General features: G+C 34.4%; 1 protein-coding gene across 1 annotated transcript; it reads left to right on the plus strand.

Moving 5' to 3' along the window:
* The first annotated feature begins 4,441 nt into the window (after positions 1-4,441).
* Positions 4,442-37,842, plus strand: LOC126888278 (uncharacterized). Its single transcript, XM_050656389.1, has 2 exons — positions 4,442-4,646; positions 37,169-37,842. Exons 1-2 carry the CDS (start codon positions 4,530-4,532, stop codon positions 37,769-37,771), a joined length of 720 nt encoding a protein of 239 aa, XP_050512346.1. The 5' UTR covers positions 4,442-4,529; the 3' UTR covers positions 37,772-37,842.
* Positions 37,843-72,089: the final 34,247 nt, after the last annotated feature.

Genomic DNA, 72,089 nt, shown 5'->3' on the forward strand with positions numbered 1-72,089 from the left:
AGAAAATAAAAGCAAATACGTGCACACTTTTGTTAACATGCAGTTTTCACACAAAACTCGTTCACAATGGAGTCACAATGAAAAGGATTTAGCTCTGGCCATTTATTATAAGTCTCCTAGTTGTTAAAAATGTTTAATTAGATCTCTTAACTTTATATTACCTTCAGTAAAAACAATTCAAACTTGGTTGCGTGTCATAAAATTAAGAACTGGTTTAAACACTTCCTTAATTGACAAGTTGAAGAAAAAAGCAGAGACAATGGATGAGTGGGAAAAAATTTGTGTGTTAATGTTTGATGATTAATTATTTATATGGGAAATAAGCCACAATTAAAATGAAAAAAATAATTTTATTAACGTTTCGACGCCCAAATCGGGTGCCGTTGTCAAAATACAAAATACTACTAATGGAAACAAAAATATTGTTGCTTAGTAAAAAAAATTCTTCTAATAATTTATTTAATTTGACTCATTTATATCGGCAATTCAGATACATATGATACATTTTAAAGTAGAAGACTTTAAAATGATATTGCCAATATTTATGAGTTGCGTTCCTGGGACGACTTTACTGAAAGATAGTTCATTCGATTACATGAAATCAACCCCAACTCAAGAATATCCGTCACAAAAAAAATCATAGCATGTGATCTGTCTTTAAAAAGACAACCACATGCAACGGTGACATTAAAATTCTAGTGTTAGAGATCTCATAGTAAATCACGAGGGAAAACCAGGAAAAACCTCGTGATACTATCCCGACATCGTAAGTATTTGGTCTTACATTTAAATTACTCTCAAAATTAATACCAAATTCTGACTTTACTATAATTTTGTTTAAATTATAAATAATATCAATAATATATAGATATATAAAGTAATACTGAAATATAAAATATGTACTAACTCGAAATTTGAAAATATGAAATTTCTTTGAAAAATCAATTGGAGTACAATAAATTAGATGACATTATAGAAGGGTTTCAATATTTAGGTGCTTTAGGAAGAACAAACAAACTTGCCAACACAGGTCTGGTTTTCATGATGCGCGGCTTGCTACATAAGGCTACGCGGCTTGCTACAGGTGGTCCAATACACAGCGACAATTTAAAAAACATTGTAGTTGAAGTTGTTTCAAAATTACAAAATATTGGGTATATACCAAAAGTGTTGTGTGATCAAGCATCTAATAATAGAGCTTTATTTAAGCTGTTAGGCGCATGTAAGGATCAGCCTGCAATAGAAATAGGAAATCAGAGGATTTTCACTGTGTTCGATACACCCCACTTATTAAAAAGTCTAAGAAATAATTTTATTAACAAAAAGTTGACTTTTTTGCCGATTATAAACAAATATCGTGGCAAGATATTGAATACACATACAACATCGATAGAACCAGTGTGAGAGCACGGTGCATGGTGAAAATTACAAACGTTCATATAAACCTTAATAATTTTCAAAAAATGCGTGTAAAATTAGCAGCACAAATTTGTTCCAACTCAATTGCCTCAGCAATATCTGTAGGGCAGTTACACACCAAAACGGCTTCTCTTACTGCCGAATTTTTGAAAATTATAAATAATATTTTTGATGGTCCTAACAGCAAATATTGTAGTGATAGTAATCCAAACAGAAAGCCAATGTCAACTTTAAGCAAGTCAACTGAAAACTTAAAAGCAGGTTTAGAATATTTAAAAAAAATTAAAGTTTTTGAAAATCAGAAAGAGAGAAATAATATTCACTGTCTACACGGCTTTCAGTGGACCATTTTGTCAGTTTTATGTTTGTGGGAGGAACTTCAAAAATATAATGTGTCATATCTTTTAACATCTTTTCTGAACCAAAATCCTCAAGAAAATTTTTTCTCTATTGTGCGCAATAGAGTTAGTCTAGTGCGTTCATAAAAATAACATGTGTTTTTACTTACTAACAGGCGGTAGCTGGTTTGTCTTTAGTTTCATGCGTGGAAGAGAATGATGCTAGATCAAAAGTATGTGTTTTATCTCGTCAGGTATTAATGACGCACGGGTAAATAATCGTGGACTCAACTGTATGTTAAACTACACTATTAGCTTTAGTTTATATATACAGTAGATATTAACAAGTATTTTATAATATCAGGAAAACAATATCAGTATGTCTTAAAACCTTGGAATCATATGGAAAACTTATTTATTCAGTTTAGGGAAAAATGTATTATTGATAAAAACTTGCATGTCCAAAAACTCAAAATGAAAGAATCAGATGTCAAATATTATGAGTCGTATACCAAGTTTGTTAAAAAATATTAATTCTTCTCAAGAGTAATATACCTTCATTTTTAAAGCACTTTCATATAAATATGAACGTGGTTTTTAATTGTTCTCGACTTTTAATAATAAAATGTTTCAATATTGTCAATAATGAAAGTACTTCTTGAGAACAAGAAATAATAAATATATTTTTTTCCTAAAATTTTAATTTTACAATCTTAGTTTGAAAAGAATTAACATTCAAATATACTTATTTACTTTGTTTTGAAATATGATCTAATTAGTGATGTTTTAAACTTTCTACTCCTGTCCGTTTATCAGCTTTTACCTATTGTTCCTAGGCAGATGACCCTCAACTATTTATATGTTGAAAATTCCCTGTCATTTTATCAAGTTATATACCAAATTTCATGCCAATCCAATGGATTCTTTAAAATTCGGAGGTTTTGCAATATTTTACCTGGAGTGAATGGGTTAGATCTGGAAAGAAATTCTGTATATCAATTTCAAATAGTTTATTTCGCATTAGTTCTGAAAATATCATTCTTCTACAAATTGCAAAAAATAATTTACATGTGAATTATCACTGTTAATTTTATTATGTACTTTCTATTTTGTTGTTTTTTTTTGTAGTGTATTAATAATTAAATAATTTTTAAGAAACCTCTTCACTATTTTTATTAATCAATTTTTAGCGTTTTATCTGAAGTTAAATCGGAATTCCAAAATAGAGATTACAATCGCGTTAAAATTATTTGTGAAAATGCTGAATACTACCCTTATATCGTTGTCTATTACGCCAGCCAAGCATCTCAAATTTATTTTTCAATCTTGGTAAAAATTTCAATAAATGTCGCCACCGTACAGCCAGTTAGTACTTAGACTCGAGGGGCAAAGAGGTGTAAGCGGGCGGAGTTTAACACTGAATTCGGTTTTACCTTAAGGTGAGGTATCTATGTAGTTATTAATCAATGTTTACCTGTACAGTACCTACACCTGCTGCCAAGCATGACAAATGTTTTTATTAACTACAATGAAATGCAAAAATTGAATTTTGCGTTGTAGATTTAAAATCCGTTTATCTTGAAAACGGTTGAGTTTATGGAGATGAATCTAAAACACCTTTTTTAAGTAAAAATAATAGAGAAATAGAAGTTTTGATTCCAAATTTGTGTAGAGTGGGGGATAAAAAAATGATCGTATTAAATGACCGCTGAAAGACGTATGTGGCGCTCTCTTGGTAATATATAAATTTTGGTGTGAATTTAGGTTTCTCGCCCCAAAAAACCTCTAATTACCAAATTTCTTGTTGTTATTCCATGCCTGTCAGAAAATATTCAAAAATAAGTAAAATAGAAGTTTAATTTCGGTTATTATTAACGTTCGTAATAAGTTAGCTTAAATCGACCTATAACCTCAAGAATCTGAGGTTAAGCTATGGTCCATTCATTACCAAACACCCTGTATTTCATAGAAACATTTTTAGATCTAATGCCTAAGTGTATGCTGATCATAAAATAAAAACAGAAATCCATTCTTTACCGATAATGGAATCTCATTTTTTGTATAACTCCCACATCAATGCTTCTTAATATTTTGAAAAAAATACCAGACAATATTTAAATGGACCGACTCTGACATACTCGGTTTTTTGCTTCGGTCGCTCAACATTTATACAATAAAAGTAATGTGCCTTTGTCGAAATTATCTGGAGTATTTCAGACTTTCACAGATGAAATTCGTATATTTTTTATGTAAACGTTATATTATGAATTACGGGCCAGACCAACAAAAAATTATCGCCCGAGGATCAAAGTCGTGCAAACGGTTTGGAAATAAAGATTGTTTTATAGGTTTTGGCAATCATTTTACCGAAAATTTTACGGTAGGTGTACAAAGGGAAAGACATTTTTTATTTATATTTATACAGAAAATATCTAATCGTAGATGATATACCATTAATTAGAGGTATCAGCTCCTTAATTAAAAATATGTTCATTAACTTTTTAAAATACACTTACCAGCAAAGTTTCTTTAATTTTTCTGTAAAAAAAAAGTTTTATATAAATTGCATAAATATTATCTATCTCGTATTGTAAGTAGGTACACTAAATAAGTAATTAATTTTGTTTTATTTGATTAAATTAATTAATTAAAGTGTATAAAAGGTACCTACACTTTGATTCATTTACTACCTACTTGCACATCAACTAAAGTATAAAAAGGTACCATTTCTATAATGAATTATTCTGATACGATAATTAGTGAGCCTTCAACATGTTTCGTTACAACACTCTCATTGCCCTAGCGTTCATCATTGCTTCCATCAATGCCTTTGTTGTACCAGATTTTGATCCGGGTTATGCGCTAGATCCAAATGATGATGCTCAGTTGGTAAGTTATTGACTATATTTTGGTATTTTCTTCAGATTGGTAAATATGTCAGCTTGGTAAATACGTTTTACAATTTTACATGTATTTATAGACAATTCATATTTTTTTTTATTTTATTTATATTTCTGAACATTTTTATAAATATTAATAGGGAGATAAATTACTTGACGGTCGATCTCTTGATTTTTCTGTGTAAGATATGCATAATAATTTCCTTATCGTTTGTCAAAATAGGCACGAACTAAAATTTAAATTGTTTTCCTCTGCGCTTTTTAAGATGGAAAAATAAAGCAGAACAGAGTGGTGAATTAGTCAACAGGCGGATTTATAATTGCATAATTATAATTGCAAAGTCATGCATGCACGACTTGTCGTTCACCGTGAAAACAATTTTTAGCGAACTAGTTCCTTTTATACCCACGACAGTAAATACAAATAAAATGAAAGCAAACAGGGCAGGGCCTCTACTATGTGCTTATGCGTATTTCGGCTTTACCATAGCTTTTTCGGCTTTTATTTTCATCTCTTCGGTGTAATTACCAAAGATGCCAACTAACATTATCTATGAAAAATTAGTCTAAAGAGGCAGGAACTCAAATTATTTTATGTCGTTATCTCTGAATCATCTTTACTTTCATTTGATTTCCTTGTCATTTATTTTTTAAGGCTCTTTGGGATTTCCTAATTTTTCTCTAACTTAGTTGATGAAACCGCTAATCTCAACTGAATATGTAGATCAGAGAAAATAGACAATTTATCTGATCATTTGCACCAAGTTTTTTTATATCCAATTATTAGTCCAGGAACCGAAGCTTTTCACCTCGTAATTTTACAGAATGGGTCGATTACCTCGAAAATTTGAGAATAAGTAGTGGAAAGTCCAAGGATCAAAATCTATATGATGCCGAAAGGCGCTTTTACTATGGGGGTGGTTGCAACCCCATCTCGGGGGTGGAAATTTTTAATTATGTTTTGACCACAACAGTTGATAAAAACGTTCATTCTAAGAAAAAATGTTGTATACATGTATACAAAAATGTATACAAGTGTTAGTTTTATATCGAAAAAATTCATTGTTTTTCGTTATACTCATTTACGTTTCACTCAATTTTTGCCGTAGAAAATTTTTTTCAAACCAAGTTCTTGGGAACTAAATAACCTACAATTTCATATTTAAACATTTTCTCGTATCTCTGATGCTAATTTTTCTATTCTGAAGAAAATGGCATTTTTTACCAAACTACAAAAATTCGTTATTCGTTGTTAACTCCATTTTTTTAAACTAATCATTCCAAGCCAATCAAACTTCTAGAATCTATTAATAATACATGGAGAAAGAAGAACGAATAAGGCCAATGACTAAAAGCACCGGCAACTTGCATTATTATGCTTCCAGTTGGATTTCTCCTTTTTTTTTCAAAAAAAATATTGATTTTTTAACTGTACTTTTTATTTTTTATCTTAGAAAGCTTGTTAAAAAAGAATTTTGTAGGTTTTTAGAAGATATACAAGGCTGTTAAAACTAAATCTTTTTAAAATCCTCAGTCACAAAAACAGGCGACTTTCAAAGGATTGATAAAGGTGGTTTTTGTATGTTATTACAAGTTTGAATTATCAATAGCTCACTCTCAATAGTGTTAGGGGGTTTTGTCTGATACTTTTTCGTAAAAAAAAGGAACTGACATTCTTTTCATTATGTCACTTAATTTTTGAGCTAGAGACTTTTTTTATTTCTTAAGATAGATATTTCTAAATACTTTAAATTAGTTTGAACTCGAAGTTGTCCTCGAAAAATGGATAGTTTTCCCGTCTTTTGATTTTGAAACTACAATATTTTGCATTTGACGAAGAAGAGCTAACATATAATAAAGTATAGATCGATTACTGTTGGTCTTGAAGAATATTAAAAAAAGGGTTTTGTTTATTTTTTCAAAGGGTACATTTTTGTTAAGCAAAGTTGTTTCGATAACGAAAACTTTTTGAGTTATTAGCAGAAAACTGATTAAACACATTGATTTTTTTTTTATATAAAACTAGCATTTTTGATACCGAATAAATCGAAAACTATTAATTTTATAAAAAAAATGTATAGAAAGTTGTTTGCTTAGAATGAATGGTTTTACCAATTTTTGCCGTCAAAATATATTAAAAAGTTTCCACTTCCAAGATGGGGTGGCAACCATCCCCATGGTAATAGCGCCTTTCGGCCTCATATTTATTTTGATCCCTGGACTATCCACTACTTATCTTTAAATTTTCAAGCAAATCGATCCATTCTGTAAAAATTGCGAGGTTTTGTCCTATTTTAAGCTTCATTACTTGGACTATATAAGTGATAAAAATAATATCTCTATAGTACAAATGATGTTACGTGACACCACAATATTCCGTGATTACTACGATATTAGGTACATGGTAATATAATTTTTTAAAAACTTTGACTATTAATCAAAGTTTATTTAATTCAAGATCTAATAAACATATTATGCACTATTACCACCTGTCGTTTTCCGGCTTCCAATCGCCACTTTGTCCGGTTTTTCCGTAGGTCCCCTTCTACGTTTCTTTCTCTCAGCTATTTGTCTCTTTCTTCGTTCCAACTTTTTTCGGTCTACCTCGTTTTCTCTTGCAATTTACTTCTATTCGTTGCGTTCTAGTTGCCATTTTAGTATTGTCTTTGGTATTAGTTGCTTATCTATTCTTTGTATATGACCGAACCAGATAAGTTTTGTTGATAAGTCATCTGTGATTGTTCGTTTGATTCTCTTTATTTCTCTAATGCGTCTGTTCGTAATATTTCTCTTCTAAATCTTCCTGCTGCTCTTCTCCAATAAATGAGTTCCGTTGCTCTCAGCTTTGCCAATTTTCCTTCTTGCAGTGGCCATACCTCGCAGCTGTATAAAATTGATACTTTTCCTTATGGTCTCATATATCCTCTTTTTATTATCTTTGCTTATTTTACTTTAGATTATCGTGTCGGGACATATCATTCATAGACTTTCGGTCAAGTATTGGACTACGTCGATTTTATCTTTACTGGCGAGCCACAAGTCTTCGAGGGTGTATCGGTGAAGAAAGTTTCTGCATGTAAGAAGATGCTATATTCTGTGTTTCTCCACAATTATGGTTCAAATTATCTTGGTCTATCTTCCCACATTTTACAATGTTTGATTTTACTGGAGCGACCACCGTTCTTATCCTATTCATAGTTTTCACGGTTTAAATCTAGAGACTGACTGGTCCACTGAACCTGGTGAAGAGAAAAATACTGAGGCGGTTCATCCTGCACTGTTACAAGGAAGCATTTCCTGGATTTTAGTCGCTTTCGTGGTGTTCGAGCTTTGTATAGGGCATGCCGCTCATCCGCGATCTGTTTAATTTTCTCTATGTGCTCTGCAATGCCCCTGCATGTTGAGGGTTCTGCAAAACTCGCTACTTTATACAGATTTAAGAGCGCCGTTGGTTTCAAGCACCTCCCTACTATCCGTCATGTTTCGTTAAGCTCAGTATCATTTTGTTTGGTGTGGCAGATCTGCTCCAAATGGGGCACGCATATTCAGCAGTTGAGAAACATACTGCTTATGCCGTTGTTCTTAAGACGCCAGGACATGCACCCCATTTATATCCCGTTAGGTTTCTGAGTATCCTGCTCATAGTTGTTACTTTCCCTCTCGTTTTTATGAAATGTTGTCTGTAGGTGAGAGACGGTCCAGAGTTACTCCAAGATATATAGATTGCTCTGTGTGTTCTAATGTACCTATTGCCATTTCACGCAATTTGGAGTTTTCGCTGGGCTTCCTTTACGTGAAGGTGGAAGGCGCAAACTTGCGTTTTAGAGGTATTGTGTCTAAGGGAATTTTGCAGGGAGTACGTCATTGTTTTTAAGACAGTTTCGAGTTTCTCCTTAACTATTTCAAAACTATTTCCTTGATCACATATTGCGAGATCGTCAGCATAGAGGAAGTGCTTTATTTCAGTCGGCGTAGGTTAGTTGTTTGTATTATATACATTGAAGATCATTGGTGCTAAAACACTTCTTTTCAAGGCCCTTCTTTTGAACTTGTAACGCGGTCGTTGCGTTGTTGCTTCAGGTAACTAAATCAGTCGAAGAAAATAGTTCGCTTTTTAAGACATTTTTATTTAGTATCAAAACATACAAAATATAAGATAATTAGCCTTCATTAGTCGTTAATTTCGTTAATAAAATATATTTATAATCTAAACATCGAGCTTTCTCTTCGGGCCGATGTGACGATATTTTGTACATGAATGAATGATTTTGACGATCTCGTGAAATAGGAACTGCTTTTATTAATACGACATGAATGTATAAGGAAAGGGAAGAAAGAGAATCTCGCTCAGCTCGCCAGATGAAAAGACATATTAGGGATATACGATCACCGCTCGTATAAGGATAGGTAAGAGGAAAACTGTCGGATTCGCTCAGCTCGCCAACACGACAGCGGAAAATGGTGGGGAACTACAACCTACATAAACTCACCTCTTGTACCTCGCTGTTGTTTATTATTCTTCGATCAACGCTTCAAGAATAATAATCAACTAGGCTTGTCGATCCGACTTTTATATCGTCCAAGACGGTACAAAAAAACCTTTTACTTAATTCATTGGCGTACTCTAGACGATTAAATTATATTATCGTCGCAAACTCTTACAGTTTTGTGCAAATAAAGATATAAAATATCAAATGGTAAAAAATAATGTAAATTATACATATTCAGAATATTTACATATTCATATGTTCAGGAAATATAGAATGCAATTTTTTCTACATGCAAAACCAATAGTTGAAATGAAATTAAACGGAAATTTAAGGTCTATACGACTTTATGAAAACTGGTAAATTGTATAATAAATGCATTGTTGCAAAAAATAATTATCGGAATTTGCAGTTGCATCATTGGTATGAAGTTATGGTTAAAAATATGAAAAACAAATTTAAAAATACGTAAACTATATTTTTGAAAATCATTTTAAAGAGCTGCCCCGAGGGTTTTCTGTTTTGGCTTATATTATGATTTATGTTTTCCGAAACAAATTAATGTTTGCATGCTTTTCATTGGAACTAAACATGCAGGTATACACTGATTACCAGAAAAACTGAAAAAAGAGATATATATTCTAAATCACCTGTCCAAATGTTTTCTAAGATAATCTTTCTTGGAGTATATGGAAGAAATTATTAATCAGTTATATACTTTCCAGTTGTCTAGGCTCAATGCCTTGACAACTAAGGCCATCTGGCATGGTACAGTTGATCTCGTAATAAGATTATAGTACAATGTGTAGTGTGTGTTGATTAAATATCTTGTTACTTAGTAAAGTCGAGTTCATTGTCTTTAAAAAGAAACGTTTCCGAACGTTTGGGGTCCTTCAGATGAGTAGCGATCCCACAAGGATAGAAATTAATTTTGTTTGTTAATTTTTAATAAAGGAAAGTTTCCTACGCAGCTGGAACTCGAACTCATAACCCTTGGATTTAAAGGCAGGCTCTCTTACTACTGAGTCACAGAGAAGAAATAATATTTACTTAATTATATATTTTAAAGTTTATAGACACATCAGACCGATATACGGAAATGGTATCAGCTGATCAGTTCTGTGTATTGACTTGGAGTTGATCACATTAAGACTCTATAAAATGAAATTTTTGGTGATCAGGTCATCCTATAGTAGGCGGTGCAGATTTTGTAGTTATCGGCACACCAATAGTCTATCAATTATTTTTTAGATTAGCATAAATTAATAATTAATAAATTAAAAATGAATAAACATTTCCAATTTCGTTGCAACCCAAAACTGCAGTCGTATTGTATTTCTAGTTTAATCAGAGAGTACATCAATTAGCTCTACCGGTTTCGGGATTTTTAGCCCCCCACCAGGAGATATGTTTTCCTATATCTGCACCAGAGAAGGTGTGCTATTGTTTTTAATCTGGTAGGATATAAAATGTGCTATTAGATTAAAAACTTATACTTTTTTTTAATAATTAATACGTAAATAAAAATTCTAGGGTGTAATATCTAAAAATTCGATAAAAATATTTAAATATATTGTTTATTAAATCATCATAATTTCATTCCTTGTGTAACGTGTAACGTGTAACACGTAACTTGTGTAGAGTTGCTCAAATACGCTCATTTATTATTTCTATACATAGGGCTGTTTCAATAATATCTTTGTCTAGAAACTTTGACGTAGGTAGTTTTGACATTTACATAACACACACTACACATTACTTGCTTTACATAATTACGTGGCTTAAGTTAAGGTTTATATCCAATGCCAAAGAAACAAAACAAAAAAAAATAATTACTTATCGTCAGTTGACATTACTTACTAAATTCCGAATGCCCAGCAATGTTACATCTCCAGTATTTAACTAGGATTATTGATTGGGTTGGATTGGAAAGTTACCCTATTTCTATATTTTTATAAATCTTGGTCCTGTCTATATTGGTCTAGGACAGTCTAGGCACAGAATATATAACCACACAGAAGCGAATCTGACTGTCGTTTCCATTGATTTTGTTGGGACCGAAATATTTGACCTAGTGCACCAGTTACAGAATAGAACTGATGTTCTAAGGAATAGACCATTCCAAATTAGGTAATATTTTTAACAAGTTGTTATTAATTAAATATGAAATATAAAAATTACACTATAAAATATAAATAAAATATAAAATAAAACATATATAAATATAAAATTTAACTATAAAGAACTGTCACGTCAGTCGCAAAAGTGAGGTTGCACCAGTTACGTTGACACATGAGCATGAAAATAATGTTACCGTTTACGGCAGGAGTTTCGCTTCTATATGGTCATTTATTCTGTGGTCTAGGTATTTAGATTATTTTTCAAATGTGTGGCGCGTACTAACTACATTCACATCATAATTTAGTCCTTTTTCAGTTTCTATTATTAATTTCAACATTCTCATTCACTGACATATCGTACAAAGCATCTAGGAGTATCTTTTTTTAAATGATATGAATGTCGACTAGATTCAAGTTCTATGTTAACCCAGATATGAAAATATCAAAAGGCGCCGCTAGGAAAATTTTCCAACATGCGATCTCAGAGAACCTATATAAAACGGGTCTTGCGTACTCTAATACAGAGTATGGCAATAATAACAATAGAAATTAGACTGTTTGGTTTTGATTCAAATCTGTCTCCTACCATCCCCCGATAGCTATTTCTAGGTCTACCTGTTGTCAAGGAGGCTATACAAAAAAACAAATTTATATCAAAACTTCCGATCTTCACGGTTTCAAATAAAACTATTTATACCGTAGTAAGGTTAGAACGCCCTCTAACGGGGAATAAGTGAAATTAATGTCGACTTGATTTAAGTTCTCTGTTAAACCAGATATGAAAATATCAGAAGGCGCCGCTAGAAAAATATTCCCACATGCGATCTCAAAGAACCTATGTAAAACGAGTCTTGTGTACTCTAATACAGAGTATGGCATTAATAAAAATAGAAAATAGACGGTTTCATTTTGATTCAAATATGTCTCCTGCTTCCCCCGATAGCTATTTCTAGGTCTACCTTTTGTCAAGGATTCTATGCAAGAAGACGAATTTACATCAAAACTTCCAATCTTCTCGATATAAAATAAAACTATTTTTACCGTAGTAAGGTTAGAACGCCCTCTAACGGGGATTATGTGAAATGAATGTCGACTCGATTCAAGTTCTCTGTTAACCCAGATATGAAAATACCAAAAAGCTCCGCTAGAAAATATTCCAACATGCCATCTCAGAGAACCTATATGAAACGAGTCTGGTGTACTCTAATACAAAGTATGGCATTAATAAAAATAGAAAATAGACGGTTTCGTTTTGATTTAACTCTGTCTCCTGCAATCCTCCGAGAGCTTTTTCTAGGTCTACCTGTTGTCAAGGAGGCTATGCAAGAAGACAAATTTACATCAAAACTTCCGATTTTCACGGTATAAAATAAAACTATTTACCCAGATATTAAAATATCAAAAGGCGCCGCTAGGAAAATATTCCAACATGCGATTCTTCCAGCAAAATATTCTTCTTGCATAGCCTCCTTCACAAACGGTAGACCTAGAAATAGCTATCGGGGGATGGTAGGAGACAGATTTAAATCAAATCTAAACCGTCTATTTTCTATTTTTACTCGTATTAATGCCATACTCTGTATTAGAGTACTCAAAACTCGTTTCATATAGGTTCTCTGAGATCACATGTTAGAATATTTTCCTAGCGGCGCCTTCGATATTTTCATATCTGGGTTAACAGAGAACTTAAATCGAGTCGACATTAATTTCCCTTATTCCCCGTTAGAGGACGTTCTAACCTTACTACGGTATAAGTAGTTTTATTTTATACCGAGAAGATCGAAAGTTTTTATGTAAATATGTCTTCTTGCATATCCTCCTTAACAACAGGTAGACCTAGAAATAGCTATCGGGGGATGGCAGGAGACAAATTTGAATCAAAACGGAACTGTCTATTTTCTATTTGTATCTTTTTTAATTTGTTATATGCGTTTTATGCAAATTTACAGATATGTACATATTTTTAAAACCTTATTTCTATGTTTTCTTGCAAATTTAAATAATGAGAAGTATGAGAGACGCATCCAGTACCAGATATAAATACATACGCCTTTAGCATTATTTTTATAAAGAGCATTACAGATCAACTTCAAGTAATAGTAGGTATATGCAGATAATTTAGCCATCATAGCGAGGACAGAAGATGACGCTTACAAAAGCAGTTGAAATATTATATGGAAGCCAAGAGAATAGGGCTAGAGATAAAACAACACAATACAAGATACCTACATGATGATAGGGAAGGACAACACAACAACTCAGAAAAATATCTAATAGCAAAGAATAATAAAGGCTATAGCGGGATAAAATGGTAAAATCTGCACTTGGCTGGATTCTTACTTGGGATAGGGCAATCGAAAGTACATATCTATAAACCCCCCTAACCAAATTTTTAGCTCCCTACGTGGCCCCAGGTGTCCCCTATCGCAAAAAATGTGTTTTTTCGAAAAACATTTTTTTCAGCGATCCTTTGCTTTAAAAACTGTGAAAAAATTTGTGAATGTAAACTGTTATGTCCAAAAATGTACTGATATTTTTCAAATTTTTTGGATCAAAATTTTGCACAGGAAAAATTTTTGAATTTTTAAAAAAAGTTTAGGTAACGTAGATAATTTTTGGCTAGCTGCGAAATAATTATTTTTAGTGTATTTTTTTCCACTCTTTTGAATGGCGGGAATAGATTTGCCTTTTCTCGCCGGAAATACCTCGAAATTTGAAAAACCCATTTTTTAGTGCCCCCCCCCCTCATATTCTTAGCGTTTAATAAGCGATCCTTTGCTTTACAAAAACCTGAAAAAAATGAATACATATTGTTATGCCCAAATTCATCCTGATTTTTCAGACTTTTTGGATTAAAATTGAGCTCTGGGAAAATTTTCAAAAAAAATTTATGTTAGGTATGTAAGTAATTTTTGGCAAACTTCGAAATAATTATATTTTCGTAATTTTTTTTTTTCGTTCTTTGGAATGACGCGGTTAGATTTGCCATATTCTCTCCGGAACTTCTCTACAATTCTAAAAATAAAAAGAAAAACTGTTTGATGTCTCCCCCTCCCCACATTTTTAGCACATAAACTGCATATCAATAAATAACGATTTTTGATATTTTGCTTGTTATTTCTACTGACATGATCAGGTTTGCCATTTTCAAACCAAAACATGCTCAAAATACAACAAAAGCTCTTTTTTGATATTTTCTCCCATATTTTAAGCACATAATAGGGCTCTGTTAATACTTTTTACTCCAAAATATTATGGTAAAACATCTTTTCCAAATGAGTTAATAATCGATTCACGAAAATCTGAAACTTTTATTTCATTTTTTTAATCGAAAAACAGATGAAATAAGATTATTTGATAATCCAGTTCGTAATTTAAATACAAAATATTTATAACAAATGCTTGTGTAATATCTCTAGAATGTTATTTATAAAGTGAATGATTTAATAATCAACCACACTTCAGTTTATGTAAAAAAGCTTTTCAATGGTGAACTTGCTTTGATTTTTGATGGGACATATTTACGTCGTCAAAAATGTAAACATAATTACCAAAAACGACCCAACTATTATGAGAAAAGTAATGGATGATCCAGTTGGTATAAGAACTGGATCATCATTGGTATCATGAACGAAGGTGATGTTTGCATCGTGGACAGAGGTTTTAGGAATGTGATGCCCTACTTAGTAAGTCAAGTATTCAAGGTTCTTATGCCTGCCTTAAAAGGAAAAAGGTCTAATTTAAGTGCGATTGAAGCAAATGAATCTCGCTTCGTCTCAAAACTGATATGGGTTTTACAGGCCATCCATGGCATCCTTAGCAAAAAATATAAGTTACTTTACCAGCAATTGGACAATAAACGTATACCAAAAGCTGCTTCATATGCTAAGATTACATGTTTTTTCAATAGCACTTTTGACAAATGCTTATAGTCATAAATATGATAATGGATTGCAGAAGATAATAAATAATTCGAAGAATGTTGGACTCGAAATCAAAGGAAAAGACTCGCATTAGAGGTTGAGACAGAGAGATGGTTCAGGCGGCCCACTACTGCGGTAAAACTAACTGATCAAGGAATTGAAGATTTTCCAGAGATGAATGAAAGGGATCTAAAAGTATTTTTTTTTCGGGGACCTACCAGGTCGGTCAAGCCATTGGCTGCTTAGCCGAGCTGATTGATGACAATATCATTAAATATATAATAAATATCAATTTGGAGTATATCTGGATCAAACCTAATATCATTAAAGCTTTAATTAGGTCAAGACACATAAATAGTAAAACCTACAAATGCTATGTCCAATACCAACCTAATTCAATTAGGTACGGAGGTATTGTGCGCCATGCTTGTAACTGTGCAAACAGATCCGTGATGTGGGAGGGAGCTCCCACATCACTGAAACGGATTAAGAACTGTAGGGTCCTGTTCTCACATTGCAGCAATCATTTATTATCTTATTAGCATCTTATTATCACGCAGACTTGTTCATCATATCAGATACTGATCCCGTAACAAAATAAGATAGTGACAATGACTCAAACTAGTATTTTAATGACTTAAAGTAAATTAAAACATGCATTGTAATTTTGTAATTTTATATTTCATTATTATTTTAAAAAATTGAAAAAAAGGTTCAATATGAAATTAAATATATATCTATTAATTTAGTGCATAAAATATAATATTTAAATGATAATCACCACTCGAATAAAGGGGGGAGCAAAAATCGTTATTTGTCACATTAATTTAATTAATGCGTGACAAATATGAAAAAATACCGTTTATTGTATTTTGAGCATGTTTTGGTCTGAAAATGGCAAACCTGATCATATCAGAAATAACAAACAAAATATCAAAAATTGTTATTTATTGACATGAAGTTAATTGCCATACAGTTTATGTGCTAAAAATGTAGGGAGGGGGAGACATCAAAACAGTTTTTTTTTTATATTTTTAGAGTTGTAGGGAAATTCCGGAGAGAAAATGGCACCAAATCTAACCGCGTCATTCCAAAGAACGAAAAAAAAATTACGAAAATATAATTATTTCGAATTTTGCCAAAATTACTTATATACCTAACCTATTTTTTTTTGAAAAATTCAAAAAATTTTCCTGAGCACAATTTTAATCCAAAAAATCTGAAAAAATCAGGATGCTTTGGGCATAACAATATATGTTCATAATTTTTTTCAGATTTTTTAAAGCAAAGGATCGTTCAGTAAACGCGAAAAATATGAGGGGGGACACTAAAAATTGGTCTTTTCGAATTTTGAGGAGTTTCTGGCGAGAAAATGGCAAATCTATCACCGCCATTCAAAATAGTCGAAAAAAATACACTAAAAAGATTTATTTCGCAGCTAGCCAAAAATTATCTACATAACCTAAAAAATTTTTGAAATATTTATTATTACATTATAATTGGGTTTTTTCGAATTATGAGGAATTTTCGGCGAGAAAATGGCAAATATATCCCCGCCATTCAAAAGAGTAGACAAAAATACACTAAAAATAATTATTTCGCAACTAGCCAAAAATTATCTACATAACCTAAAATTTCTTTGAAATATTCAAAAAAATTTTCTGGGCTCAATTTTGATCTAAAAAATTAAAAAAAAGTCAGTATGTTTTTCAGCATAACAATGTATATTTACAAATTTTTTCACAGTTTTTAAAGCAAAGGACCGCTCACAAAAAATGTTTTTCGAAAAAACACATTTTTTGCGATAGGGGACACCTGGGGCCACGTAGGGAGCTAAAAATTTGGTTAGGGGTTTTTTGGGTACGTACTGTCGATTGCCCTATCCCAAGTAATAATCCAGCCGAGTGCAGATTTTACCATTTTATCCCGCTATAGCCTTTGAAACTGTTTCCACCTTTAGCTATTTGGGAGTAACAGTTGAGAAAACTGGAAAGCAGAAAACACGGGAAAGAATTACGAAAGGCAAGAAAACATATGGAATAAATAGAAATCTGCTGAGAAGCAAAACTCTTAGTAAGAGAACAAAGATGAACCTATATAGGACTTTAAAAAGACATGTTGTTACATACTGTATAGTAACTAAATCGATTAACAAGAAAGATGGAGATAGCCTTCTGAAATTTAAAAAAATAATGAGAACGGTATTGGAACACAATCTAACAAGAGAGGGTTAAATAAGAATAAAAACAAGTGCCGAATTTGAAGAAGAAGTAAAGGAAGAAAATATAGTCAGATAAATAAAATCTCTTCGCTTAGAATGAATAGAATATAATATGCTGTTTCTGTATATTATACATAAACGCTCACACTCAGATATGCACGAGAAAAATATATGCAGTTGGCTGGATGATGTAGAAGAAGATAAAAGAGAAATTAATATTAATTGCTGGAAAGTTCATTGCAAGGACATGAATTTATTGAAACGAGTCAAGACAACAGCAAAGACACATAGTTTATTAATGACAGAAAGGTAACCTCACACAAGAATAGGGTTTTGAGCGCCATGGCGTTAGTTGTTATAATCACTAGATATTGTAATGCTTGGTGATGATGATGCTAATAAGTGTAAACTGTGGATCTGTAGTTGTCGTTTATAATGCTCTCAGCAAACCCTTCAAATATTGTATGGTTTTTAACTTCTCGGATCTATCTTTTTTTAGAATACGGTCTGTGTAAGATTTTTCGTCTGTATTTTGTTTTTTACGAAATCTTTATCTCTACGCAGTATCAAAATTTAATTTGTTTCCAAAATATTTATATATTAAAATTTGTTGCTTCATCAAGTGACGTACAAACCGTGTATTTTAGTGTACGATTGAGGATTGAGCATGAGATTGAGTACTTAATGAACCTTCCATTTCTATACTAACTCTAATTCAAAATGCTTTTTAAACTTTTCGTAAACCGCAGAATGTAGACGTTGCCAGATTTTTGAAGTTATACTTCTTTACGATCGAGAGTGAAATTTTATCACATGCCGGGCGCATGCGCACACAGACAGTATGTACAGTTGTTGAGTCCGCGAGTCTTTACCCGTGCGTCATCATTTAAAGCATACGAAATAGGTCGGAAATTTACTAAACTCAACGGCAAATGGATATTATTCCGATCACGGGTTATTATAAAATTTGACGTTATCAAATAAATAGAATGTCAAATTTAAGTTTTGCTTTAAAATTTTGGTGCATAATTACAGCTACATTTGAAGTACCTTAATAAATTATTTTGTTATTATTGATTAATAAATAAATAAACAATTTATAGAAAAATTCAATAACATATTTTCTTTTTGTTATTTTATTCACTTTGGCGGAACCTTAAACACAAGCATTCAACTGTGTCAACAATAAGGTTAGCTTTGTACGTCGTCAAAATTTATCTTAAGATAACATAAACTTATCACAAAATTTCTAATTCCAATATAAAATAAGTTGTGACTGCATAGCTCCACTGAGGAGCCATGAGGATGCTGAAATAGCTATATGGAGATGGTGGTCCAACTCTGAATCGAATATAAACAAAAACTGCCTTTATCTTTTTTTATAAAATTAGTTGTGAAAACAACTGTTTGTATACTATAAAAAACTTAAAAATGCAAAAATTCGACAAATTAACAGCAAAAAATTCAACAAACTGACAGCCACAAAAGTAAACAAGCCAAAACGTCAGAAATTGTACTTAAAATATGTGAAGACATCCCCAATCGTCTTTCTTTGTACCTATCTCTTTTCAATACACTGAGTCTAAATCGTTCATAAAAATAACATGTGTTTTTACATAATAACAGGCGGCAGCTGGTTTGTCATTAATTTCATGCGTGGAAGAGAATGATGCTAAATAAAAAGTACATATGTGTTTTATCTCACCAGGTATTAATGATGCACGGGTAAAGACTCGCGGACTCAACTGTATTTCGTTGCTAATCTTTCAAGATATATGTATATGTATCAGCGCTGTCAGCGCAAATAAGTCATATTATATCATATAAAAGGATATATTAGTGTTAAGTGAATGTATCATTTATTATAATTTTTGGGTCTTTGGGTTTGTCTTCGTCGGGAATAAGATATTTTATAATAATAGTGGTAGAGCGTGTGACCGGAGATCAAGAGGTCCCGGGTTCAAATCCCGGACGATTCATATTTTTTTATATTTTTGGTATCGTTTTAATAAAAAAAATTTTATTTAAAGAAAAGTAAAGAAAGTTAAGAAAATAAAAAAAAAAAAAAATCATGACACAACCAGCACATATTAGTATAAACGGCATTCAAATTGAAAAAGTATCAAGTTATAAATACTTGGGAACTTTAATAAACGAAACTGGAGACCAAAACAATGAAATAAAAAGACGTATCTAAATTGCCAGGGCCACCTTCATAAAGATGAGAAAATTCTTCTGCAACAGAGATATAAGCATCCGTCTACGATTAAGAATGCTAAGTGGCTACGTATTTAACACGCTATTATACGGTGTAGAGGCCTGGACTCTCAAACAGAACAACATAAAAAATATTGAAAGTTTCGAGATGTGGTGCTACCGTCGAATGCTGAAGATAAGTTGGGTTGAAAGAATCACAAATCTTGAAGTAATACGAAGGATAGGAAGAGACCCAGAAATTTTATTAACGATAAAACGAAGAAAACTCGAGTATTTGGGTCACCTGATGAGAGGTCATAAATACGCATTACTTCAAAATATAATGCAAGGAAAAATAGAAGGAAAACGGAATCCAGGCCGTAGAAGAATGTCGTGGATGCGGAATTTGAGAGTGTGGTTTGGTTGCACCACTAATGAACTTTTTAGGTCAGCTGTAAACAAAGTCAGGGTAGCCTTGATGATTTCCAATCTCCGATAGGAGTGGCACAAGAAGAAGAAGAAGAAAGAAAGTTAGTTTAATATTTAAATAAAATACAAATAACCTGTTAAGTAAGTACATTAATTTCGTTGAAATCATAATAATAGAAGTATAACTTCTTACGTGCGTACAAAGTACACACATTCTTTTTTTATTAGTTCTTTTCTATTTTATATCAAGCTTTGCTAAAAGAAAGTATACACTTAATGTTGTTCAATTGTGTAGTTAATTAGTAGTAAGTAACAGCCGTAATACACCTCTTAGGTGAAGTGGAAGGGTGTCATTAAGCATCCATTCATATTGAATCTTAGCAGTCAATTATGCGAATGCTGTTGAATTCAAAATTTTCACAGTTTTATGCATTTTAAATATCTTACAACGTAATCAAATTAAGTTATATGTATATGAAGGGTACAGGCAAAGAAGGTGCTATGTCAAAATAATAAGTTTGAAGAAAATTGTTTTTAAAGGTTAACACTCTGGTGTTTGTTTATTATTTATGCACTGACGAAAACTCTTTTATTTACTTTTGCTGGAATTACAGCGATAGCATCAGCCTATTTTTACTACATGACATAGCACTTTTTCGTCGGGACCGCGCGGACTTTCCACCTTCTTAGCCTGACTAGAGAAATTAAAATATGTTGTTTTTCCTGACTGAACACGTTAATAGCGGTGATTGATTTATAGAATGATAGTCGAGATCTCTGACTAACCAAAGGGGACCAAAAACTCATTTTCTGCAAAAATGGACATAGCACCTTCTTTGTCTGTACCTACTCTTCATATGCGATCTGGGTTTTTTTGAGATTATATACTAAATCCAGTTTAACTCGTTTTTGTGGGTCCTTAATTATTGAGCTATATAAAATTACCACATTAAATCACAGATTAGTGATGACAGTATATTTATATTTTTCACCTAGAACAGGTTGCTCTAGTATTGGAATTGCCATCTATTTTTTTTACCTACATATACATTATATCGCGGTTTGCTTCATATCTCAAAATATCAATCTCAAAAGTAGTTTTCCAGACTGTTAGAAAGAAAAATATATAATAATTATACTTAATTAAGTCGTACCAATCAATACTTAACACAGAAACAATTTGCTAATGCAATTATTTTAAATAGAAAGAAGAATCAAGTATAAACAAATGCTTTTGAAATACAAAAATATACATTAGTGTCTTTTGTTTCAAGATATAACCATAATATGTCAGTTAATAAAGGCTAATGTTTTCATTCTTATACTCGTAGTAGGTAAGCCTTCGATGCTAAATTTGCAGTAACTAAAGCGTCACGAGGATTGTGAAGATTAGGTCCTAAAACCAAAAACAGTAACGTTAAGTTTTCCATTACAGTGAAGATTTTCCATTTTTGAAATAATTTTCCATTTTCGAAAATCGTCTTTCCGATTTTAGCGTCATCTATCCATATTTCGAAAAAATATCTCGAATGAAAGTTACTTATTTTTACGTAACGAACCAAATGTGTAATAAAAAAATGGGAGTTCCCATTTAAGATTTTAAAGTCAACCCACACCCACCTCCGTGGAGGGTCGTGCTTGGCATCATTCGATAGATTTTTGAAAAATATTGAACACTTATTTTTCAGTTTTTCGATTTGATGTTTATTTTGCAAAATATCAAGTGGTTGCTATTTAAAATTTTAAAGTTACACCCCACCCACTTCCGTGGATGGTCGTGTTTGGTATCATTCGATAGATTTTTGAAAAATAGATTTTTCGGTCTGATGTTTATTTCGCCAAATATTCGCCTTTTTTGTGAAACTTTGTAACTCGACCATTTTCTTAAATCGCCAGTTTTTGGGAAATATACACTGTTCTTCATAAACTTAACTTACTTTGTCTTAATATCACGTTTTCGAGTTCTTCTCAGGGTAGATCTGTTTTACGGAGTGCCCTTAGCGCACGCCCCTCTATTAATAGTCCGTTTGTGGTAAGGGTACATTTACAGGGTCAATGTTTCTCCCCATGTGATTTTCTAACTTGCTCGAGTAATGCACAAAATCCGGCTTGGGCTTCCCTACCATTATTCTTATCCTCCTCTGTCATTCCACTCGTCCGTACATGCATTTTATTTTCGTCACCTTCATTATTTCTGTTTCTTATTAACTGTCCAACATTCAATTCCTTATATCATATCTGGTCTTATTACAGTTTTGTAGAAATTTTCTTTCAGTTTCATTTTTATCGTCCTCACACAACACGGCCCTCGTCTCCTTCCATTTCATTCAATCTCCCCTAAATCTACTAGATGCATCTCCTTATATTCCTCCGTTACTCTATAATTTGGAAACTTGATATTTAAAACTTTTACTTTACATACTCCAAATAGTCCAAGTAATGAAGCTTAAAATAGGACAAAACCTCGCAATTTTTACAGAATGTATCGTTTTGCTTGAAAATTTGAGAATAAGTAGTGGATAGTCCAAGGATCAAAATCTATATGATGCCGAAAGGTGTTTCACTATAGGGGTGGTTGCCACCCCACCTCGTGGGTGGAAAATTTTTATTATATTTTGAACGCAAAAGTTGGTAAAAACGTTCATTATAAGCAAAAAACGTTCTACAGATTTTTTTGATAAAATTAATAGTTTCCGATTTATTCGCTATTGAAAGTGTTAGTTTTATATCGAAAAAATCAATGTTTTTAATCAGTTTTCTGCTAATAACTCAAAAAGTTTTCGTTTAATCAAAACAACTGTGCTTAACAAAAATGTACCTTTCGAAAAAATAAACAGAACTCTTCTCTTAAATTTCCTTTAAGACCAATAGTAATCGAGCTATGCTTTATTATATGTTAGCTCTTCTTCGTCAAATGCCAAATATTGTAGTTTCAAAGTAAAAGACGGGAAAATTATGCATATACATTTCGAGGATATTTTGTTCAAACTAATTTAAAGTATTTAAAAATATCTATCTCCAGAAATAAAAAAGTCTCTAGCTCAAAAAGTAAGTGACTTATAACGAAAGGAATGACAGTCCCTATTTTTTTCAGTTAAAAAGTGATTGGATGCAACCCCCTCATCACCAACCTAATTAAAATTAGTCATTGATCTTATTTGGTCTTCTTTATTTATGTATTATTAATAGGTTCTGTAGGGATGGCGGTTTTTGACAAAACACCGGTTTTCGGTTATACCGGTTTTATTTTGCTTACGGTTTCCCCTGGCGGTTATAACCGGCCAAAAGAAAACCGGTTTTTGCAAAAACCGGTTTTCGGTTTTTTTAATCCAATAGGTGACAAAGTTACATTTACAATACACTTGAGTTTGCGATACTCCATTCGACTCGATATCAATATGACCAAAATTAGTACTATCGAAAGAACATGTATTACTTTTAACACGTTTGTATATTTGTAGAATAGGTACATTTTAACTCATTTAATACTTCCTGTATGAGTGTATCGTTTTGAAAACGTAGCGAAATTCTTGGAGATTCGTGTTCGTAATCAGTAATTCGATATTCATAGTCAGAGCATTATTTTTGGTAATCAGAAAAAGTCATTCACCCACTTTCAATGTCAAGAGTTAAGTGTGAAAAATAGATGATGTTTGCGTCTAATTCAACCAGATCACTTCTTATGTAAATATTATGATTACAAATACCTTTTCAAAGAAATATTATAATAAAACTTAATAATTGTTTCTGGCTGATGTGATATTGCACTTTCAGTTGGCTTCTGTATTTTATAAAATAAAATAAAATTTGAATTATGGTTTTGTTTGGAATAATTACTTGAGAATAATAATTATGATTGGGATCCGAAATAATACCTAACCTAATTCTAATCACCGTAAAAACCTAATAACCGGTTTTTACTTTAAAAAGAAAAAACCGGTTATAACCGGGACAAAAAAAAAACAACCGGTAAAACCGGTTATTTATACCGGTACGTATACCGGTAGGTTTTTCCCATCCCTAGGTTCTAGAAGTTTGACCGGGTTATAATAATTAGTTTTTGAAAAAATGGAGTTAGAAGCGAATAACGAATTTTTGGCGTTTGGTAAAAAATGCCTTTTCTTCAGAATAGAAAGATTAGTAACTTTCTAAAATAAAAAATAAAAAAGTTACGGTTAAAAAATAATTATATTTTTTTGAACGAAAAAAAAACAAGAAATCTAATTGGAAGCATAATAACGTAAGTTAGCGGTGTTTTTAGTCATTGGCCTTATTCATTTTTCTTTATTTATATATTATTAATAGATTCTAGAAGTTTGACTGGCTTAGAATGATTAGTTTTTAAAAAACTGAAGTTTAAAGCGAATAACGAATTTTTGTAGTTTGGCAAAAAATGCCATTTTATTTAGAACAGAAAGATTAGCATCAGATATACGAAAAAAATTTAATTTCCAAGAACTTGATTTGAAAAAATTTTTTCTACAGCAAAAATCGAGTAAATAGTAAATGAGCAAATATCAAAAAACATTGATTTTTTCGATATAAAACTAACACTTTCGATAGCGAATAAATCGAAAACTATTATTTTTATTAATAAAATGTATAGAGCATTTTTTACTTAGAATGAATGTTTTTATCAACTTTTGTGGTCAAAATATAATAATTTCCACTCCCATGGTAAAAGCGCCTTTCGACATCATATAGATTTTGATCCTTGGACTCTCCACTACTTATTCTCAAATTTTAAAGCACGTCGATCCATTCTCTAAAAATTGCGAGTTGAAAGGCTTCGGTTCCTGGACTAAAAGTTATCTTATTTGTAGTAGCAACTCCATCTTTAAATAAACATTATACCTAAATACTCTGCTTTTGTTCTACTAAGTTGTAAACTTTTTCTTCATGAACTTGTCTTTACTGTTCCAGTTTTGTTCTAAATTCAAGTACTAAACGCTGATAAAACATAACAGTATCTCTCACGCCTGTCCCTACACAAGTAACAATACGCCAAGATCTTGTGAGGATATGTATTATTTTAAGATCAATTAACATTACATACGCTACTTAATATGATGTATATTCCTTTGTTATTATAATTTTCCATTAGATGTCTTTGAGTTTTGAGCGCTTTAGAGAATGTCACAATAACTATGACAGAAAATTATTGAAATAATATTGTAAAATAATATTTCAGTTAACTATGATAGTCATCGTTTATGTTGGTCGAGCTCAGTCTCTTAGGTTGTGAGTACATATTGTATTGATCAAAAATATAAACAATGAAGATTTAGATTGGGGCAAATAAAAACAATACGTTAACTAATCATTTTATTTTTCATGGTATAATAAAATAATATATTAGGCAAATTCAATTATAGATCTTGCCGAAACCTAACAGTTTATATTATACTTATTATGGCTTTTGGTATTTGGCTTCTTGATGTCTTGTTGACAGCTGGTTCTGCGACCGACTCTAGGCTACGAGGTGTGGCCACCAGGTCTAATGAAGTGGGATGGTTAAATGCATCGTGATGTCATCGCCGTAGATGGACGATTTAGAGATTTCCCCCAAAAAGAGAGACGGTTATTTAGTTATCCAATAAACTAGAACAAAAACTATGTATTACTGACCTCAAGAAGCAGTGAAAATTCCGTTGCCATTCTTCAAAAATTAATAAAAAACTAGCAGGTGGCAAGGATAAAGTAAATATATAATTATTAGGAGTATAATTAACTAGTTAAAGTTTGTAAGATTCCTACATGCATATAAGTATATCAAATATAGAATCTAAAACGTGGTTCCGAAGTGAGGTTAAATATGAAGAAATGGTTTAAAAACACAGTATATCAGAATAGATAGACCAGTATAAAATAATTATCAGAGCCTCACACCATCTTTAAGTAGGCATACTGAAATTGACAGAAACGGTAGGGTCTTGACATTGACAAAAACGGAGGCGACTTGACATTGACATGGAACGTGTCCAGAGTATAGAAAATAAATATCTTATGACCTAATTCGATTTTTGTCACAAATGTACGAAGATGTTCCTACAGAAAATAAAGAGAGAGGGTGGCAACTAATTTTTAACGAAAACCAGTAAAAACAATAGAAGAAGTTAATAAATTAAATAATTAATTATTAAAGAAAATAGAATTGAGTAATTGTTTTAAAATAAAATAACAAAGATATGACGTTTATAATGTTACACAGTATCTTGGGATAACAATAACTGGAGACAATAACTGATCACAAGAAATAGGGATACAAGCCGTCAACAGATGCCTTTATAAAGTCCTTCAAAGCTAAATAAAATCAAAACACTAACAAGATATACAAAGTTAGAACTATATAAAACAATCGCGTCAACAGCGGAACGTGGACGACAACATAGGCAAACGAAGAAAGACTACGTGTTTGAGAAAGAAAAATCGTAAGGAAAAGCTTTGGGCATGTGCTTGAAGAAGTATTAGAACAATATAGGATAAAAACTAAGAAAGAGCTCGAAGAACTATACCCAGACGCCAATGTAATAAAATAAATAAATTTCAGAAGAAATTCTGACGAAAGAATAGTAAGGCTGGTATGGGAAGAAGTCCCAACTGAAAGAACAACACTTGGATGCCCTCGAATCCGATGGCGAGATACTATAGCAGGAGATCTGAAAGCTATGGGTGTGGACAACTGGAGAGAGATAGCTCAAGACAGAAAAGAATGGAGACATATTGTCGCGACGGCTAAAACCCACGAAGGGTTGTAACGCCACGAAGTAAGTAAGTAAAGGTACTAATTTACTGCTTTTCTATTCGTCTGACATTTGGCTTACTTTCATAATTGTATTATCCTTCTAAACAAACCTTGCGTCAAAATGTAGCACTTTAGTGCTGAACAAATTAAAATTACATACATAACTACTTGTGTATAATACCAACACAAGAACAGTAGGATCGTGTCATCGTTACATGTCTCGGGTCACACATCTAGTTTGTAAGAATATTCTGCATTTGCGTAAACTATAACTACCTAACTACCCTTACACCGACGCGGGAAATAACTTTTCCAAATTTTGGGTTGTGGGTGGCATGGTTTTGCTTAATCTTCAAAGAATCTCAGAAATGAGAACCTTGAGAGCAATGACTGGAAAATCGTCATGAGACAGAATACCAAATAAATAAATAATCTCTTTAAAATATTGGATATTTTACTATGGGGAAGATAAAGAACACGGGAGTTAGACGAATACATAATTACTACTAAACGAACCAAAAGTTTCTATGAAAAGTATAGACTAAAAATGAATATACAAAGAAACCTATATTTTCTATGACTGATAATGCAGGAAAAGATAAAAGGAGGGAGGAGTATAGGAAAAAGGAATGTGTCATGGTTGAAGAATATAAGCGGCTCGTTTAAATGCAGTTCTATATAACTCTTCAGAACAGCGGTAGATTGGGAGACGGCACTTAAATAAGAAGCTACATGAATGGATAGTGAGAGACTAACCTGAACATCAAGATATTTAAGACTATAGGCATCAGACCATCACGAAAATATGTTAAAATATTGCGAAAAAACTGGCATTTCATGTCCCAAAGACGACTACAGCCTTAAGATCGTGGAACGAGAAACCTGATGTGCTTTAAGAATAAAAACATATTAAATAACTATTTTATTAAATAAGGTTATAACTTTGTATCCATTAGTAAATACAATAACTTTTAAGTAAGTCTCATTATCTGTTACCTAATTATATATTTTCATGTTTATAGAGAGACGTACAGTTACATGGAGAAACACTTGCAGATAGTCTTCCACGTATAGAATCAACTGTGCGCAAAGGGAAAAAGGGCAAAAAGGCCAAAGAGCAAAAAGTCAAAAAGGCAAAAAATCCGAAAGGCGAAAAATCAAAAAGGCAAAAATTCCCTACATCGACACTCTAGTAGCGTATAGCTACCTTTTCTAGATAATATAATTATTCTGGTCCTATCATAGGTATACCAATTCGACGGTATTCCACAAAATACATTGACTATTAAATTAAATGTTACTTTTATTCCTGGTTTATCTTTAATAAGTAAGTTTCCTTAGACCTCGTATCAAAAAACATATACCGTTTTTCTTTGTAACAGATAAATTATTTAGAACCAAATTGAGTATATAGAAAAGTTATAATTATTCCTACCTTTTCCTATGATAATTGTTGTCCTCTCTTAGTCGTTGTTTTCAATAAAAATTTAGTTATAACTCATTAGTATTTAGTGCAAAAACAAATAAATGTATTTATTGTTCATGCTCGTAGGGAGTATTTACTTATATAGAGATGATCATAAACAAAACCAATAATTAGAAAACTAAATTTAATATTGTTTGTACAAGAGCCTTCACATAATACAACATTTTATCAAATTCCACCGTTTTGCTAGGACGAATTAATGGACCTATAATATAGGCCCTGTATAGACCACATCATCATCATCATCCAGCCTTCTGCATCCAAAGTTGAACATAGGCCTCCCCTAATTTCTTCCAGTTTTGTCGATCTTGAGCTTTCTTCAACCAATTCCCAGTCGACTGTCTATTGTGAAGGTGGTCTACCTCTACTTCTTCTGTCTTCTCTTGGTCTCCACACTGTAATTTTTTGGGTCCACCTCCCGTCCTTCATTCTGGCTACATGGCCCGCCCAATTCCACTTCAGCCATGCTACTCGCTCTATGACATATGTGACGCCTGTCCTTCTGATTTCTTCGTTTCTGACCCTGTCTCTGAGAGTCGGTCCGCGTAGTGACTAGTGACTAAGTTTCGTTGCTGTGGCCTGGGTTAACGATAATGTTTCGGCGCCGTAAGACATGACTGGAAGCACACACTGGTTGAACGTCTTCCTTTTCAAATAATTTGGCAAGTTGCTCTTAAAGATGTCTGATAGATATGTAATTCAGCAGTTTGATTGTCCCTGGCAATTTGGATTTCATGCCCTAAGTATTTATATTTATGGACCAATGCTATTTCGTTGACGTCGACTTTTGGATTTTCGCTTGGTACCAGGTTGGTTATGTATTGTGTCTTTCCAAAATTTATGTTTAAACCAACTTTGTAAGCAAAAGTAAGCAAAAAAAACTCCAACGAATTTAAGATCACAAAAGGCTGACTTCAGGAATGCTCTAAATGTTCGAAACTGCTTAAAGTATTCCTATAAAGCTGCGGAAAAAGAAATACGAAGGTATGGGAATACCAATTCGGGAGTGGACAATAAAGATTTCGTATGAAAGCTCAATAAAAAGGAGAAAAGACTTTGAAGGTCATGGAGGGATCAGGCGGAAATGGCCAAGATGAGATCTGAGAGATAGAGAATGGCAGGTAGAAAGGACTTTTTTTTCATCCCTAGTTGGGGAATCTGCAAACAGATATCTGAGGTAAACATTTCCGACAGTGCTCGGTTCCTTAGCTAATACCTCATCAGTGTCACGTCCACCAGTGCGGCCCTAAGTCGGATCTCCCTGTCCTCCGTAACTCCGATATGGCTGGGATCAGTTAAACTCCACCCCTCTCATACTGGGGCATTGGGGTGGAATCTTCCGTTAGAGTATAACTTCTCCCCGGTATCCTTCCTTTGCCTGATTCTCAGTCTCTCGCCATCACACATCAGCTTACGTCTCTCACACTCATCCAACCACCACGTCATTTACCCCTATGCTGTCACGCTCTTCTTTTTCCTACCTCTACGCACCCAGTTTTACCTCCGCGATACCTGCTAAAACTGCATCTAGCTCCCGCTCTTCCTTCCCTTTTATCGACAGCACCTTTCTCACATAGTTGTGGATTTTCATCCCTCACCATCGTATCTACCATATCTCCCACAGACTCAAACACTCTCTCTAGCTCATTCCTTTCTCTTGCCCATCTGACACACTCCAAAAGAGTATGTGACACAATGTCCGAAGGGCCACAATACAAACATTTATCCGATTCGGCCTTTTTGAATGTGTGCAGGTAGCTACGAAAGCTACAGTGTCCTGTGAGCACTTACATTAGAGAGTAGTGTAGGCGCCTGTGTCCGCAGTCCAGCCATCTCAGCCATCTCTGCATATTCGGTATCAGTGACTTCGTCCACTGTGCCACATCTTCCGTTACATCCCACTCGCCCTGCCACATCCCAATGGATGTGGTCCTCTCCTCGCTTCTAACGTTCTACCCTTGTACTTCCCTATTTACCTGCTGAAACATTCTCTCTCTCTCTCTCTCTCTCTCTCTCTCTCTCTCTCTCTCTCTCTCTCTCTCTCTCTCTCTCTCTCTCTCTCTCTCTCTCTCTCTGTCACCAACACATATAAGAGTATACAGCCGGTGAACAACTAAAGGGCAGCAGCAGACACAGTCCTGCAAGCACTTGCTCTCCGCAGCAGAGTAGTTCTTCCCGCGCATACCAAGACCCTCTTGTAGGCCTGTATTTCTACAGTCGCACTCCAGACCTCACCTGCGTAGCGCAGGTGAAGGGCTTCGATTTCTCTTACTCTTAACCTTGGATTCTGAATCCATAGAGCGAGGCGACTCAAATCGTTCACAAACCAACCTTGACTTCTGACCAAGGTAGAGTTTGGTTCCGACGCCACGAGAATGTCGAAGATTCCCTCACCGGCGGAAGCAACGGCTAGATCGTACGCCAATCTTGTTGTGCCCACGTTGGTCTGGAGAACTCTCAACTTAAGGTTTTCAAGCGATTTTTATTCTCCATTTCAATCAGGGAGCTCACATCTATCGCACGGCGTTCGTAGACCTACAGCTGGCCTCGTCAATGAAATGCCTGAATTCGGGCACTCCCTATTCTCACTTCTATGACCTTCTACGTTGCAGTTAACGCACCACGATTTGCTCTCGTTCCATTCTCTGTCGACCCTTTTTCTGCTTTTTCTCTTCTTTGCCACTCTTTTAACAATCATTATGCTAGCTATCTGCCTTATATTCCGCCCTTATGTGCTCAAATGCCTGACATCTGTGGCACCTCGTAATGGAGATCCTTTCCTTTACTAGACAGAATATTATTCCGACCCTATCTCTCCCTCAGGATCCCCACAAGTTCTACCTTAAGCCTGAAAATTTTGCCACCATATGACGGTCGAATGTCCTTCACCTCACATTCGCACTTTCTCCTTGCAAAGTCCTCTATTGCTTCCACCACGTCTTCCTCCGTGGTTATCACATCCAAGAGACGATCAGGGAGACTGTGATTTTCGGCGCTCCACTCTTCATTACCGCTTTGTACCCGAGCAGACGATCCTCCTAACCTCCTCAGCCATCTCTCTTCCACCGTTCAGTTCCAAAACCATGCCCTCTTTTTTTGTTTTCCTCATTCATTTTACTAATACATCTCTGCTCTCTCCCAGTCCCGTAGGGAGTTCTCGCACCATATCGATGAAGGATTTATCCTTGGCCTTACTCACCACAACTACTCCGATTTAAAGGCAGGCTTTCTCACGCTCTCTTTCTCTCTGAACAGAGACACCGTCAGGCCACTGCCTCTCACTGTCCACTCCGACAGCTTGCGGGATACCTCTATACCCAAGCCAGCCGAAGCCCACACAGTCACGCTGGTCCGTTCATACTTCTCCATTGTTTCCGTCAACATTCTCAGCGCTGACAGGAAATTGACAGCGTCTGGTTCCTCACCCTTGCCGAGGATGAGCTTGTGCGCGCGCCTTTCAATAGACACTAGCTCATTCCCCTATGTCCTGCTGGACCCTTATATCTACCGTCCCCATGTCTTCGGTCTCATTACCTAACACAGGGGAGCTCGGTGACTCAGGATAAAGCTCCTTAAGCTTCTCGATCACCCCGTATCTCTAGCGTCATTTGTTATGGCCACGGCCACGTCGCTCCCAGATACAAAGGGGATTTCTTCCTTCCGGATCATTCTCCTGAACAGTGGCTCCGGCCAATACTCACTAATTACCCTCAATATTTCTTCCACACTCGCACTTGCGCCTTTGTTTATTTCCCTTTCAATATTTGCCACTCGTCGTTTCTCCAATAACTGCTCCTCCAAGTTTTCCTGGATTCCGATATTACTCGTGCGCCTACGAAAAGACAAGGGTCTGTGTTCCCACGATTGTGGTACAGACGGACGACCCCTTCGCTTTCTTCTTTTTATTTCAGCAGACCTCTGCTACCTCCCCTTCCATTTCCATAAAAGCCTGTTCCACTCAGGTAAGTGAGCTGCCCATCTAAGCTTGCCACCTAAGTCTTGATTTTAACTTTGGTATTGAAAATGATCTTAGTCAACCGCAGCACCCCAATGACCGTCTTCCTCAGCACTTGCAGCTCGGCACTCATCTTTTTAACACTCTTTAAACTTGCTGGGGATTGCCTTTTGTCTCTTTCTCTTGCTGGTACTTACCCCAGTCTGTACCTCTCGTACTATGTCCATATGGACCTCCGGCACTAGAGAAGACTTAGTCGTCCCCTCGCTCTTGCTTTTTATTACTCTTACCACCTTTTTAATGGTTCTCTCGGTCCTCATAGATCGGGAAAAATTCAGAAATTTCTCCTTCCACCGCTATATTTTGTTGTTTTTTCCATTTCCATTCGAATTCAAACGAGTCGGGTAGTCCAGCGGGGCAGTGCGCCCTTACCACGCTAAGGTGAAATCCTCCCGGGAGTGGTTACCATACCGTTCCGGGAGCTCCGTTTGAGACCCTCTAACGCTTAGCCATTCGCAACTTTGGCACGGATTGCCTGACACCGTCTGGTTGCGGATTATTTTATTGAGGTTTACTCCTCTAAGCGGTTGTGTCGCTTTATGACACTGATACACGGCAACGTCCCATCCCGTTGTCGGACGCGGTAACACTGCTGTTGCCTAGTGTTGATGTAAGAGAAGAACTCAGCCGCCTTCCCTGAGTCCTTAGACAGAAAGCCGAAGAACAAGAGTTTTTCCTGGGGAGGATCACAGGAAAGATTAAAGTCATTCCACCCAAGATAGGCTGAAGCAAAGTGGAGTGTCAAGAACTCAACTCATCAAAGAGTGACGAACTTGGTATCGGTAGAAGACCGGAAATGAATCCGGGCCACCAAATCCGACCAAATCCAAATCTCACAAGAATTAGCGATCTCAAATGGACAAAAGCACGGCTATCTACTTAATTAGTTAGTTTTTACGACAAGCATTAAAAAACTGTGAGGATATTCTACTTAAGTGGCCCCTACCCCACACGAGTGAGGATAGAAAGGACTGGAGACGTTGGCTTAAAGAAGACTATCGAATTTACTTTCAATTCAAGCTTCACCGCTGTTCTACAGGTATTTTGAGCTATTCAGCTCTTATCAGGAAGACTTGTGGTAGCTTGAACTGAAATAAAATGATCTCAACTATTTGGCTGTTGTACACAACATACAGAAGATCGAGAAGCCTTCGCAATTGTAATTGCTAACCTCGGATGCTTCTGATATGGCGCATGAAGCAGAAAAAAATATAACATGCCAGAGTATGCTAGTAGCGACCTCTACATGAAGCAACGACAAGTCAGGAGACTTTTCTTCTTTGTTTGGAATTAAATAAATAATTTGATGTTGGGGAAGATTACGTAATTATTACACAATATGTCTTTCTAAAAAGAGGATTCAAGCAGGAGGTTAGTTCTTCGGCACCATGTTGTGATTTTTGTTCTTTGTGATAAATTACATTAAATCGTATGATTGTTTAGAAATTGAAACATTAACAGAAACTCATACAATATAATTATAATAGTAACCGAATAACTTACTGTACAACTCACTTAACGCATACGAATGAAAAATCGGGAAATAAAGTCAGGTATCAAACCTATTCGGCTGGATGAGTTGACAGCGTGATGAGTTGACTTAGTGACTATGTTACATGAAGAAGAAATTATTTAAGATCTATAAAGAATGCAAATCCTGCATACATACCTATTTTTAATACCTACGGCCCTAAAAATATTTGATACCTACGGCCCTAAAAATTGAAGCTTGTAAACACTAGAATATCACGAACAAAAATACTGCATATATCATGTGAAGTGAAAGTTTTTGTGCTGCTTTCCTTAGTCCCCCACTGTCATACGAATATGATTTATTTTCCGAATGCGATGTTTTATCCTCCTCCTCTGTCCTTTATCCTTCGTAAGGATGTGGTGACGTTATGGTATTTGACGAATGGTTGCTATCCATTCTTCTCTCTCCTGGGCGCGGTGTGCTGCCTCAGACAGAGAGTAACTGGTGGCGCATTTTATTTGGTCTGACCATCGGAGTGGCGATCTTCTTCGAGCTCTTTTACCCTCTACCTTGCCTTCAACCACCAACCTCTCCATGCCTTCTCTTCGTCTGGTAATGTGTTCAAAGTACCTCAATATATTTTGGTTGATGATGGTGGTAAGCCTAGTGTTTTATAGTATCATATAAATGCTTTATCGGATATGGTAGCCTTATAATTTTTAAATTTAATCTCATCAAGGTAAGTCCTCTCAATTCTCGCGACATAAGGACGTGCATTATCGTGCATTAGCACGTATCTATCATATCCAAATTGGCTATCAAATGGTAAAACATGTCTTATAATGTTTTTAATCTCCATGACAGCTGTCATTCACCTAATCACATCCACAAGTCCGGTATGCCCTTTCCAAGAAATACCACTCCTTAGTACTTTGGCGCCACCACCAAAATTAACGCTCTGTATGAGGTTATATACATATGTGCCACACCGTTCATCATATGGAAGCGAGATTGACAAATCTTCGTCTACAGAAGAGTTGGAAACGGTATGTCAGTTATAACCTCATACAGAGCGTTAGTTTAGGTGGCGCGACATAGTGCTATGTGATTGAGGCAATGCCACCAGACATGCCTATTGAAATTATTTTAGTTCATATTTTGCTATTTTCCAGCCAGATTGGATATGACAGATTTGTGCTATGTCAATGCACGTCTTCATGCCGCTAGAATAGTGAGTACTTACCTTGATGAGATTCAATTTAAAAATTATTATATGAAAATCCTTTTCCTATGACACTGGGGGGACTAAGGCACAAAAAAGTTCACTTTATATGATTATTTCAAAATGTGCAATATTTTTGTCCGTGAGTGTATAATGTTTATATAAATTTTAAGATTTATTATCTAATTATATATTTTCATGGTTATAGAGAAACCTTAAATTATATGGACAAGCTAAGGGTGGATTGGACGTTGACCCCTTTAGATTTGGTTTAGGACGTATCAAAGGAACTCTGGGTGGTCAAGTACAAGGAGAAGCACAAGGTTTTCTTGATATCGACGCACCAGTAGCATATGATGGAGCTCCCCAATATAATAGATAATATGAATATTCTGGATGTAACGTGCAAAAATTCAACAATACATAAAATACATTGAATATTAAATAGTTATTTTGTTTTCTTAAATATCACTTGGATCCTTTTTGATCGCAATTTGCCAAGTTTTCACGGGCATTTTCACGGGTATTTTAAATTTTTTTAGATTACCTAGATTTACCTATTCAGTTGTCATCTACTATTTTCATATGCTCGTATGCTTTCTTCTTCGAGAATTTCGAGATAATAAAGAATAGCAAAACAACCGAACGAGAAAAAATCCCAAATTGACTGCTAAAATGTGGAAGAGATAATATAATACAACAACTCACATAATTGATTAGTAGAGTTTAAACTGCACATAAATCAAAAATAAGCAAATGAATGCAAGTCCTGCACATATAGTGCTGTGGTCAGGGGGGTACAACGACCTCCTTTATTTAGATGGACTTACCAAAGTTTTTTATGTATTTTGACCCGAAGAACACGAATTTTTTGAGTAACAGTTGGTTCGGGTATCGATAAGATTGTTATAAATAAAAAACTTGCAAAATTACAAAAAAGCGGTTATTGCAAAACAAAATAGTTTTTTGTATTTTTTGGGGCATTCTAAGTAAAAAATTTTGTTACATCTTACAAGTTTTTTCATAGGATGCATAGTTTTCGAGATAAACGCGGTAGAACTGTCAAAAAATCGAAACATTACAAGTTTTGAACCGGAATAACTTTTGATTAGAAAATAAAATAGTCATTCTGTTTAGAGCGTTTGAAAGTTCAAGTCAAATTATACCGGTTTTGATTATTTGCATTACTAATTTTGTTTTATTCTTAAACAAAGCTATAAACAAACAGTGCTTAGTGATGTTTTCAGTGCATCTCTCATTTAAAATCGAACGAGTAGGTACAACTGCGGCGCCCGCAAATAGGCAATTTCTACGTAGCAGGCATAGCGGGCGTGCGGCAAAATCCTCAAAAACTATTTGTTAATAGCTTTGTTTAACAATAAAAAATTAATTCTTAGCAATGCAAATAATCAAAACCGGTATAATTTGACTTGAACTTTCAAAAGCAACAAGCAGAATTGCTATTTTATAACAAAAAGTTATTCGGGTTCAAAACTTGCAATTTTTCGATTTTTTGAAAGTTCAACCCCGTTTATCTCGAAAACTATGCATCCTATGAAAAAAACCTATAAAAACATATTTTACTTACAATGACCTAAAAAATAAACAAAAATGTTTTGTTTTCCAAAAAATCGCTTTTTTGTAAGTCTGCAAGTTGTTTGTTTATAACAATCTTATCGACATCCGGACCAACTGCCACCCAACAAATTCGTGTTCTACGTGTAAAAATACATAAAAAAATTTGGGTAAGTCCATCTAAATAAAGGAGGCCGTTGTATCCCCCTGTTCGACAGCACTAATATACCTATTTTACATTTGACCCTATTTGGTACCTGCGACACAAAAATAAGCTTTTAAACACTAAAATATAAATCGATACACCAGTTTCAAAGAGTAACAATTTTTTCTTAGTGATTTTGAGTTAAGTATTGGAAAGTGCTTCAGTAACCAATATTTACGAGTTCCAAAGGGTAAAAACTCTATAATAACGTTCTGTGAAAATGTCACATTTAATTTTTTGTCATAGAACAGTAATTATTTTTGTTCCAAAGTATAACAATTCGGGTTGTTACCTTGTTTTCTCGTAACTAAAGATTTTTGACTTGGTATACTTTGGAACTGGTGTATCGAAATAATAGAATGTTAGATAAATTTTAAGATCGATTATCTAATTATATATTTTCATGTTTATAGAGAAATATTAAGATATATGGATCCGGTCAAGGAGGACTAAAACTTGACCCCTATAGATTTAACCTATTTGGAATCAACGGAGTTTTGGGTGGTCAATTACAAGGAGAAGGATCAGGTTTTGCTAATATCGACACACCAGTGGCATTAAGAAATATTAAGATACAGGGACACGGCGAAGGAGGAGTGAAACTTGACCCCACTAGAATTCACCTATTTGGACACAGCGGCGTCTTGGGTGGTCAGCTACATGGAGAAGGATCAGGTGTTGTTGATATCGACACACCAGTGGCAGTAAGAAATATTAAGATACAAGGACACGGTCAAGGAGGAGTGAAACTTGACCCCACTAGAATTCACCTATTTGGACACGACGGTGTTTTGGGTGGTCAGCTACAAGGAGAAGGATCAGGTTTTGCTGATATCGATACACCAGGAGCATTGAGAAATATAAAGTTATATGGACAAGGTCAAGCAGGAGTGCAAGTTGACCCGTTTAGATTTGGACTATTTGGACTCAACGGCGTTTTGGGTGGTCAGGCACAAGGACAAGGATCAGGTTTTATTGATATCAACACGCCAATAGCATATGGACGTCCTTATTAGATTGTATAATATTCTAAATGTATCGTGCAAACATTTGTTATAAATATATAAAATACATTGATTATATTAAAGCAGTATTTTAATTTTTTTAAATAATATTTAGACCCTTTTTTGATCACAAGTGTGCCGACCATGATTACTACTTGAATCACATTAAAATCTACTAGAGACAATTATTTATACTTGCAAGTAATCTTTAACTAGAGGGTTTTATAAAGAACCCTATAGCAGCCAAAGACCACAAGACAATTTATATACACGACGTAAGAACTCTCATAAATCAGGGATCAGAAATACTTTTACCCGTTACAGTGTCAGAAGTAAGAGCAGCATTTAAGGAAATAAAGAATCATCGATCGCCTGGTGATGAGGAACTAGTTACTGAGGCAATAAAAGCAGGAGGAGAAATTCTATTAAAATCAGTAAGCGAACTGTTTAATAAATACTTTCATGTAGGTACGATTCCAAAAGACGGGAACAATGCAATGACAGACTTGTTACACAAAAAAGGTGATATGATTAAATTAGAAAATTATAGATCCGTCATCCTCTTGACACATGACACGTCTATAAACTCTTTATGTAAATCTTAGCGAAGGGACTAACAGCTAAACTTGATTTCTATCAGCCCAAAAACAGGCAGACTTCAGGGCAGGATATGACACAAATGCATACCATAAAGGTACACACTCCCAAACTTATATGAAATCACCATGTATTTCAAAACAATATTTATTTCTTTTGAAAAAACTTGTTATTGTTGCAAAGAATATTTTTATTGAAAATAAACAAATCGATAAGATAATCAGATAGTACAGCTCGGTACGGGTACGGTATAGGTTAATTGCTTGAGTTGCAAATTGAACGAACATAAATAAACCAACTTTTGCGTTAAAAAACGAAAATATGCCTCCTGTGGGGTTGTAGAACTTACAACGGGGAAATATTATTGGTCTTGTGGAGCAAGTAATGTTCTCAGAGGGACATAGCTGCAGAGTTAGGCGTAACACAGCTCGTTCTGCTAAAACCTATGCTATAAAACCTAAAAAAAGTAATTACGGTTCGCCACGATCGTTTAATTGTCCAATTAGCTAGAAGACACCCAACCGTTTCTCACCTGCAGCTCCAAAGGAAGCTTTTGGAAGCTACAGGTGTAAATGTTTCAGTTGAAACGATAAGAATAAGAATTCGTGCTAAGACGTATACAGCAGGAGACAGTTATGGGTTCCCGAGTTATCCAGGCAGCACAAGATTGATCGCCTATATTGGTGACTTCACCACCAAAACCGGAATCTTTGGGAGTTGACAAAATGCGCTATTTGCAGAAAAACTCAGGATTGAAGTAAAATCAGATGACCCACGAAATCGTGTACGTAGAGGTCGAGGAAGACAAGCAAGAACGAAAACTATCAGATCTGTTCAGAAATATACAGGGTGTCCCGAAAAGATTGGTCATAAATTATACCACAGATTCTGGGGTCAAAAATAGGTTGATTGAACCTCACTTACCTATATACAATAGTGCACACAAAAAAAGTTACAGCCCTTTGAAGTTACTAAATGAAAATCGATTTTTTTTATATATCGAGAATTGTCAAAGATTTTTTGTTGAAAATGGACATGTGACATTTTTATGGCAACAACATCTTAAAAAAAAATTTAAGTGAAATTTGTGCACCCCATAATAATTTTATGGGGGTTTTGTTCCATTAAACTTAAACCCCTCCAAACTTTTGTGTACGTTCCAATTAAATTATTATTGTGGCACCATTAGTTAAACACAATGTTTTTAAAACTTTTTTGCCTCTTAGTACTTTTTCGATAAGCCAGTGTTTATAGTGATATTTTGAATATTTGTCGAATCCACCACATATTTGTATATGGTTAAGTACGATTATAGAGACCTGTTAATAATCTGAAAATTTATTTATAATTTACATTTTTAGGTATATTTTAAAAAAGAAGCTACATTTCGACAAAAGGTGACTTATGAAAAAAAGACTAAGAGGCAAAAGTTTTAAAAACACTGTGCTTAACTAATGGTACCACAATAATAGTTTAATTGGAACGTACACAAATATTTGGGGGGTTTAAAGGAACAAAACCCCCATAAAATTTTTACGTAAATATATTGAAAAAGAAGTCGCATCTCGATAAAAACTGCCTAATCGAAAAAATACTAGGAGGCAAAAAAGTTTTAAAAACGTTGTGTTTAACTAATAGTACCACAATAATGAATTAATTGGAACGTACACAAAAGTTTGGGTGGGTTTAAGCGAACAAAATCCCCATAAATTTTTTAGGGGGTGGACAAATTTCACTATAATTTTGTTTTAAGATGATCCTGCCATAAGAATGTTACATGTCCGTTTTCATTAAAAAATCTCTAATAGTTTTCGATGTATTGAAAAAAATCGATTTTCATTGTGTAACTTCAAAGGGCTGTAACTTTTTTTATGAGCACATTTGTACTAAGGTAAGTTAGGTTCAATCGAACTATTTTTGACCCCAGAATGTGTGGTATAATTTATGACCAATATTTTCGGGACACCCTTTATAAGGGGAATTGTAATGTTCTGGAGAGGAATTGTGGTCCGTAAAAAACTCCTTTAATTTTCATCCAATCAACTTTAACTGGTCACAGGTATGTTGATAACCTGAGCTTGGTCTGCTTGCTCACCCGAGCTTAACCCAATAAAGTATTTGTGGCATATGCTTACAAAAAAAATTAGAGCTTGCCTGGAAAATCCACAAAACACCGCACGGTTGGTACAAGCTGCTCTTGAAGAATGGAGCAACCTACCACAACAAAATGTTGATAATTTGATTAGTAGCGTGCCCACGCAAACTGAAGCTTGCATAAAGACTAGAGGTGATAGCACCGACTACCAAAAAAAAATTAATAAAAACAAAAAACCTGGTATTCCACGAACATACGTCTGTTGTAGATTACCTCGACAACGAATATTTTACTGTGCAAATCATGAAGAACCAAAGTAAATTGCAGAATACATTATTGTTTATTGGAACAATTATAAGAGCCATTTACTTTCGCACTCCTTACGTTGTACATTAAAATATGCGTTGTCGCGATAATCCAAGACAATCGTATATAGGTACGTGGAATAGCCCATATTCATTTTTGATTTACATCTGATTGGGGTACGAAGGGAAACATTCTCGTTGGAACTGTACCGCGCTGAGCAGATGGGACGTGAATTATATATTGTAAAATTCCCTCATCTTTCTTAGTCTCAGCTTGGAGGTGTTACCAGAGATGGTTCCCATTAGTCTGGTAGGATGTAGAGTAAAATTTTTGGATGTTGTTTTATGTGCGATTAGATTGAAAACTTAATTTTTTGCTAGCAGTTGTCACTAGGGCATATCTGCCATTTCGTTCGTTGCAATCCGTGACTGCACGCCGGGGTTTGTCCTAGTTGGGTCAGAGAGAGCAGCATATGTGCCTCCTGATGAGAGACTTATAAGTTTCGAAACCGGTAGAGGTGCTTGCTGCACTTTTTGATTGAACTAGAATAATGATGCAGCTGTAGTTTCGTGTTGCAACGAAATGGTTATTCATTTTTAATAAAACCAATTTAAACATTATTCGTTTTACATTAAATTTTTTTTTGCTATTGACTCTAAAACAACTAGTTTCAATTTGTTTTTTAAATTCTTTATTGTTTTATTTAATTGTTTGGTATTTGTTATTAAATTGCTTGAAAATAAATATTGTTTGACTTTTTGTGTTTATTTTTTAAATCCGCACGAAATAATAAGAAACATCAGATGATTCCATATAAGTTTGGTTGTGTGTATTTATTGAATAATTCATCAGGTACAACATACAACTGGTTCTTGCATTTGTCGATTACGAGAAGGCTTTTGATTCTGTCGAGTTGGAAACAATACTAGAAGCCTTGATGCAAAGCCAAATAGATTACAGGTCTTCTTCTTTCTTTTGCCCTTTAATTCGTCCAATTTTGAATATAGGCTTCCCCCAGTTTCCTCCATTCGCTTCTGTTTAGTGCTTTCTGTTTCCAGTGCGTTCCTCCTATATTTTTAATGTCGTCTTCCCATCTTATCTGGGGTCGTCCTCTTGCTCTGTTTCCTGTCCATGGTCTCCATTATTGTATCGTGGTATTCCACCTATTGTCCGTTTGTCTAGCGTTATGAATTGCGAAGCTCCATTTTAGCCTGGCTATAATGTTGTCCTGCGTCTTTGACTTTTGTTTTATTTCTTACTCAGTTGTTTTGCTTTTTGTCTGTCAATTTTACTCCTAACATTGCTCTCTCCATGGCTCTTTGTGTCTTCATTATTTTATCCATGTTTGCCTTGGTCAAGGTCCATTTTTGGCATGCGTATGTGAGAATTGGGAGTATGCACTGGTCAAACACTCTTGTTTTTAAGTATAGTTGTATTTTTTATTCTTTAGGACCCATTTTAATTTCCCAAATACTTTCCCAGGCTAATCTGACCCTTCTTTGTACCTCCGCTGTTTGGTTTTCCTTATTTATTTTTATCATCTGTCCCAAATATATATAATCATTAACCGCTTCTATTGTGGTGTCGGTTAGTATTACGTTTCTATTATCTTGTGTGTTCATCATTGTTTTTGTGTTGGCTAAATTCATTTTTAGACCTATATGCTCGGATTCATTTGCTAGTTCGGTTAGCATGGTTTGTAGTTCTTCAAAACTTGATGCTATTACTACTACATCGTCTGCATATCTTAGGTGGTTTAGTTTCTTTCCATTTATGTTTATTCCCATGTTTGTCCATTCCATTGTTTTGAAAACATCTTCCAGTGCTAATGTAAAGTTTAGGAGAAATAACATCTCCCTGTCGCACTCCTCTGTTAATTGGTATGGGTTTTTTGACAGGTACCCGTCACTAATCAAAAATATCTACGAGAACGGTACATCAAATACAATACTACACGAAGACACAGAAAAATTTTGCTTGGGTCGAGGACTAAGACAAGGAGACGACAATATTTCACCTGCCGTGTTTACGGCAGCTCTAGAGTCAATATTTAAGAACACTAAATGGCAGGATATGGGCATCAATATAGATGGAGAAAGAATTAAATCATCTGAGGTGTGCATATGATGTTGTATTAATCGCAGATAACTTATAAGATACAGCTTCTATGAAACATTCGCTTAAAAGTCTGCTTGAGAGAGCAGAATTAAGAATAAACTTTGAGAAAACTAAACTTATGACAAACTTAATAATGAAATGAGTAGAAATATGACTATTGAAAATAATACCTAACAGACACTTAAAATGGTCTGGGATACGAGGTCAAAATAAGGAGAGGCAATTAAGCATATGAAATACAGAGGCGAATATTTCTGACATGGGCAGCATTTTGCAAACTAAACCATATTCTAAAAAGTTAAATTCTCATGTATATCAAGCGAAAGGTTTACATTCAATGTGATTTACCTCCGTACCGTGAATAACCTCCAGAGTTACACAGCGAGCCATGGAACGTGCAATTTTTAACGTGAGGGCTGGTCCACATGAGGGCGGTTTGCCAACGTCGACGTCGCGGTTTACCTGAAAAACCCAACCGCCGCGGTTCAAGTTAACATAGAAACAAAAAATGCAAGCGCTCAACATCGTACACATGCAACCGCGAGTTTACCAGCGTTAAAACTGGTAAATCGCGGCGTAACCGCCAGCATTTGTACGAGGCCTTAATTGGAATTGGGCAGTGCACTTATCTAGAACACAACATATACGGTAAACAATACGAATCATGGAATGAAGACCCAGAAACTATAAAAAAAGGCGAGGACGACCACCGACCAGATGGGCCGATGACATAAAAGGAGTAGCGGAAAACTGGCTACATATTCCAGGAAAATAAGGCAAAAATATACCACGTTCGGGACACTCATTAAGCCAGGTTGCAAATGCGCTTTTTGGGTACTATATACCTAATCTTATACAAGGTGTCCCAAAAGTAGTGGAGCGGTCGAATATTTCGCGAACTAAACATCGGATCGAAAAACTGAAAAATACGTGTTCAATAATTTTCAAAAAAATCTATCCAATGACACCAAAAACCAACCCCCACTACAGCCCCTGGAGGTGAGGTGGGGGGTAACTTTAAAATCTTAAGTAGAAACCCCCAGTTTTTCTTGCAGATTTTAATTCGTTACGTAAAATTAAGCAACTTTTTTTCAAACATTTTTTCGAACTGTGGATAGATAGCGCTATAATTGGGAAAAACGATTTATCCTGATACCATAGGTAAATTATCGAAACGGTCTAATATCTCACGAAATACACTTTCAAATGAGAAACTAAAAAAACATATTTTTAGTCTTTTTCGAAAAACTTTCGAATAACACCAAGCGTGACCCTCCAACCCACTCCCTGAGGGTGGGGTGGGGGGTAACTTTAAAATCTTAAATAGTTGCAGATGACCCCCACTTTTTATTACAGATTCGGATCCGTCACGAAAAATTAAGCAACATTTATTCGAAACATTTTTTAAAATTGTTAATAGAAGGCGCTTTAATTCGAAAAATACGATTTATTAGCGCCATCTATCAGAAATTTTAAAAAATGTTTCGAATAAATGTTGCTTAATTTTTTATACCGAATCCGAATCTGCAATAAAAAGTGGAGGTTGCTATTTAAGATTTTAAAGTTACCCCCCACCCCACCTCCAAGGGGTGGGTTGGAGGGTCATGTTTGGTGTTATTCGATAGGTTTTCAAAAAATATTAAAAATCTGTTTTTTGGTTTCTCATTAGGAAGTGTATTTCGTGAGATATTAGACCGTTTCTATAATTTACCTATGGTATCAGGATAAATCGTTTTTCCCAATTATAGCGCCATCTATCCACAGCTCGAAAAAATGTATTGAATAAAAGTTGCCTACTTTTACGTAACGAATCCAAATTTGCAAGAAAAACTGGGGGTTTCTATTTGAGATTTTAAAGTTAACCCCCACCCCACCTCCAGGGGGTGTAGTGGGGATTGGTGTTTAGTGTCTATCCAGATTTTTGAAAATGATTGAACACGTATTTTTCAGTTTTTTGATCCGATGTTTAGTTCGCGAAATATTCGACCGTTCCGCTACTTTTGGGACACCCTATATATAAAAATCAATTGCTATTCGTGTGTCTCGCTAAAACTCGAGAATGGCTGGACCAATTTGGCTAATTTTAATGTTGAATTATTTGTAGAAGTTCAGGGAAGGTTTATACGGTTTTATATAGTCATTTTAGTAGCCACCAAAATTTTTACATCTATATGTATAAAATGCTCTTTTCACAGAGTTTGTTGCCATATTCCTCCGAAACGGTTTGACCGATTTTTATGAAATTTTAAGCCTATATTCGGCAGGACTGAGAATAGGTTTTTATATATTTTTCATACCCATACGTCATAAGGAGGGTTGCATATGACGCCCTAACTCTCATAATAATGACGTGAAAATACGAAATTAAGTAGGTAGACTCCTTGCTGAATTCAGAGCAGAACCGTACTAAATTTTTTTCTCTAGCGCAATCGTTGTCCGAAATACAATATCTCAACTGTAGAAATATTCTGAGGACAGAAGAAGAACGAGCGACAAATTTCATAGAAGAGTTTAACTTTGGGACTCAAATTGGGCAAAATATGAATCATTTAATTTTGCGAAATTTTCAAAAAATATCTCTAAACGGTACTTTTCTGAAGAACCGTAAGCAGGAGAAAATTTCTGAGCACAGGAAAAGAACAAGCAGCAAATGATAAAATTTTATTTAATTTTAATTACTTTTGTTTAATTTTAATTAATTTTATTTAATTTAAGTGTTTTATTTATTTTCGTTTATTTTATTTTATTTCATTTTTTGATTCCATTTTTTTTTAAATTTTATTTCATTTATTAAATTTTATTATTTTTTTTTAATTTATTTATTATTTTTATTTAATTCTTTTCAGCTTTATTTATTTGTATTTAAATCAATATGATTTTATTTATTTGTATTTAATTTTTTTTATTTTTATCTAATTTCATTAATATTATTTAATTTTATTCAGTTTTATTTATTTTATTTACTTTTATTCAATTAATTTTAATTTACTTCATTTACTTTTTTATTTAATTTTATTTAGTTTTATTTAATTTTAATTTAATTTTATTTTATTTAATTATCACCTATAGAGATGAAACCACCCCGAATCCCATCATAAATATAGGATTGTTTTGAATGTAGATAAAATAAAGCTGTTATATTCATTATAAGATAAGCAAATTTGAGATTGTAACTGTCGCACTACAAACTTTATTTTGTTACTTCTAACTAAACTTTATTACTTTAAACATCATATGTGTAATTAATTAAAAATAATAATAAAACCTTATTCCTATCGAGCATTTTTTTATTATTAATTACGAATTCCTTTTGTTTATTTTAGGTTTATGGTATACGAAATTTTGTTTTTATCTATTGAGGCAGTACGAGGTCTGCCGGGTTAGCTAGTACATTATACATAAATACAAAAATACCTGTCACAGTTCGGAGGAAAAAAAAGTTAATAATAACATATCTAATAACAAATAAGGGCATGAAATGGACTGTGTCCATCAATGAGAACATTTTGCAAGGTGACAAACCTCGGTCAAGAAACAATCGGCTACCGACAACAGCCGTATGCCGAATTTTGCAGGACGTACCTAGATATTCAAGTATCGGAGCAACGAGTATCAGACCAATACCGGGTAATTATAAGAAACAATTTTATCCCAGAGACTAGACGCAATATCATCAGAAGCGAAGTCGAACGGGAGATTCATAACGATGTTGTAAATGAAGATCAAGTCCCCAATGTAGTGCATGAGCAGATTCCTGAGCTTGCCATACAAGAAACTCAACCTGACAATACAGATCAGGAAAACAACGAGCTACATGATAACCTAGTAAGCGAAATGGCACGTGCTGTACAAGAGTTTAATGGAACAAACCCACTTAGCAGACCACCACTACCACGAATAAACTCTTGTAAGAGACTAGGTGTGCTGTTACAAATTGTGAACACTGAGGTCCTACCCAATTATGTCGTAGAAGCCCACACATTAGAGTATCTGCACATGCTAATCTACTGTGCAGCAACAGCAATTGCTAATGTAATGGGCATTAAGATCAGAACACGACAGGGTACTAATAACGGAAGGACTGGTAGCAGAATTGCACCCTGGGAAAAAAGACTGCTCGGAAAGATTGAATTGCTGCGTAGGGATATTGGTCAAGTCACAGAATATATACGAGGTGTAAGAAGTACAAGAGTCATCAGGAGAGCTGAAGAAATAATACGGAATACTGCAAGACACTCAAGATACGATCCAGAAAACAACACAGCCCAACAGTGCCTGGATACATTAAAACAAAGACTCTCAGTTTATTCAGGACGACTAAGAAGGTACAAAGTGAGTAACAACCGAAAATCCGACAACGCCCTTTTTGAGACTGCTGAGAAGGCGTTCTATCGAAAACTCAATTCCACCGTAGAAAATCTCGATAAATCTTATCCAAGCCAAGAAGAAATTCATGAGTTTTGGGGAAATCAACTTTCCACACCAGCTTCTCCTAACAACAATGCTGGATGGATAGAAGATACGGCACAGAACTGCCAACACTACACTACTACTCTCTACGAACCCTTCACCACTGAAGAAGTCTCAAATATCATCAAAGAGCTTCATAACTGGAAATCTCCTGGACCAGACGGAGTTCAAAACTTTTGGCTCAAGAAGTTTTGGAGTGCTCATGAATGCTTATCAACACTAATTAATTATGTTATTTCTAATCCGCAGGATATACCACCATTCCTAACTCAGGGAACCACTTATTTAATACCAAAGGATCAAAATAACACCCAAGATCCAGCAAAATACAGCCCAATTACTTGTCTTCCAACTTTGTATAAATTGGTCACATCCTGTGTAGCCCGGCGTATCTACCAACACTGTGCTCTGAACAATATTATAGAGCCTCAACAGAAAGGATGCGCTAAGGGTTCCATGGGTTGCAAAGAACAACTTATCATCGACTCAGTCATTTCTAATCAAGCATATTCCAAAAAGAGGAACCTATTTATTGCTTTTATTGATTACAAGAAGGCCTTTGATTCAGTGCCGCATGAATGGCTTGTATATATATTGAGAATATATAAAGTCGATGATAATATAGTGACCTTTTTACAACATATAATGACAGAGTGGAAAACTAGAATTCACCTTCAAATACCTGGTGAAAGTAACATCGAAACTGAAAATATCGCAATCAGCCGGGGCCTCTTTCAAGGAGATTCGTTGAGTCCTCTGTGGTTCTGTCTAGCTGTGAACCAACTATCTCAGCTATTGAACTCCACAGATACAGGTTTTAGCATCAAAAATAACAACACTGTGGTGGCGAAGCTTAATCATTTATTGTACATGGATGATTTGAAATTAATGGCTTCCACTCGAAACCAACTCGAAGAGATGCTAAAAACTGTAGAAACTTTTTCTAATGATATTAGTATGCACTTCGGACTAGACAAGTGCCGTGTTTTAGATATAGTCAGAGGAAAAGTACAGCCCGGAGGATTCGATATGCAAAATGGCCAGAAGGCCATGGGTGAAAACGATATGTATAAATATCTTGGATTAAAGCAAGCGCGGAAAATTGACCATAAACAAATGAAAACAGAGATAACTACTGAGTTTATACGAAGGGTAAAACATCTGCTTCGCTCACACCTTAACAGTAGAAATTTGTTTAAGGCACTAAACACCTACGCATGTTCCGCGCTTAGCTACTCATTTGGTATTGTGAAGTGGACAAAAACAGATATAGAAGCTCTACAGCGAAAAGTACGAACACACCTCACAAAGGCACAAAAACACCATCCTAAAAGTGCAGTAGAAAGAACAACATTGCCACGGAATCTAGGAGGAAGAGGACTTATGGATATAGGTGAGCAATTAGATAAACAAATTGCTAATTTAAGAACTTATTTTCAGATACAGGCTGAGACATCTACTCTACGTCGCGCTATCTGCGCAGTAGATGACACAACACCGATCAAACTGAGGGAACCAGAAATGCGCATAAACCACCTTACTAAGGACGAAAAAGTGCGCGCCTGGATGGGTAAATCTCTGCACGGGCGACATCCCAATGAGGTCAGCCAAGATTATGTCGACAATATAGCGTCGAACTACTGGTTGACATCAGGAAAGATGTTCCCTGAAACGGAGGGTTCATTACTGGCCATTCAGGATCAGGTTATACCAACCAGAAATTACCTGAAATATATCATCAAAGACCCTCAGGTTCAAAACGACAGATGCCGATATGGATGTCAAGCACAAGAAACCATCCAACACCTTGCAGGGGGCTGCCAGGCATTTGCTGCAACTGAATACAAGGAACGGCATGATGCAGTGGGAAAAATTCTTCATCAAGAGATAGCTATCAAGCTGGGACTTCTCCAAACAGACCATCTCCCGTATTATGAATACGTCCCTGAGAGTATGCTTGAGGATGGCAACTACAAGCTATACTGGGACCGCACTGTGCTCAAAGACCAAACAGTGGCACATAATAGACCAGATCTCGTACTAGTTAATAAATTAACAAGACAAACAACACTAATTGATGTGGCGATACCTAACAACAATAATCTACGTAGTAAATTTACTGAAAAGATCGCCAAATACAGAGATCTAGAAATTCAAATACGAAGGCAATGGAGAATGCAAAGTATCCAGACGATACCGATTATTATTTCTACTACTGGAGTCATTCCGAAGACCCTCCTCGAAAGCATAAGAAAGCTGGGTCTGAATGAACATCTTTTTAAGACCATGCAGAAAGCTGTACTACTCGCGACGGCCAGATGCGTTCGAAAATTTCTGGGAGATACACCTGCATTCCAAGTCACCTAGGGCTCGATAACACGGAAAGAGTCCCACCAGAGCTCAATCCTTTTGATACCGTAGGTATCTGGGATGAGTCAATTTTCCCCTTAGAGGGAGTGTGAGCCGTATGACAAATAAGGGTCAAACATAATGGCAGTTATTTCGATTTAATACCTGCAAGTAAAAATAGGGTAATTAAATATATTATTAAATAATATGTTTTACTAAATTTTAGGGTATTCCATAATTATGGTGATAACAGTTGGACACGTAAAATCCTAGAACGGAAACCAAGGAGGACGACTAGAAGCACGTGAAGATCTCAAAAGAAATTGGCAAATGACATAACAGTGGCAGACAAACAGTGGATTAGATTGACCAAGATAGAGAAAGTTAGAAGCAATTAGGAGAATCCTACATTTAGGAGTAGATGGAAAATGGTTGACGAAGAACAAGAAGAAGAACTTAATCAATTAAAACTAGTGAGCAAACTTGCTTTGGAATATGTTTTATTCTATATTTCTTATAAATAACAAAGTTTTCTTTTGTAGCAGAATTCATTTCATTTAATATTTTGATGCAACAAAAAAATTGGTATGTTGGAGAATCATCAGCGTACCAAATAAGATTTAAAAGCTTTACGATTTTTAAGAAATAATTACATGTTCTTAGAATTGGGGTGCAAGAATCGTGGATCGCTGAAGGCTCAATCGAAGTGTTCCTCTATCTCTATTGATATACCAGATCTTGTAAATTCCTTATTTAAATTTAAGGGCCTGGGAAACAACTCACATAATGTATGATAATTTCCAAGAAGAAACAGCAATTTGGGCAAATCAGTGTGAACGCTCAACAAATAGAAAGAGTAAAAACATATACCTACCTTGGTACGAAGGTCAATGAATTTGGGACCATTCCATTGAAATCAAATGTAGGATAGAGAAAGTAAGATCTGCATTTCAAAAAATGGCTACGTTATTCAAATACACGATTTATCAATACCCATAAAAATCAGGCTACTACGATGTTAAATGTTTCCTATGCTGTTGTACGGAGTTTAGTCGTGAACTCTCGCAGATGCCACCTGCAAGAAAATTGAGGCTTTTCAAATGTGGCTTTATCGTCGATTTCTCAAGATATCTTATACCGACCACGTTACTAATCAGGGTGTTTTGCTGAGATTGCAAAAAGAAAAGAGCTGTTAACGACAATAGGAACAGCCTAAATCGAATATATCGGTCTCGTCACGAGGAACAGCGAAAGATATGAACTGCTCAGGGCCTATTTTACCACTAGGCCAGTGAGGCACCTGTCTCGGGCCCGCATTTTAATGGGGCCCGGAAAGATCATCAAAAAAATTTTATTGCAATAAAACAAGATAAATTTTTAACTTTGTCAACTGTGGTCTTAGAACCACATGAGCCACACTTTGAAAATCTTTCTACGTATCATCCACAGTAGAGTCAGAGATACATGTGAAGAAGACCAGAATGAAACACAATTTGGCTTCAGAAATGGACTGGGAACTCGGGTCGCAATCTTTGCACTAAGTGTATTATTGCAAAAATGCCGAGATCAACAGAAAGACGCATTTGCTGTATTTAATGACTATGAGAAGGCCTTTGATCGAGTATAACATCACAAATTAATAAAAATATTAAAGGGTTAAGGAGTTGATAATCAAGATGTACGAATCATAGAAAAACTATACTGGTGTCAAACAGCGACAGCTTGCATAAAAAGAAAATCAACAGAAATATGCAAAATACAAAGAGGTGTCAGACAGGCTTGTATACTGTTCCCACTGTTATTCAATTTATATTTAGATAGAATATTTAAGGAAGCGCTCCATATTTTGGAATGGTGTGTGAAAGTTAATGGAATTCTGATAAATACAAAATATGCAGACGATACAGTTATTTTAAGTGATGATATGAATAGATTACAACACCTTTTAAATGCCATTAACACAGTGGGAAGAGAGTTTGGCCTAAACATAAACTGTTCAAAAACAAAATACATGGTATTTAGCCGTTTGGCCCACCAAGATTCACAGTTATATGTTGATGGTCATATAATTCAAACTTGGTTGCCATATTACTGAACAACTAGATCCAGATAAAGAGATAAAATGTAGAATCAAGATAGCCCGCACGACATTTTTAAAAATGAGGTCATTCTTCTGTAATGATAACTTGCAAATTAAATTTTGAAAGCGCATGATTAAATGTTACATTTGGTCAGTCCTCTTGTATGGTGTCGAAGCATGGACATTAAAAATATCGACCATTCATCGTTTGGATTGCTTTGAAATGTGGCTGCACAGACGTATACTGAAAATACCATGGACGGCTACTCTGACAATGTAGCAGTCCTTAAGAGAACAAATGCTGCCCGCGAGCTGCTTGATAACATCAAATATAGAAAGATGGACTATTTTGGACACGTATTAAGGGGCGACCAGTATAATATTCTTCAACTTTGAACCTTTTTTATCTTTTTCATTTTTACTCAATTTGTGAGTATTTAGAAACTGTCTTTCGGTCCTTTTCCTAGACGAAGAGAAGGTAAATGCGTGGCCTAAGTGTCCTCTATTTGCTTTCTCCTATTTCATCGTCTCTATGTGATTATATATTATAGAATCCGGAGATATGGGATGCAGCCAGAAAGCAGTTTATTAACGAAAAGTCTTGGATTTAAAATATTGTTTATTATATTTTTATTTCAATTATTCTAATTGTTTAAAAAGTAGTAAACTTTGTATCTAGGGCTTTTCGTTTTCCTCGTAATACGAGAGATGTCGCTGTATTGCGTCTCAAAAGGCGGGTTCATCGCATCGCGATGGTTTGCTTTAAAAGAGGCAGAATGTTTGTATTCCCTTCAGAGTTGTGACTGCATAATCTTCACTGATGATGCATAAGGATGCTGAAATAGTTACTATATGGAGATGGTAGTCCAACTCTGAATCGAATATAAACAAAACCTGCCTTGAACCTTTTTTATCTTATTCTTCAACTTGTTATGATGGGTAAAATCGAAGGAAGCAGAGGAATTGGTAGAAAGCAGGCCTCTTGGTTGAAGAATATCCGGGAGTGGACAGGAATAAAGAAAGCAGAACAACTATTTAGAATAGCTCGAGACAGAGACAGTTTCGCCATATTAATCGCCAACGTCAAGAGAAGAAGAGGGTCTTAGAACAATTAAAAAAATTTGATATTAATATTAACTAATTAAATTAATTAATATTATTATTAAATTATATTTAGGGGCCCAAAAATTATGTAGTGCCTCGGGCCTGATTTGAAGTAAAATAGGTTCTGGAACTGCTCCAACTAATCTTGCAAGGAATATTGGAAGGAAAATCTAGGAAGACAAAGGATCTGCTGGCCGAATGATCTACATACGTGGTTCAACACAACAACCACAAATATTGCAGTGTGCAAAGTACAAATTGCCATAAATGTCGCCAACATCCGAAACGGATAGGCAATATAAGAAGAATAAGAAGAAGTGAAACTTAAATGAGGATCTAATCATCTTTGATCCATAACTTTGAATGCTTTTTTGGTGTAATATCATTATTTATGTTTTTCTCTGTATCGTTATTAAATGCTTAGCTTTCCTATTAAGAGATCTTAAAACTCCAGTGTAGTTTAACTTTTTCAGCTTAAAGATATACTAGGTGTCCCGGAAAATAGTGCGTTTTTTAAAGGTATGGGTAGAATACACGATATAAAAGAAAACTTTCTTATAAATTTTTTTCTTAAGTCATCTGTTGCCTTAAAATAATAAAATAATGTCTTTTACTAAAATATACACTTGGCAACCCGGCAGTTTTATTTATTTTGACATAGCGAAGATATTTAAAATTGTAAACACAAACAGGCGTATCATAATTACCTGTAACCCGAGAATACATCGTATTGTTGTGGTATTGTCGTGATTTCGATCGCGAGTATTATGTTAATTACGTACCTATAGTGTATAATTAGTGCAAGATTTAGGTACACCAAGGCGATTTACCTCGAAGATTAAAGATTTGTAGATAGTTTCAAAACAAAATCTTCAGAGAACCCGAATTTCTGTGTAAAGTGTTGTGTGCAGATAAAGCTTGTGTTACGAGAAATGGTGTGTTTGTGTTTAACTTTCATAATACCAAAAGTATGAATTTATGGGTTGGGATTATTAGTAGGTAATCATCTGATTGGACCATTCGAACTTCCCAGAAGATTGAATGGAGAAATGTAGTACTCAAATTTTTTGTATCATGTTCTACAGATAGATACTTCTTGAAGACGTAGTTTGATTGTAATAAAAATTTTTCATGTAAGTTAAAACAATATCACTATACAATCCTTATTTATTAGATATTTAATAAACACAAATATTATGCTGTTTTTCTATCACCGTTATCAGTATTTTACCAATACATGAAAATGGTTGAGTTTACAAAAAAATTTTATCAGACTTTTTGGCTCTAAATGATGCATTTAGCCCGTACCTTGAAGGAACGCACTATTTTCCGGGACACCCTGTATATTATGTTTGTGTTAAGTATGACTTACCAACTATAAATTATTTATCCATCGCCGTTGATTTTAAAATGGAACACGTAAATACTGCTCGCCTCGACATTCTGAAGCAATTGGTTAATATGTTTTATAAATAATTAATAAGGTTACAACTTACTTCAATTATATTCTCAATAGTCAGTAGGTGTCATCAAATTAATTTTTTCTATATTTTAATAATTGTTTAATTTTACCCACTTAAACTAATTATAGTCCGTTCGCTAAACTCAGACACAATACAACTGGCTAGTGATTTTAGTAGGTAGTTTTTTTTGTTTTTGGCAAATTTTGGCAAAATTGGCAAAATTACCAACTGTTTATTAATTATGAACTATTTAGTAATTATTTTTTTGCAAATTTTAGCAAATTGGCAAAATTACTTACTAAAATCACTAGCCAGTTGTGTCTGAGTTTAGCGAACCGACTATATCTAGTATTTTAAGGATTTACATTAATTTGGTGTCTGAGTTCCCTGAGTCCTTTATTTTTCAACCTGATCATGGATGAAATAATAAAAAAAGTAAGATAGATATGATGTTTCTAAATGTAAAATAAGCCACAATTTGACTAAAAAAATGATTTTATTATCGTTTCGACGTCCAAATCGGGCGTCGTTGTCAAAATAAAAAAATAATACTAAATTAAACAAAAATGTTGTTGCTTAGTAAAAACTTCTTCTAATAATTTAATTTAATCTGACTCATTTATATCGGCAATTAAGGCCTGTATTTAGAATAGATAATTACAAAAATGCCACAAATAAATAGCTTCAGAACAACAAAAAAAGTAAGATCTAAAAATAGACACCAAGCGGGAGAAAAACAACGTAAAATAATCTGCTATGCAGACTATGCAATACTAATGTCTTAAAGTGAAGATGATTTACAATGTATGCTACAACAATTTAATATATAAGATCTAGAAAAACATGTTAATTTCCCCAAAAAGACAAAATGAATGAAATCCAATAAGATGTAAATTGGAGCTGAAGGGTCAGATAATATAACAAGTGATGGAGTTTAAATATCTATTAGGCATCACAATATCTAGTTACGGAAAGCTCGAAACAGAAGTGAAAGATCCAGTGAACAGAACAAACAGAGCCGTAGGTTGCCTTAATGACACAATATGGAGAAATACAACTATCTGAAAAAAAATGAAAGGCAAAATTTACAAAATAGACGAAGCAACGAAGCATTAAACCTAGGAATTTTGTGGAGTAAGATGAATCGTCATGCAACTTTTTGCATTCGATTCGTGAGAGTGAGAGCTTTTTGTGCGTGAGAAAAAGCATCTTTAAAGTGCATCCCGAAGAGATGAAAAATAAAAAATTAAGGACTCAGGAAATATTGACGGAAATGAGTTCAATTTTTATACTTCGGTGTTTAGGAGGACACTGAACACGAATTTCATGACGGCGATAGTCTCCGAGGTACCTGGTGCCCAGGATGGAACTCGTCGCCTGGGACGACCAAATAATTCGCGGGACGATCGAATAATTCGCGAAATGAAGATTGGATCGAAAAATTGAAAAATACTTATTCAATATTTTTCAAAAATCTATCGAATGACACCAAACACGACCAACCCACTCCACCCCCTGGAGGTGGAGTGGGGGTAACTTTAAAATCTTAAGAGGATCGGTACGTATTTTCGGCTGCAATGCTATTCAAATGGGGATTCATTTTTTTCGAATCCTGAGAAAACTAATAAGTATTTTTGAAAAATTTAAACGCAGAATGAAAGATCACGTTATTAGCGAGAGCCAAAAGTCCCTGAGAACTTCTGTAATGTTTATTTTAATAAGTACAGGGGTGAAAAACTAAGAGAAAATTTAGTGTGATTTTTAATTTCAAATATATCATTCAAAATAAACATTTTATTTATTCTAAGGGACTATCGGCCCTCGGTATTAATTTAGTCTTTCATTCTGCCTTTAAAATTTTCAAAAATATTTATTGGTTTTTTCAGGATTCGAAAAAAATAAACACAATGCCGTGGTAATATTTTCCAAATCTATCTTTGTCTTACAACGCACTCAGGCGAATATAATATTGTCAGCATATATTGTCAGTCAAACACTGACAATCAGTGACAATTTTAAATATTTGACATTGCATCGGGAATATGTTGAGTTATTGATTAAATATTATTGAAATACAGTGTATTTGATAAATAATTGATTTAAGACGTGAACTTAATAAAAAGTTATTTATTGTGTATTATTTGTGGAAAATCCAAGCAGAGAATACATCAGGATAATATATTCTGTGATCCAAGTATTTTGTTGTTAAAGATGTTCAAAATTGTAAGCGTTCCATAACAATATATTATTAAAAAATCACTTTAACATTTTTCCTCTTTTCTCGATTAAGTATTAGTCTTTGTTGTACAAATAAATTATTACAATCACTGAATACATAGTTAGTGAAAAAATTATAACATTTATTAACTGAATTAATAATTTCCAATTATAAAAATAACAGTTATCCAAGAACATTCAAAACCCATCTCTTTAAATTAATGATGACATTTTCAAGTAGAATGATATTCTAGTAATGTTTACATATCCATACCAGTGTGAATTTTACTACACGTAATTTGCCGTGTAAAGACAGAAAAAGTGGGATACACACAAAATATTTGCGAATTATGTACCCATAGCCTTAAAAAGAAACCCCATTTGTTATTGCAGATTTGGATTGCCTACGTAAAAGTAAGCAGCTCTTATTCGAGTCATTTTTTAGAATTGTGGATAGATGGGACTATAATCGGAAAAAACAATTTTTTCGTGATACCATAGGTAAATTATAGAAACGGTCTAATATCTCCAGAAGTACACTTCCAAATAAAAAACCAAAATAACGGTCTTTTATATTTTTTAATAACCTATCCAATAACATAAAACACGACCCTCCACCCACCCCCTGGAGATGGGGTGGGGTGTAACTTTAAAATCTTAAATAGGAGCCCCCATTTTTTATTGCAGATTTGGATTCCTTATGTAAAAATAAGTAATTTTATTCGAGACATTTTTCCGAATTATGGGTAGATGGTGCTATAATCGGAAAAAAACTATTTATAGCCACATCTATTAACAGTTCTATTTTTTCATGAGGAATCCAAATCTGCAATAAAACATGGGGATTCTCATTTATGATTATAAAATTAACCCCCACTCCACCTCCAGGGGGTGGAGTGGAGAGTCGTGTTTGATGTTATTCGATAGGTTTTTGAAAAATATTAAATACGTATTTTTTGGTCTTTTATTTGGAAGTGTATTTCTCGAGATATTAGACCGTTTCTGTAATTAACCTGTGGTATCAGGATAAATCGTTTTTTCCGATTATAACGCCATCTATCCACAATTCGAAAAATTTTCTCGAACAAAATTGCTTATTTTTACGTAAGCAATCCAAATCTGTAATAACAAATTGGCGTTTCCGTTTAAGATTTTAAATTTACCCCCACCCTACCTCCAGGGGATGGAGTGGAAAGTCGTGTCTAGTGTCATTCGATAGATTTTTGAAAAATATTAAACGCGTATCTTTTAGTTTTTCGATCCAATCTTCATTTCGCGAATTATTCGATCGTCCCAGGAGACGAGCTCCACCCTGAGCACCAGGTACCTCGGAGATCATCGCCGTCATGAAATTTGTGTTCACCGACCTCCAAAACCCCCAAATATAAAAACTGAACTCATTTCCGTCAATATTTCCCGAGTACGAAAATTTTTCATTTTCCATCTCTTCGAGATGCACTTTGAAAATGCATTTTCTCATGCACAAAATTTTTTGCCGGAGATCAATTTAGTTCACAAAATTGCCTGACACTCTCTCGAATTGAACGCAAAAAGTTGCATGACGATTCATCATACTGCACAAAATTCCTAGGTTTTGGGGTTTTTAGTGTTTCGTTGCTTCGTCTAAAACAGTTAGGCAAAATAATAAAACATGCGGCGGAAACACGACCTGACACCAAGAGGACAAAAATGTTGCTCGAACCAGGGGGGATTAAATCCCTTCGAAAAATCCATGGTAAGATACTATGGGACAGAACTAGGAGTAGAGATATACGGAGAGGCAAGGTGGAGAATGTTAATAACCTGTTCAGAAACAGCAGACTAGAATGGAATGACCACATAAGCCGAATGACAACAACTAGAGTAGTAAGGACAGCGAGAAATGGTTTCTCAATAGGAAGAGGATCAGTAGGAAGACCACGAAAACGATGGAACGACAACTTACTAGAGGAAGAGACAGATTATGATTAGATTATGAATGAATAGAAATGAACTAGTACACGACCGCTATTCTCATTTCAGAAAATTGTCGATTGCGCCATCACTCCTAGATAAGTGGCGTAACTAGTATGATAGATATGCCAAAAAATCATAATTTAAAAATAAAAATCGACTTGTTTTGTGATTTTTCCTTAAATCGCCTTATCGCCGTGATTTTCCTTATCCAAACATTTGCACTATGGTAGGGGAGCCCATATGAGCCCATGTAATGAAGACACTGCTTACAAACAAAGACCTTCAGTTGCCTCTCAGATTGAGGGCTCTAAGATGCTACATATTTTCTATATTGCTATACGGAATAGAAGCTTGGACATTGAAGAGACAACACATAAGAAGAATAGAAGCGTTCGAAATGTGGTGTTACAGAAGAATATTGAAAATTCAGTGGGTTCAAAGGATTACCAATGTTGAAGTGCTACGACGTTTAAGTTTGAAATTATGAAAAGTATAAAAACTAGAAAACTGGAATATTTGGGTCACATTACCAGAGGAGAAAATTATGAGTTGCTGAGAATTATTATGCAAGGAAGGATCCAAGGAAGAAGAGGCATAGGAAGAAGACGCATCTCCTGGCTGAGGAACCTTAGAGAATGGTTTAACTGTAGTTCATTACAACTATTCAGAGCAGCAGCCAAGAAAGTGACCATACCCATTATGATATCCAAACTCCGACAGGAGAGTTTTGCAGTTACTCGAGCGCGTTAGATTATTACATGGAGAGAAACCTTGTACCCTGAAAATGAACCTGTATCATATATTGGCTCTTAATGCAGGGGAGTTCGTTAAGGGGGGACCAAAAAAAAACTATCCTTAGAAAAACTCGAAATTGTCAGATTAAGATAAGGTAAGTAAGGTACATGCAAAACAGTGTATATTTCAAAAATCTGACGATTTGAGCGGGGCCGTAAGGAAATGGGCGAGTCTCAAAGTTTCACAAGAAAAAAGCGAATATTTCGCGAAATAAATCACAGATCAAAAAACTAAAAAATATTTGCTTAATATTTTTCAAAAATATATCGAATGATACCAAACACGATTTCCCACGGAGAGGAGTGGAGGGTAAATTTAAAATTTTAAATAGGAATCCCGCGATATTTTGCGAAATAAACATCAGATCGAAAAACTGAAAAATACACTTATTCAATATGTAAGCCCCAATTTTTTATTGCAGATTTGGATTCCATACGTAAAAATAAGTAACTTTTATTCGAGACATTTTTTCGAATTATGGATAAATGGCGCTATAATCTAAAAAAAAAACGATTGTTGGAAATAGAAAATTAAATTAAAAATGGAAAGTCCCCACTAAAATGGAAAACTTTACTTAACTTCTTTGGTTTAAGGACCTATTCTTCAAAACCCATTAGGTCCCCATCTCGAGTGACCGCATATTTAGCATACCTTGCTCACATACCACTATACTGAATAGCCCTTTATAGAGACCATTGCAATCTTATGTTTTCTAAATCGACTTCAATAATATTTTTCATTAAAAAATGATCTCCTACGAACACTTTGTATGAAGTAACGATTTTATAGCACTGCAAAATAACAGATCCTTTTGTTGATTAAAAATTTTGTTTTACACATAATTTATAACACCAAGCGATAACAATAATCTGTGGGAGTCTTCATTTGTACCTATAATAATTGGACGACCCGCTCTCCAAGTTTTAACAATCCACTGGTTATTATAAAATAAATAGGACTTTTCCTTTCCTTTGCTTGTTTTTTCTATTCTCGTATTCCTAGTTCTTTTAATCCTGGTTAAGACGGAAACAACCAACACAACACTGTACCCAGGAGTATATGTATTTATCTGGGTATCAAATAATCAACAAATGGAAATTAAAAAATACTCTATGGACAAGGAAGGATCTGTTTTTTGGTGGATGTGAGAGGTGGCATTCGGATTTTTGCGGATAAAGTTAGGTGATAACTTCGTTAATATTAATTGACTTATGCTCCTTCATAAATATGCCCGGAACATTAATAAAAAAAATAAAATAATTAAAAATTTCAAAAAATTTCGTTTTTTTTTTATTTTCTTTGCTTATAACTTTAAAACGATTCATTTTGGAACAAAGTCGTATAGGAATAAAACAAAAATAGTTAAATTTTCTATTATATACGGTTGGTTAAAAATGTCTTAATTTAACACCCTTGCTGCAAAATAGCAATAAATATTAAATAAGGGGGCAAAACAATCCTGTCCTTATTCAATGGTTTTCCATCATCTAGGTTACACTTGGAACCTTCCAAATTCGTTTAGAAAATTTTTGTAATGTGCTAAAACCGTCCACCAAATTTCATTAAAATTGACTTACTAGATTTTGCATAATAATTTTGCAATCTAAACTTTTTTAAAAAATTAAAATTTTGGCAGAAAGTATAGGTATTGTACAAACTACTAAATTATGTCAAACAAACGTTTGTAGCTATTACCAGAGGCGTACGTCGGGGGAAAGTGAATGGTTGACCCTTTTCAAATTCTACGCCACTGGCGAAATTGCTATTTTAGTTCAATTTTTGGATTGTCCAATACTTTCTCTGAAAATAATATACTCTTCATTCGTAACGATAAAGTCATTAGTTTTCGAGATATTTGAAGTTAAAAATGAAACGACACGGTTATTTTGATTAATGTGGAATTGTGTCACTTCATTTTTATTTTCAAATATATCGAAAACTAATTATCTTATCGTTACGAATGAAGAGTATATTATTTACATAAAAAGTATTGCAAAATAAAAAAATTACACTAAAATAGCAATTTCGTCAGTGGCGTAGAATTTGGGAAGGGTCAACCAGACACTATCCCCTGTCGTACGCGTCTGGTGGTAGCTAGAAACGTTTATTTATCTTCATTTAGTAGGGTGTACAGTACCTACACTTTCTGCTAAGTATGATAAGGATACGCCAAATAGTTTTAAAGTACTGGGTACAAATAATTTTTAAATTTTAATCATATGAATCATATTATCATAAATTAATCAAAATAACTGTGCCGTTTCATATTTAACGTCAAATATCTCGAAAACTAATGACTTTATGGTTACCAATGAAAAGTATATTATTTACGTAGAAGGTATTGGAGAATCTAATAGTGACACTAAAATAGAAATTCGTCCAGTTGTGTAGAATTTGAGAAGGGTCAACTATTCACCATCCCCTGTCGTACGCCTCTGGTAGTAGCTAGAGACGTTTGTTTAACATAATTTCGTAGGGTGTCTAGTAGTCGCACTTTCTGCCAAGTATGAAAAGGATACGTTGAATAGTTTTAAAATGCTGAGCCAAAATAATTTCTAATATTTTAGATAAAACACCCTGTAACTCAGTAAGGAACCACATTTTATTTAAGTGTTTAAGTTATATCTTCGTATTTTGTGCTAAGGTTTCTCCAGTTACTATATGAACAATTATTAATGAAACACCCTGTATATCATACTAGTGACGTCATCCATTTGGGCGTGATAAGAATAGGGGTCGTGTGATAGCTCATTTAAAAGGTTATTCAATTCTCTATTTAATAATATAAACATTAAAATAATTATTTTTACAGGATGCCCAAAGTTTTTTTTAATTAAATTAATTGTTACATGTTACTGTTGTCCGAAAACAGAAAAAAATGTTTATTTGATAAATAAATATTTTTTCGCTTAAATTCAATATTAAAGCTTCCACCCACCTGCCTCTTAGCAGTTTGAACATTTAATTTAAGCGAAAAGCAATGTTTATTTTCCAAATTAACATTTTTTTCTATTTTCTGACAGCAGTAAAATGTATTTCGAATTAAATAAATTATATACATTCTTCTTTTTGTCTCAAATAATTTAATTCAAAAAAAATTTTGGGCACCCTGCACAAATAATTACGTTAATGTTCATATGAGTGAGTAGAGAATTAAATAACCATTCAAATGAGCTATCACACGACCCCTTTTGCTTCAATTAAATGTTCAAACTGCTAAGAGGCAAGTGAGTGGCAGCTTTAATATTGAATTTAATAGAAAAACAACATTTATTGATTAAATAAACATTTTTTTTCTGGTTTCGGGCAACAGTAAAATGTATTTCAAATTAAATAAATGATATACATTCTTCTTTTTGTCTCAATTAATTTAATTCAAAAGATTTTTTGGGGCACCCTGTACAAATAATATTTTTATTGTTTATATTGTTGAATAGATAATTTAATAACCTTTCAAATGAGCAATCACACGACCCCTATTCTTATTTAAAAAAATCATCGATTGCGTCATCACGCCCAGATCGATGACGTCACTAGTATGATTTATATATGTAAGAAAATTATAATTTAAAAATAAAAATCGACCCGATTTGTAATTTATCTCCAGAGTCGCCCATTCTCGAGAAAATGAATTTATTCCAAATCAAACGTCCTCACTGTACCTATAACGTTGTTATTTTTTTGATGAAGAACGATAATATTCTCAAAGTCCATGGGATGACCTATCGAATGAACGTGTTTAGCTAATACATTAGCCTTGTACCTGACTCTATTTTGCTTTTAACAGCCCTCTACAATAATACCAAGTTTTTTGTAAAAGGTATATATTAAAATACCCTAAATAAGGGTCACAATACAAAACGTTTTCGGATTAAAGAATCCATCATCAGTGTTTAAAAGCCCTAAAATTAAGTATAACCTAACTAATTTAGAGAAAAGTTAAAAAATTGACAGAGGTTTTAAAAAACAATAGGCCATAATTACAAAAATTGCATGCTTGAGCCACCAAAATGTATTGGGTAAAAACCCTTTAAATGTAAATGATATGGTTGTTTTACATATTTTTTTTTTTTTTTTATTATCTCCCTTTATTGACAATCAGATATAAAACAAACATCTATAAGTCAATTTGTTGGTCTTACATTAAATTAAATTATTGTAAATGTGGTGACGTGGAGAGGTAAACATCCAGCGATGTTTCCTCAGTTACCTCTTAGGTCGGAGGGCCAGCTTCTTCTTAGTCTTCTATTGTGGACAGGTTGCAGTAGTGGATGAAGTAGTGGATTAGGATGGTCTTCTAGTTTGTTGTGGTGTTTTCTGTTGTTTTCTCGGATGACTTCGGTTACATATGGAATTTTTAGATCTGTGTGTAGAGTTTGGTTTGATACATACCATGGTGCATTAACTATTGCTCGAAGTATCTTGGATTGCGCTCTCTGGATAATCACAGTATTGGATTTGCTAGCACAGCCCCACAGTTCAATGCCATAAGTCCAGATTGGCTTTATCACTGCTTTATATATTAGCAATTTGTTTTCTATTGAAAGATGGGAATTTCTTCCAATGAGCCAGTAAAGTTCTTTGGTTTTTAGGTCAAGTTGCATTCTTTTCTTTGTTATATGGTGTTTCCAGTTGAGTTTATTGTCAAAGTGTAGCCCTAGATATTTGACTTGATTACTTTGTGGTATTTTTATTTGATTGATGGTTACTGGTGGGCAGGTTCCAGTCCGGAGAGTGAATGTTATATGGGATGATTTTGTTTCGTTTACCTTAAACTTCCACTTCTTCAGCCATATTTCAAGTGAGTTTAGATGCTCTTGGAGATTTTGTGTTGCTGCAATAGGATCGTCATGCTTGGCAAAAATAGCAGTGTCGTCTGCAAATGTCCCGATGGTTGTTTTATCATTTGTAGGCAAGTCATATGTATATAGTATGTACAATAATGGTCCTAGTATGCTCCCTTGTGGTACGCCAGAGTGAATAGGCTTGTATTCCGAGACTTCTTCATTAACTTTTACTTTAAACTGCCGTTCGTGTAGGTAGGCTCTCAGTAGGTTGTAGTAACTTGCTGGAAGAATTCTTTTTATTTTGCATAACAAGCCTGGATGCCAGACTTTGTCAAAAGCCTGACTGATGTCTATAAAGGCTGCTGTGCAGTACTGCTGATTTTCAAGTGACTGGTTAATGGCGTTGACTATGCGATGGCATTGTTGTATCGTTGAATGGCTTTGTCGAAATCCGAACTGATGATCTGGGATCCAATTTTGTGGATTTATTTCTGCATTTATTCTGTTTAGGATAAGTCTTTCAAGCAACTTGGAGATTGTTGGTAATAAGCTGATAGGCCTATATGATGAGACATCTAGAGGGTTTTTGCCAGGCTTTGGTATCATAATTATTTGTCCAATTTTGAGTGCTTTGGGCCAGTAGTCACATCTAAGTATTGCATTGAATATGTGCAGTAGTTTAACTATGCCCTTTTTGGGTATTTCTTTTAACATTTTTGCGGTTATCAGATCTTCGCCTGGTGCCTTCTTTGGGTTTAGGGTGGCAATTACGTCTCTAATTTCTTTTGGAGTAAATAGTTTTATTCGGTCCTGTATCTGTAGTGGTTCTTCTAATATTTGGTTCGCTTCTGGTACTTGGTCGTCATTTAGTGGAGTAAAAACTTCTGCTAAATACTCGGCAAATAGGTCAGCCTTTTCTTTATCACTTTTTGCCCATGGTCCTGGTGGTGTTGAATTTTTACGTATTGGAGGTAATGCTGTTATTGGCTTTCTCTTACTTTTTATGGGCTTCCATATAGAGTTGTCTTGTCTTGAAAGATTGGTGATATAATTCGTAAATGACTCATTTTTGACTTCTTGCAGCTTTGATTTTAATTTGTTGCTGATGCGATTGTATCTTGTTCTGCTGTCTGGTGTGTGTTCGTTGCCATGCAGATCTGGCCTTTCTTTTTTCAGCTACCAGTTTTTTTATTTCTAAAGGTATATTACTTATGTTTCTGTTGGGACTACTTTGTGGGGTAGCTGATTTAGCTGCATACTGTAGTATGTTTATAAATTTGTTATAGTCCTCTTCTATTTCTTCCGGTTTTTTCAGCCTCGTTGTTATTTCGATAGTATCGTGAATTATTTGTCGGTAAGTGTCCCAGTTTGTTTTATTGTTGTGCAGGTGGAGTTTTGGTTTTTTAGTGATAACTGTTGTACTTACCGTTGCTATTATTGGGCTATGGTCAGTAGTTAGGTCATAGCTTGGTGTTATATCTGTATAAGTTATACCGATACCGTTTGTTATGAAGAAGTCCAATAAATCTGGTTTTTTGTTGGGATCGGTCGGCCAGTATGTTGGTGTTCCCGTTGAGATAAATGAGTAATTCTTATTTTGTATAACATGTGCCAGTTCTCTGCCTTTTGTTGTTATAAGTCGTGACCCCCACAAGGTATGCTTGCTGTTGTAATCTCCCCCAGCAATGAATTTTGGTCCTAAAGTTTGGAAAAATTCTTCATAGTGTTCTCGTTTTAGATTATGGCGAGGAGGGCAGTACACAGCTGTTACGTTGACATTATATGGAAGTGCTTCAACGCTTACTGTCGTTGCTTGTATGTGTTCTTCTTTGTACTTCAGTAGTTCATGATGTTTAATATTTTCTTTGATGAGTATTGCTGTACCTCCGTGGGCTGTGCCGTCAGGATGCTCAGTATGATATAGTTTATATTTAGGTATGTTAAAATAAGTTCTGTTTGTGAAGTGTGTTTCACTAATTAAAAATATGTCAATTTTATTTATGTCTAGAAATATTTTCACTTCTTCTGTATGGCTTGGAAGGCCGTTGGCATTCCATTGGGCTATTCGAAGAAACTTAGCCATTTATTTCATTTTGTTCATAAGCATGGTAAGCATGTTGAGGACCATGCTATTTTGTTGGATTAGTTGGTTGAATAGATTCTTGAATTCTTCCAAAAACTTGTTTAACACAGTGGTTGTATCTTCTGTTTGGTTGCGTTTAGTTACTTCAGCATAGCTCATGCCCTGGGGCAGTGGATTGGATAGTTGTTGTGTGTTTCTTGTGTATATATCATTTGTGTAGATTGCTGATGGGTTTTGATGCTCTCCATTGTTTTTATTGCTTCCTTTGGTAAGTTTCTTATAGTGATCACATCCCTTGTAATTGGCTGGGTGGCCTCCATTGCATAACGCACATATGGCTGGCGTCTCCTTTGACTTTTTGCACGTGGTGGTATTGTGTGAGCCTCCGCATTTTACACAGACGTATGGTTTATTACAATATGATTTGGAATGTCCATATTGTTGGCATCTCATGCACTGTATTATACTGTTTTTTTGAGTTCGTGGAGGTTCTATGTGTACTACTCTGTTCTGTAGGCCTGTTATATTATAGACATCTTTGTTGTTTTGCGCGGGTTCTAAATCTACAAAGAAGAGATTAAGTGGTTCTTTGGTTTTTTGTTGTTTTACATTAACTATGTTTCTCACTTTGTGCCCTAACTGAGATAGCTCACTTTTTATGTCATCAGTATTGGTTGAGTGATGTAAGTATCTGATCACGATTCTGTAGGCTCGTTCTTCTTTTAGTTGGTACGTGTGATGGTATATATTTTTTTCCTTGAACTCCTTAACCAATTTTCGGTATATTTCTGGTGTTTCACAATTTATTTTGACAACGTTGTTTATTAAACTTTTTGTCTGGTATTCTTCTTTTTTGGCTATTTCCTCTAATTGCTTTGTCATCTCTTTGAAATCCTGTACCCCGTGTACAAATATTGGTGGAGGTTTTGGTATTTTGTTGGTTTCGACGTTTCCAATATTTTCTTCTGTTTCTTTCGACAGCGGTTGGAATCGGTTACCTGTTTCAATTTCGCTTGGATTTGGTTTGTTGTTATGTATTTTCTTTCTTTTATTGCTTCCCATGACTTGCCAAGCGTTTTTACTGTTTGTCTGATTTTCTTCTTCATCTTCGCTGGTTGATGTCATATAGTGAGTTTCTCTGTCTTCGATATTTGCACTATTTTTACTTGATGTCGGCATTTGCTGCTGAACTGGTTGAGAGCTGAACTGGTTGGTATTTACTGTCTGTATAGGAGTTGTATGATACTGTTGTTGCATAGTTGGCATATTCATGTTCATTGCATTTTCTGGTTGCTTCATCATTGTTGGCTGCCACTGTAGTTGGTTATTGGTTGCTTGTGGTATTTGTAAATTTATTGGATCACTCTGTATGTTTTGTTGTTGATAAACTGGTTGTCCATTTCTGAACCCAATAAGATTCCCCGAAGGGAACATATTGTTTTGTTTTTCTCACTTATTGCTAATGGGTTTTTTTTTTATTGTTGTTGATAAGATAATTAGAATTCTTAATCACCGGTTTTTCGGAGCGCTTTAACGATGTTTACACCTCGATGGCCCAGCGACGACTGTTTTACATATTTATATAAAGATCATCTGATGTTAAAGATATGCCTGGATGTTACCCAGGGCAACACAGGACTCTTCCCACGTGGTTGGAATTTATTTTTTGGAGAAAACCTCACATATTGGATTTCAATGGCCAGCTGACAACTGAATTCAAAAGCAACCCAAAATGACATTAAGAACTGTCAATGTAACCTAGTTGTATTATTACTTCGGCCACAACGTTTAAAGATTATTTTGAATGTTTAAGATAAAAAACAGTATCCAATTTACATATATTAGAATTAAAGATGTTCGGAAAAAAGATGGAAAAATTTTTCCTAGATATAATGCATTAATTAAGTATTAAAATAGGAAAATAAAAATAAAATTTTTGCGTTGCCAGAAGTTATGCAGTCAACAAATTATCAATACAATTAGACAAATAATGGGAAAGGCCTTATACGGACGTCAAGGAACACAAAATAGTATGTAATGTGTACATATTTGTACGATTCTAAGAGTATTAATTAAAGGATAATTGTTTGATGACTGATAACTTGCTTAGAAGTCGACCCAACATAAATTGGATAATGATAGAAAAAGTGATATGATAATTATAGAGATACTTTTTTGTTTTTTATCTGACTGAAAATGAGACTAAAGTAACTTGATGAAACTAAGTCCTCCAGAGACCTGACATCAAATTGGTTGTAAATTAAGTGGTCCTAAAATATAAGGGAGTTGGAAGTTATGAAAAGTCTGACAGAGTATGTTGTGATATTGGACCAAGGAAGATCTGTAGTCTGTTGTTATGATAGGAGAGTTATCTAATCGATAAGCTATGAGATAAGACTTAGAAGAATAGGTTGGCTGGAATGAGACTCAATCTGATGAATGTGGTGGTATATGTGATGTAGGAGCTAAAAATTTTTTTTTGGAAAGTAAAGCTGGTGTGAAATAATGAGAATGTGGGAGGATGAAGTACAAATGAATATTAAAGAGTTAAAGTAAGATGTTCCTTATCGACAATTGGGAATGAAGTAGATGTAGGTGGAAGTCATGAATGGTGAAGCAAAGTAAAGAGAAAATTGTATCAGATGTGGTTTATGAAAAAAGTTGACGGTGTAGGGGTTGAAAATCTCGTTTAAATGACACATGGCGATTGACACAATTAAGACTTCTTTGCTTCTCCCTAACTATTTCTAAGTCTTCATACAGGTCCAATTTTAGGAAGTCCTTTTGTGAAATATTATGTAATAATGAGAAATCTGCTGGGATATTAAGGGTATGTTTGTTTTGTACAAGATGTTTTAAGAAAGTAGAAGGGTTCTCTCTTTTAGTGTGATCTAAGGAGCGAGAAGATAGGGATCTACAGGTCCTACCTATATATGTAGCGTCTCAATCAGAACATTGTAATCTGTACACACCACTACGATCCATGTAGTTGATAGGGTCTTTAGAATTGGTAAGACACTGTACTAGATTGTTGGGTACTTTGAAAGAAATGTGAGTATTATCAACTGCTCTTTTAAGAATATATCTAATGTCTCCAGAAAGACGTTCATGAAGATATGGTAAGGAGCATATGATGGTTTGATGGTCAAGTCTCTAGGGAAAGCAGTCTCTCTCAACACTCTAAAGTGTCTCTTTTGAATAAGTTTGTAGACAAGATTAGGATCGTAACCGTTGTTAAACGCTATTTGACGAACAATATTAAGTTCTTTATCATAGTTTGATGGAGATAAAGGAATAGTTTCAAGTCTATGGATATAACTATGGAAAGCTGCATATTTATGTGACATAGGGTGATCAGATGATAAAGGTATGACATGATCAGTCTGTGTTGATTTCCTATAGATACTGAAATCGAAATGATCCTCTAATCTGGTAAAAGTGAGTTCAAGAAAGTTAATTGATTGGGAATATTCTAGTTCCATGGTGAACTTGATGTTTGGGTGGATTTGATTGACTTTAGAAAGCAAAAGGTCAGCTGAATTAGAATTACCGAAAATGAAAAGCAAAATATCGTCTACATATCTAACTTAATGAAGTATTTCCGGATTTTTCATGATATGAGTGGATTCTAAATGATCCATGAAAATATCAGCTAAGAGAGGGGATAAACAACTACCCATAGCTAGGCCATCAGGTTGTCTGTAAAATTTATTATTAAATACAAATAAGTCTTGATGGAATTAGTAGTAGACGTAGTAATAGAGTTGGCTCTTAAATGAGAATGTACCAGAATAATAGTTTCATGTTTAGGGACAGAATTTAAAAGGTTGCTAACATCAAGCGAAAGCATAGTAATGTTGGGAAGAAGGTTTATTTGTTGGAGATTGTTGACTAGATGACTGGTGTTTTTGACTGGGAAGCGATGGGTGAAATTCGTCAAGTTGTTAATGAGACTTAATATGAATTTTGATAAGATAGATACTGAACATGATACTGAACTGATATAGAACATGAAACTATTAATCTGGTACATTCTCTTTTAAGAGCCAACTCTATTACTACGTCTACTAGTAATTCCATCATCCAATTACTACAATTTTGTCTAGCTTAAGACTTCTTTGTATTTAATAATAAATTTTATAAACACAACCTGATGGCCTAGCCATGGGTAGTTGTTTATCCCCTCTCTTAGCTGATAGTTTCATGGATCGTTTAGAATCCACTCATATCATGAAAAATCCGGAAATACTTCATTAAGTTAGATATGTAGACGATATTTTGCTTTTCATTTCCGGTAATTCTAATTCAGCTGACCTTTTTCTTTCTAAAGTCAATCAAATCCACCCAAACATCAAGTTCACCATGGAACTAGAATCTTCCCAATCAATTAACTTTCTTGATCTCACTTGTACCAGATTAGAGGATCATTTCGATTTCAGTATCTATAGGAAACCAATACAGACTGATCATGTCATACCTTTATCCTCTGATCACCCTATGTCACATAAATATGCAGCCTTCCATATTTATATCCATAGACTTGAAACTATTCCTTTATCTCCATCAAACTATGATAAAGAACTTAATATTCTTCGTCAAATAGCGTTTAACAACGGTTACGATCCTAATCTTATCTACAAACTTATTCAAAAGACACACTTTAGAGTGTTGAGAGAGACTGCTTTCCCTAGAGACTTGACCATCAAACCCTCATATGCTTCCTTACCATATCTTCATGAACGTGTTTCTGGAGACATTAGATGTATTCTTAAAATAGCAGTTGATAATACTCACATTTCTTTCAAAGTACCCAACAATCTAGGACAGTGTCTTACCAATTCTAAAGACCCTATCAACTACATGGATCGTAGTGGTGTGTACAGATTACAATGTTCTGATTGAGACGCTACATATATAGGTAGGACCTGTAGATCCCTATCTTCTCGCTCCTTAGATCACACCAAAAGAGAGAACCCTTCTACTTTCTTAAAACATCTTGTACAAAACAAACATACCCTTAATATCCCAGAAGATGTCTCATTATTACATAATATTTCACAAAAGGACTTCCTAAAATGGGACCTGTATGAAGACTTAGAAATAGTTAGGGGGAAGCAAAGAAGTCTTAATTGTGTCAATCGCCATGTGTCATTTAAACGAGATTTTCAACCCCTACACCGTCAACTTTTTTCATAAACCACATCTGATACAATTTTCTCTTTACTTTGCTTCACCATTCATGACTTCCACCTACATCTACTTCATTCCCAATTGTCGATAAGCAACATCTTACTTTAACTCTTTAATATTCATTTCTACTTCATCCTCCCACATTCTCATTATTCCACACCAGCTTTACTTTCCAAAAAAAATTTTAGCTCCTACGTCACATATACCACCACATTCATCAGATTAAGTCTCATTCCAGCCAACCTATTCTTCTAAGTCTTATCTGATAGCTTATCGATTAGATAACTCTCCTATCATAACAACACACTACAGATCTTCCTTGGTCCAATATCACAACATACTCTGTCAGACTTTTCATAACTTCCAACTCCCCCATATTTTAGGACCACTTCATCTACAACCAATTTAATGTCAGGTCTATGGAGGACTTAGTTTCATCAAGTTACTCTAGTCTCATTTTCAGTCAGATAAAAAACAAAAAAGTATCTCTATAATTATCATATCACTTTTTCTATCATTATCCAATTTATGTTTTGTCGACTTCTAAGCAAGTTATCAGTCATCAAACAATTATCTTAAATTAATACTCTTAGAATCGTACACATAATATGTAAACATTACATACTATTTTGTGTTTCTAGACGTCCGTATAAGGCCTTTCCCATTATTTGTCTAATTGTATTGATAATTTCATACCACTAATACAACACCTACTGGTAC

This window comes from Diabrotica virgifera, chromosome 7 (genome assembly GCF_917563875.1).
Source record: "Diabrotica virgifera virgifera chromosome 7, PGI_DIABVI_V3a".
Classification (NCBI taxonomy): Eukaryota; Metazoa; Arthropoda; class Insecta; order Coleoptera; family Chrysomelidae; genus Diabrotica; species Diabrotica virgifera.

Coding starts and splice junctions, on each gene's coding strand:
- LOC126888278 (XM_050656389.1), top strand. CDS start 4,530: ATGTTTCGTTACAACACTCTCATTGCCCTAGCGTTCATCATTGCTTCC. Junction 4,647..37,168: donor CAAATGATGATGCTCAGTTG/GTAAGTTATTGA, acceptor TCATGTTTATAG/AGAAATATTAAGATATATGG.